The sequence below is a fragment of the Mytilus galloprovincialis genome, chromosome 7 (assembly GCF_965363235.1).
Source record: "Mytilus galloprovincialis chromosome 7, xbMytGall1.hap1.1, whole genome shotgun sequence".
Taxonomy (NCBI): Eukaryota; Metazoa; Mollusca; class Bivalvia; order Mytilida; family Mytilidae; genus Mytilus; species Mytilus galloprovincialis.
Genome location: NC_134844.1, coordinates 50,925,757 through 50,997,845, shown reverse-complemented (window position 1 = coordinate 50,997,845; position 72,089 = coordinate 50,925,757). Strand labels below are relative to the sequence as shown.

The window sequence follows — 72,089 nt, the reverse complement described above, 5'->3', positions numbered from 1 at the left end:
TTCAGCTCTATTGGAAGTTGTTATATCTTTAATTTGGTATTGAAATAGTCTAGGACTTTCATATTCTTTTATAAGGTCAGTTTATTACTAATATATTCTTTACATTAACATTCAAGTTTTAATGTTCAAGAGTGAGTGATATATAAGTGTATAATTGTATGAATAGGTGACCGTATTATGAAAGGTGTGTGCGATTGATTAAATAGTAAAGTTATGTGTAAACTATTCATAGCTCATAAAGTAATAAAGATAAACTTGATAATATAGTTTTATTTGTAAGATTTAATAAACTATATAAATTCTAATATCGTTTTGTGTAGCTTGTTAAACTATTATTTTAAGGGCAAAGGAAATCTACAGTTTTCTTGTATGCATATAGATATATTGATTTTATAGTAATTGATAATTACTACTGATTGAATTGTATAAGATTTATATTGTTATGATTTCAGGGTCATTTTTGTTAGAATATTAACATCAATTCTGATGAAATAAAAAACCAAAGACCTATCAACGTGTTTGTGTTTATTTAAATACAAGGGAAGCACGACTACATAAGCTATAGGTAGCACAAAACCGTACCTCTAACCTTAATTGGTATTTCAACAGCAAAACATGAAAATAATCAGATCGATATGAAGCAATAACAAACCGTGATAAAACCAAAAATACACGATACTGATCAAAGATATCTTGCGGTTGCTAAATGATGTTCAGCAAGAAAGCACCATCGTTTTTCTATACTTACGAAACACATCCCCATTTTTACGGAAATGTAATTTACCGTGCCAAGAAATTTAGAAACGATCCTGGCAAACTTGTCGATCCTTTAAATTAACTAATCCTAAAAGGTTACGAATTCAACACTGAATTTAGATCACTGAATATTGTTTTTATTGGTATAAATACTGATTTTGTTATCAGAAGATTTAAACCAAACTTAATAATCTTATTATATAATTATACACATTCATGGATCTACAATCTGTCGATACATGTATCTTGGCATTGCACAAGGTCATGTTTTCTCTGACTGTTTATGACGTCTTTAAACTAAATTCGTTAGATGTTGGATGTGAACTGACATAATTTTGTCTTAGATGCATGATCATTTATTAGTTGTTAGTGGCTTTGACCAGCTGTCAGTAGCTGCGAGTACTCCCTCAGATCTGTACTTAGTGTTTTTTTGTTGTTGTATGTATGTACAAGTAACCGGCCATGTCTATTTTCATTTTTATCTATCTGATGAATTAAGCCTTTTTTCAACTGATTTTTATAGTTCGTTCTTATGTTGTACTGTTTCACCACTGTCCTAGATTAGGGGAGGGTTTGGATTCCGCTAATATGTCTAACCCCGCCACATTGTCTATGTATGTGCCTGTCCATAATCAGCAGCCTGTAAATCAGTGGTTGTCGTTTGTTTTTTTTTTTTTTTTTTTAAATAATCTTTATTGCACTTTTCTTTGCTGTTGTGACAAATCACTCGACCTACGGCAGTTGGCCGAATATCCCTGTGTATTAGTCACTGGATAACCAGGGAATTTATTCAGTGAATTCATATTTATAGATAATTTGTTAGTTTTACAGTTCATGGTTATTACATGTATATATTTTGCAAAATATATTGTTCCATGAGTACGGAAAGTGTACAGTATTTTCCGGTTCTGTTTCTAAAGATTAAAACTTTATGATCATTGACCTTTAACCTTATTGATGAAAACCGTTAAAGCTGGTCGATCAATTGTCAGGAATAATTTAAACGTTTTGATTCTCACGAACAACTTAAACTTAAGTTAAAAATTATATGTGGTAAGTCTCGACATTGTAATTGAAAATTCATTTGATTAAGTGTGCATAAATGAGTTTTGAGACAAAATTCTGTACATTTTCACGAAGCATGCTGTTTTGGTTTATTACCACGTGTTCAAATATAGTGTCAACTTTTGTTTAAAAATTCTATACATGAAAATATATTATATCTAGCTATTCATGATCATATGTATCTTTTTACATCAATTAAAAATTTGCTGTTTTTAACATAAATATATTTGTTAATTTCGTATGTGTTTAAAAATTCATTTCTGAAAACTGCATAAGCGTCTATGCCTTTTTGTTTATAATTTGATATATGAGTACTTTTATGAATTGAATATATTAAGACAGTTAGGAAGAGATTTATATCATTATACATAGGATCATGTATTTTATAGCCCAGTACTAAAGTTTTGAAATATAAAATATGTGACCCAATTTTGATTTTGCTTACAAGTACATGTATTTTCTTCCAAAATTCGTGAAAGAATTGACATTTGAGAAAAAAGTGTTCGTATTCTTCAGTCAAGTTACACAAGTCACACATACTTGTTTCTTGTATGTGCCATTGTAATAATAATTGTTTACATGGGAGGATGTAATGGAGTAATTTCCATCTTAACATTTTATATTTGTTATTAATTAAATAGGTAAAAATAAATTGTAGTACATTATTTATTGAAGTGATTGATTCTAGATTGAAGATGTTTTTCCATTTGGAGAATCATATTGGTCTCTCATCATTTTTGTTATTTGAGTGGTTATATATATCTTTGAATGACATATTTTCAATTAATTCTGTTTTTTGTTAACAGTCAAGGACAAGTTTAATTTTGTTTTTACAACAGTTTTTAAAGATTTGTCAGATTTTGATGTACTAACCCATTCTTTCGGAATACAATTTTTCAATTTTAAAAGTTCAGAGATCCAATTAGTTTTTGAGGTTAATTTCTCCAATATAACTTTTTGTGATATATGCCCGTTTTGATCAATTATATCATTAATGAAAATAATACCATCTTTTATCCAATTTAGGTAAACTAAACATTTTCCTTTAAATTTTATATTTTTATTGCCCCACAACATTTGCTGCCTAATATTTCTAAAATTTATGATTGGTGTATTACTTGTTGGCCTACTATTTGCTTTGTACCAGCTCTTTAATATGTTCAAGTAAAATGAAGGTATTGCATTACTTAAATTAGGTAATGATTTTATGTTGTCTGGCATCATGTGAAATATTAGGTTGTTTTTACCAAATTTATTGAAATAATATGTTGGAATGACTTTCCAATTAGCAAATTCCTTTGCCGTTAATCGTTTAACCCATGAAATTTGTAATGCATTGAAGAAGTAATCAATGTCTGTCATTTTCAGACCCCCATTTGTGTAATCTTTAGTAAGTGTTGAACGTTTTACCTTTTCTTGTTTATTATTCCATATAAAGTTGTATATAAGTTTTTTAAAATATTTTATGTACATTTGGGGTATTGAAACAACCGAAGCCAAAAAAGTAAGATTAGGTAAAATAAGCGACTTAACAACTGTTATTCGACCTATCATTGTTAAATTTCTTTTTTCCCAATCAAGTATTAATTTTTTTGACTGTTTCATTGTTTTTTTCGATATTTAATTTGTCACATTCACTTTTATTTAATCCAAAGTAGACACCTAAACTTTTGATTGGTTCTTTGCTCCAGTGTATATTTTCAATTTTTTCTTTACAATGTTTAAGTCTACGTAACCATATACCTTCTGTTTTAGATTTATTCAGTTTTAAACCAGAAAGTGTTCCAAATATTTCTATTAGGTTCAATGCTTGGTGTATTTCATTTTTTGAAATGAGAAAGAGGGTTGTGTCATCAGCTAATTGGGAAATTTTTAAACTATGCGTTTTTTCATCAAGTTTAATTTGAAATCCTTTAATTTTAGAATCTTGTCTTACTCTACGGGCCAAGATTTCAACTGCTTTTACAAAAATTAGAGAACTTAACGGACATCCTTGTTTTATACCACGATGAAGACTATATGTATCTGAGATCCAGCCGTTATTAGACAGGCATCCTTTAGTATCATTATATAACGTTTTAACCCATTTTAAGAAGGAATGTGGTATTCCAAATTTTAGTAGAGATTCATACATGAAGGGCCATTCTAAAGAATCAAAGGCTTTGGAAAAGTCTATGAACAATAAAACCCCATCTATATTAAATTTTTCTGAGTAGTCTGTTATATCTTGAATCTGGCGAATGTTAAAACCTATGTATCGATTTTTTATATATCCATTCTGATCACTATGAATAATTTTGGACAACACACCTTTTAATCTTTCCGTAAGGCATAGGCCATAAGCTTAGTGTCTACATTTAATAAAGTGATTGTTCTGTAGTTATCTAATGATAATGGATCATTTTTTTATATAGTAAGGAGATAACACCTATTTTTTGGAGAGTTGTCATTTCTTCTTTTTCATGACATGTATTAAATACTTTCACTGCAGATTCTTTAAGGAATGACCAAAAAGTACGATAAAATTCTACACTAAGACCATCTAGTCCAGGGGATTTATTCAGTTTTATATTAAATATAGCATTTGTACATTCTTCCAATGTTAGGTTGCCTTCCAATAGTTAACTATCATTATTGGATAGTGAGTGATCTATTTTTGTTTGACTTATATAATTTTTTATTTCTGATGGGTCCGGTTTGTACTTTTATACAAATTTTGGTAGTAGTTTTTCCCAAGAATAAGAATATCTGATTCGTCTGTAACGATATTACCTTGTTCGTTTCTAAGGGCGGAAATAGTTTTCTTGGTTTGTTTTGATTTTTCAAGACCCAAAACAAATTTTGTATTTTTTTCCGCTTCTTCTGCCCATCTGACTCGGGATCTGATTTGTGCAGCTCTAGTTTCTTTTATATATGAATTTTTGTAAATTGTTTTCTACATTATTTATTTCTATTTTAAAATGTTGAGAATTACTTGATTTTTCATATAAGAATTTTAACTTATTTTCTAAATGTTTAATTTCATTTTTAATTTCAGCAGCCTTTTGTTTGCAGTATGCAATGGTTACCTCCCTTACTTCAGTTTTGAAAATGTCCCAAGTAACTCGAGGATCATTATTTTTGGTGAGTATTTTTTCTTTATGAGTGTCAATTAGTTTAATTATTATTTTTTTGTATTTTGTATCATTCAGTATACTGTTATTTATCTAAAAGAATCTTTTGCCTTTATTTTCAGCTTTAAGTCTTATTTGTAAAGAGATTGCTTGATGATCTGTATGTGATATTAGTGCAGGTCTTATGTCTGCTGATATTATGTGAGGTCTTATATCTGGGCTTATTAGAAAAAAATCAATTCTGCTTGCAACACTTCTATTGTTTTTTCTTCTCCATGTAAATTGACTGCTGTTTTGATTTAGTTGTCTCCAAATATCAATGAGTTTATATTTTTTTATTAGTTGCTTTAAACAGTTAACAGGTTTATTTTGATTATTAGGGCTAATACTTTTTCTATCAAATGAAGTTAAACTTTCATTCATATCGCCCCCATTATTAATATTCCTAAGCGGTTATTATTAATGATATTGTTTACTTTTTTGAAAAATGAGTTTCTATTTCGGCGAATGTTCGGAGCGTATACATTCAGTAGTGTAAAGATATAACCATCAAGTTCTATATTAATGACTATTATTCTTCCGTCATTATCTCTAGTTTCATTAATAGTTTTATGTTTTATGTTTTCTTTTATAAGAATTGTTACGCCTCTTGATTGTGAATTTTCAAAACTATGGTAAAGGTTCTCTTTTATCTCGTTGTCGTTTGTTTATGTGTTACATATTTGTTTTTGTTCATTTTTTACATAAATTAGGCCGTTAGTTTTCTCGGTTGAATTGTTTTACATTGTCATTCCGAGGCATTTTATAACTGACTATGTGGTATGGGCTCTGATAATTATGGAAAGCCGAACAGTGACATATAATTGTTCATTTAAGTGTCATTTTGGTTTCTTTTAGAGAGTTGTTTCATTGCCAATCATACCACATCTTCTTTTTTTTATATTTACATACCCCAAGTAACGGAAATAATATATTAACTCGTCATAAATTATCTGAAAAAAAACTACGACATTGTACGAAATCAAAATTTAATATCAACGGAATGAAAACCGACCTTATTCATTATCACTTTGTCTCTTTTTTCCCCAATCACTTAGATGTAAAAATCATCTTTCTGCAAAAAATATTTTGCTTTACATTTCATTTTGTTTTTCAATACTGAATATTATAAGTTCTATTCTTAAGGATATTAAACAGGATTAATGATGGTATGTTAATCGGAATAGTTATTCAGACTTCATAATGTGTAATTCATCAGCTTCTGGTGTTAAGGGCATACGATACAGTAGAGAGCTCTCGTTGATTTTTTGCTAAAATTTTGATTTGGTCAATTTCAATGTGTACTTTCCAAATACGAAAAGAAAAAAGTACCTTTATGACTTACTTTTTGAGATAATTTGATTCGAAATTTGCATATTTGGAAGAAAATTCCCGAAAATTCATAAATAATGACTTTTAAAGAAAGTAACAATACTTTTGAACAAAAAGTCATAACTTAACTGTTTTTTTTTTTTTTGTAAAACGTTCCCTTGATCAATGGCATCTACATGCTGAAACAAGTTTAAGGTTAAATCAAATTATCATTTTCCGGATTTAGATTGATATATGCGAAATAAAGAAATAAAGAAATTAACCATATTTTTGCGTCTTTTCGGAAGTGCAGAAAAAAATTGATTGCAATTTTCGCGGATTGTTCTTGAAACAGTACTTGATTGATTGCAAAAGAAAAAATTATGGGTCCATGTGCTTGTTTTTTCAATAAAAGCCATATACCTTAATTTTTTAATACGACGTCTGTCAGTATGGCGCTAAATTACGTTATATAAAGTTTTAATCGCACCAACGTCTTGTAATCATTCTCGCCGTACACGACTATGCTGTCAAGTATATGAAGGTGTTTTCCAAAGCATTGATACTTACCATAAAAATTTATAAGATGGTTATTCGTTAAATCGCTAAACATTTGTGCCAAACATGAGGCTCAACATTTACGAAACGGAATTTGGACAGGAACCCTTTCATAATAAAAAAGGATATAAAAAAGAATCCCAGCAGATTAGATGTACGGCAAAACAGAAAAATCTTATAGAAGTATAAAGGTGCAGCTCCGTCCGACATTAGTTTTAAATTGCTTCATGTACCGAAAGAGGATAGCCAACATTATTGCAAAGGCCCTAACATGGCAAAATGTGAACCAATTATAAATTAAGTGAGGTGATACCATTAATTAACAACCGTATAACCTTTATCAATAACAAAACCTGTCAGCTTTAAAAGACCCCGACGTACTTGGATTTTTTTTTCCATTTTACATTCAAAAGATAATTATCTTTCAGATTAAGATTATAAGGAATACTTCTTGTTCTATAGTTTGAGCTGTTTTGTGCAATTTCATGTCATAATTGCCTCAGTCGACTGAAAATGAAGTTGTAGTATAACATTTCATAGGAAGTACAGCAGCTAGTATTAGAGAATAATATTCAAGGATGTCTTTATCAATAGATAAGTTGCATTACCTTTCATACGGCGTAACTGTATGAATATTGGCGTACTTGTTTGTCTAGAAGTAGAGCTATATTGAAAACATTTTATTTGTTCTTCTGTCCGATCGTCTAACTATAATTGTGTAACCTTTCTCAGGAACAACGCCACTGCATGCATTCATATTTGCTCATCAGCTTGACAGCGACGAGTTTTAACGTGTGTACACTTTCTGATCTGTCTGTCTGCAATTAGTGTACATTTGTCGATACTTCAAATTATATCTCACCAATACATTGAAGTATAAAAGGGAGATGCTTATACAAATAAGAAGACGTGGTATGATTACCAATGAGGTAAATCTCAACCAGAGACCAAATGACAAATACGTAAACGACTATAGGACATCGGACGGCCTTCAACAATGATAAAGACCAATACCGCATAGTCAGCTGTGAAAAGACCCTACATGATAAATGCAAAACAACTCAAATGGGAAACTTACAGCCTGAGTTAAGTACAAAACGATGAACGAAATACAAATATGATATACAATAACAAACGACACCATTGAATTGCAAGCCCTTTTAACAGCATGTGAACGGACGATTTCTTGTTTTGGTCTATAACATCCAGATTGATATACACAAAAAATAAACCAATTAAACAAACTAACGTGTGACAATTCTGCATCTATTGGCAATAGTTTGCTTAAATTCAAAACAGAAACGACACCAATGTATTTTTTTTAAATCTTTTTTACGAACTTTTATTTACACCTTTTCTACATACACATATACACAAATATTATCATATATCTTTTAAAAAACAATTAAACTCTGCAATTTTTTATGTACCAAGGCAAGTCTAGAACAGGATGAGAAACTTCTTTATTTATAATTTTATTTACGAATAGGGGTGTTGTTCGACCTTATCCACCCATGAGGGTCTCGCATATGCAGTCGGTTTTGTTATGTTATTGATTGTCTGTTAATTTCGGATGTACAATAACAATTCACCATTCAATTTGCAGTCTGTCCTATGCTATACAAGAAGAAAAAAAAAGACACAAACTATTTTGATTCTGATTATCTTTCAATTCAAGATAGTAGTATTGACTTCATTATCAATGAATGAAAATAAATGTTCTCGTCATGAAAAATATTGCACAGCTGTACCCCAAGCCGTAGTAATGACTTTTGTGTATGGATTTCAAATCTGCCAACACTGACCCGATTCGGCAACTCTACGCGCCATATATTTTGTTAAAATTTTCTTATTAATCACGGGTTCATACGTGTTCTCAATTCTTTTAGTTTCATAAAAATAACATGTTGATAGTATAAATGTTCAATTAAATATTTGCCGCTGGACGTCAAGCAGCTATTAATAGATATAGGAAGATGTGATATGAGTGGCAATGAGACAACTCTCAATCCACGTAACAATTTATAAAAGTAAACCATTATAGGTCAAGGTACGGCCTTCAACACGGATCCTTGGCTCACACCAAACAGCAAGCTATAAAGGGCCCTAAAATGACTAGCGTAAAACCATTCAAACGGGAACACCAACGGTCCATTCTATATAAAATCTATACTCATAATTAGCTATTGCAGTTTTTGTCATGTTTGTGCTGATGTCAAAAATAGCAGGTCCTTTTGTTCCGTAATGTGTCTTAATTGTTAAAATGTTATTCAGCAATTTTACTTTCTCTTTGTACCGTGAGCAGATTCCGTTTGGCCGTACAGTTTTGGCAGTTATTCAGTGCTTTTGCCAGACTAAAAAGCTCCACAATTCTTCTTCCGTCTTTCCATGTTATACTGTCAGAACTCCATTCTGTGTCTTTTACCTTTTCTTCACTTCGTCATGCAAAGCTGTATTTTATTTATTTTTGTTCATCTCCAGTATTTCATTTGATCTCACTGCTCTTCGGCGGATTTCGCCGTCTTTTAGAAACGACATAGCCGCCTTTTTGGCAGGTACTTGTTTTGAAATTCGCGCAACCTGAGTATGACGTCAGTGAATACTCTGCGAAAATATGACTTCATTTAAAGCGACGTCGCGAAATGTTAACGTTCTTATTAGAAACACCGCGAAATTACAACGTTCTGGTTACCAACGTCTCGAAAACAACACGAAAAGTTTTGAAAACATTATTATCTGCCCCTGCTACTCTATCGTATTCCCTTAATATTACCAGTAAAATATCTAACATCAAATACGTTGAAGACATTATTTTTTTTTAATTTAAGGGCAATTGTAACCAGTTTTGTTTTCTTCAATTACGCATACTGAATATGATTATCAAGTTTTGCAATCGAGCGACTGTTTTATGAAAATTTATCGAGTATTTTGAACTAGGATCACAGGCATATTAGTCAGTGTTTTATATCATCTGACTACAAATGTAGCAATTTCGTATACATCTATAAACAAACAATAAACAACACCTTAACCTTCTAATGATGACCATCTCCACCATCCTAATCAGCTAGTTAAAGTGTTTAAGTCATACACTTAATATATATAACACTTAATACCTAATGCAACACTGTATATTCAATTTAATTGGTTATAATCTCTGAATTTTGTATAGTAATTTATCATTGATATGACATTTTTTAATAAGCCGATGACATGTTTAGTGCTTTACATTTCTAGAGACAGTAATCGATGGCAACAGACAACTACTTAAAAATTAAGTGATAATTTCTACCTAGAATCTAATCAATTTAAATATCAATTTAATATTCCAAATTGTTATGTAATACATTGATTTATTAAAACATTTGTTCAAAATTCCAAGACGTTATATTGTTATAATCTAGACGTTAGTTTTCGTTTCTGAATTCTGTCACATTTTAATATCCAGGCTGCCTATATGGTATGGATATTTTAACTCTGACGCATAGTTGTCCAATAGGTAATCATACCATTTATTACCTTAAAAAGTTTTAATGCTGAAGTGTGTTTTTCAACTAGCTGTAGTGCGATTGTGGCATTTTAATGTTATCGTGTTAATAGCTACGCAGCTAAAGTGCAAAAGTTGTAACTTTTAAGTGCGATAATAGTAACACTGAAGTGCGATGGTGGTCATGCAAAATTGCAATGGAGGTAACGAAAGTTTGCGATGGGATGCATACACTATATCGAGACTAAAAGACATATGATTTAACAACTATTTATTGGTCACCTTACGGCCTTCAACAATGAGCAAAGTCAATACCACATCATACAAGTCAATTAATTTTGGTTTTTTTTTCAGTTGATTCAGGTTTAAGGAATTTTTAATTCTACTGGAAACGGAAAGTTATTGGTTAAGAGGGGAGAGTTAAAAAAAAAATTGAAGTGGACTTTTTTCCCGAAATCTACGTATTGTCCTTTTAAATATAAGAGAGCATGGCATTTTCTTAACCCATACGGATTTTCAGACAGACTTTTGCATTCGGGTATCGAAGATCAAATGTGTTCGTTTTTGATTGAGTTACGCCTTCCAACTGATATTTTATAGTGTGTTTTCTATGGCGTGATGGTATACTATTGTTTCAGAAACGGGAGAAGGTTTGGTACCTTTAAAACGTTTAATCCCACTGCAAATGCTTGCACCTGTTCTTCGTCAGGACTCTGATGTACAGTAGTTGTCGTTTATTTTTTTAGTTCATATGTGTTTCTCGTTTCTCGTTTTATATTGATCAGACCGTTGGTTTTCCCGTTTGAATAGTTTTACATTTCTCATTTTGGGGACCCTTTATATCTTGCTGTTTGGTTTGAGCCAAGGCTCCGTGTTGAATGCCGTACCTTAACCTATGATTGTTTACTTTATAAATTGTTGTTTGGATGTAGAATTGTCTCATTGGCACCGATACCACATCTTCCCATATTTTTCTTTTTTTCAGCCGACGGTCATATAGTCGTCTTAAAAATATAACAAGCACGCAAAATCGATTATATCTATTTTATCTACACTTGTTTTGTTTTTTGTTTCTTTTTAAATGTTTAACATATACGTAAATCATCGTTTCATTTTAATAAAAAAAATTGTAAGATAGTTAGAAATTGTTGAATTTCAAACGGCGTGGCCGCCACGTGATGCCGAATATGAAATAAAAGAAAAATTATTTAATCACAATACGACTTAAGTTAAAGAAATGATATTTTTGTTGTGACTTTATATTTGGTGAATAATTCACCCAGTGATTCTGAAGGGAGTTTCGTCACGGGCGTCAGTACAATCATCTATGACGGTTACAAGGCCTGAGGCTATCTATACAAATTCTGGACATGACGGCGCTGCCATACCAACAACTTCAACAGTATCATGCCAACATTTTCTAGCAATCAGGACAACTCCGTCCACATTCCGGACATGTTACCATGGCAACCAAGACGAGCAATAGACCTCCAGCCAACTGTTGATAACACACAGTTTGTGTCACAAACAGGTAATGTGACCAATAATGATTATGTACAAATTCCCAATAGAATTGAAAGTGTTCATGAGAATCTAAGCATAAATGTAACACAGTCAATTAAAGAAAAAATATTGAAAGGGGAATTCATAGATTTAGCTTGTCTATTTAATAATTCAGTCAACACGGGTTCTGACAAACAAAAGTTGACATGGGCTCAAAGGGAATTCATTTTACAACCCATTTCTCTACAATCAAAAATTACAAATATTGAAAAGTGCACCGATGCTTTCATCATTTTTATTTATATTTATTGTGCTGTGCACGTAAACCGATTTAAGGAATTGTTAAAATACATGCACACAATACGCATTGGGGCTCAAAGAAACCAAGGTATGGGTTGGAAAAATTATGATGAGCAATATAGACTAAGAAAAGCTCATGAACCATCCAGTTTATGGAGTAATATAGACAATGAGCTTTGGTTGTTATATATGCAACCAGTGAATACTATCTCAAATGTGTCCTTAAATGTATCTAATAGTAATATTCAAGACAGTAGTGGTCAAGGTTTTATGATGTCATAGGGTCTATAAAAAATAAAAAGCCTTTTTATTCAATTAGAATAAATAATGATCTCAGAGAAGATGCAAAAAATTGGCTGATTTTTCTGGAACATTTTAACGGAGATTGTTATCTATCAGAAAACACGTGGATAACAATTGAAACGTTGCATTTGTACACTGACAGCTGTGGTAACTCTGATTTAGGTTGTGGCGCATATTTTGATGGTAAATGGGCACAATATAAATGGCCGGAAGCATGGTCAAATATGCCAATCATGAGGGACATTACTTTTTTAGAGAATTTTCCAATTGTTTTAGCTATGTTTATATGGGCATCAACTTTCCAAAATCAAAAGGTTTTATTTCGAATTGACAATATGGAATTAGTTAGCATTATCAATAAAAGAACTGCCAAGCGTGTGATGTCATTTATTCGCCCCCTTGTTCTTTTTACAATGCAGCACAATATTCAGTTTAAAGCACAACATATTGATGGTTGTAAAAATGAAATTGCAGACTCGATTTCTCGTTTTCAGTTGAAGAGATTCCGGGAACTAGCACCCGGGGCCGAGTCGGTTCCAGAAAACAACCGAGAAGAGTTCAGAGATTTGATATTGAGTCTGAAACAAACAGATTAATTAATTGTTCGCTTGCTCCTAATACAATTCAAGCTTATCAACGAGCTTTAAATGCTTTGGCTAAATTTAGGGATAGTTTTGATTTAGATCATAGTTTTCCAATACCATTGAACCACATTACTCAGTTCATTGCATACATTTCTTGCTTGGACATGGCTCCATCTACGGTGAAATGTTATATCTCAGCTATCAGTTTTTAATAAGATTAATAATTACGAAGATATGTCTCAATTATTTGTTGTAAGGAAAATGATTGATGGAATGGCAAGGTCAAAGTTAAAAAGACCTGACAGTAGATTACCTATTACTTTAGATCTGTTAAAAAATATTATAAAGATTTTGCCCGCATTTTGTAGCTCCAGATATGAAGCTGTCTTATTTTCTAGTGCTTTTTTAATGGAATTTTTTGCATTTCTGCGAGTTGGTGAAATGACAACTGCATGTGGCAGGGAAGGGTCTAATCATGCCATTAAAATTGAAAATGTGGAGGTTACTAATCATAATATAAAAATATACTTGGCGTCTTCAAAAACAGACCAGCTAGGTCGAGGGACTTCAATTTTTGTGGCCCGACAATCAGATGTTGGAATTTGTCCGGTAAAATTACTGCAAGAATATTTAAAGATTCGACCTCGAATTAGTGGTCAATTATATTGCCACTTTGATGGCTCTCCGATGACTCGATATCAGTTTTCAGGAATTCTAAACAAGCCCTGGGGTATATTGGTTTTGATCAATCAAAGTATGGGACGCACTCATTTAGAATCGGTAGTGCTACTTCAGCAACTATGCTTTATTTTTCTGATGAGCAAATTAAAGTAATGGGTCGTTGGAGTTCTGATACTTTCAAAAGTTATATACGAATACAACAATTTTGAATAAATTTCGTTGAATTTGATGGTCAATTTAGAATATTTCATGTCAATACATACATGTATTAAATTGTAGGCCAATAAGTGTCAGTATGGATAGTAGGCTCATCTTTGATAAGAAATGCATTTGTACACGCAAGAAGTAGAACAGGTGGTGTAAATTTAGGTCTCCATAGAATAGGAGTTAAAATTTGGTGGCAAGGGTATGGTGGCATGGGTTTAAAAGATTTGGAATCAACAATAAAAAGACTGATGAAATATGAAAAAGCGCCGAAATATCTTGTCCTTCATATTGCTGGAAATGATTTGGGGAAGACAAAACTAGGGTTTTTAAGGAATGAAATCAAGGCCACCTTGGAGAAGGTAGAAAGTTATCTACCCAATAGTTCGATTGTCTGGTCTCAAATTTTACCGAGAACAAATTGGGTCATTCAATAAGTCAGGATAGCATGATGGCATGCAGAATTAGGATAAATAGTGCCATTGCATCATTCGTGTTAAAGAATGGGGGACATTATATAAAGTATCCAGATATTCTTCCTAATAGTACTTTTTTAAAGGAAGATGGTGTTCATTTGACTGATCTAGGAAATGACATATTTCTGAATAATTTGCAAGGTGCGCTTGAAATGTTTATTTGTTCTGGTTCTTATACATATCCAGATACATTTGGTTCTAGTATGTGTATATCTTAAGTAATTCTAAAACAGTATTGGCCACAGTCCTATCGCAGCTTCATCCCCACTTTAGTGGCGGTTGATCCGGTACGGTTGAGTTTGACATATACCGTACCTAATCAATTTGGCAACTTCGCTGCGTGTGATAAACTACAGTTACAGTTGTCTATATTTTAGTGATATTAAAAGTACATTTTGTGGATCGCTGTATCCCAGGATCCAACAGCTAAGTTAGTTGATCGCTGTATCCCAGGATCATACATCTATCTATCTATATATATCTATCTAGTTATCTGTAGGTTGCCAGAGGTAACCAAAAAATGATCTATACATCTATGAATCTAGTTATCTATGAATCTATCTAGTTGAACAATATATATCGTTGAATCTATATGTTTACATATTTAAATTTGTGTTTAATAATAAAAAGCTGTGGTCAATACTGCCAATAAATCTTAGTTTTACAAGCCATCTCGAATAATTAATTTTAAGGACCAGATAAGTAAACAAAATGGTCATTCCTTATGATAACATTGTTTCAAATTTCCACTTATTGTTAATTTAAAAGGTTGCATGACTACGGAATAAAATGAGTTGATTTTTACCATTTGCACGTTAATGATAAAGTAAGCACTGTTTAAAACTGTTTCACCAAAACGAGCAGCTAATACCGAAATAGTATTTGCAAATTCTGCTATTACAGTAAATATTTGAAACAAAACAATCATATTTTATTTGTTTAACTAATTTGTAGCTAATGTACCTTCAAATTAAATATTGTTTTATGACATCAAATACAAATTAAATGTAAATACAACTGTTTCAATAACAACAAACAAAAGCAAACTAAAACAATATCGATTTACAAATAGCTTTGAAATCCTATTTGCGATTATTTTTCTAATTACGCCTCCTGTCCTAATGTTTTAATTTAAATTCTAATTTGTTGATACCAGCCTGATGCATATAAAAAATGCATAGTTCCATTATTTCCGATCTTTCACATCTATTTACTACATATTATTTTTAGCAGTGATACTTAACACTTTCATATGAATATCTTATATCTATTTTATCATCACTGAAGTAAACCAAGGTAAAGAAACATACATTTTCGTATTTGGCCTCTTCAACATTTTTTTATTCGAGCGTCACTGGTGAGACTTTTGTAGACGAAACGGACGTCTGGCGCAAATACTGATTGTAATGCTGGTATCTGTGGAGAGTTTATTTGCACCATACTATAATCTATTGGTGAATATGTTTGTTTAAAACACCACCAAAACTTAATTCTGGCCGAATTTAAAACATTAACAACAGATATGATTTTATACGTATAAGTCTTGACCAGTTTGTGGCATTCAGCGAAAGTATTTGTAACACAAGCCTCTTTATTTGGTTCAATACTATTCATCTTGCTTACAAGGAATAAAACCAACATCATATCTAACATAATGAAATCCTGCATTAAGCCGATTATTTAAGATATTGTTGTCACAGAAATTAAAAGGATACCAGACCAAACTCAAATAGGATACATAGTATTTCATTAAAATCTAGAGCAATTTCCAACTGTAATGAGATTTATTTTCTTCTGCAATCAAAACATAGATTGCGAAGACTGAAACTAATTGAAGAAACACATCATGTTTAAATCAGCTTATTTCATTATAGATATCGATGTTTTGTGGGTTTATGAACTATTTTAAAAAGACACTTATCAATATCAAATCAGTGAAAGCTTAGCATATTATGCTATAATAGTTAATAACTGCACCGCAAAGACAATTACTTCATTGTATGTATAGATTATAACATGGCTTTTTCCAGATTGGCCCTGGTATCATCCCGAGACTCCCATATCGTCCTCGAGGCTTTAGCCGAGGGCCGATATGGGTCGAGGGATGATACCAGGGCCATTATGGAAAAGACATGTTATAATCTATTTATCACATATCTAAGTTCTGCAGAATAGAGACACAAAGTTCAATTATTACAATTTAATAAAACATAACAGGTAAAATTTTAAATTTTGTATCACAAAAGTGTCGTTAAGGACGCAATGACGTGACGTCATTTGGAATCAGGGCACAATATCAATACCGTCTTTTTTGCCCCGGGCAATTGTGAGGTTATTGCATATGCAAAACCCAACGTATTCGTAACAAATATGTGATAAAATTACTTATTTAACGATAGGGTAAATAATCTTCATTTTTGTTTTCGAGTACACATCATTGAGAAAATGGACATATACATTTTTGATATTTATGTTCAAATATTTAAGTGCATTTTCATGTTGGTATTTTTGTGGTTATGTTAAATTACTAATGTCACATTTTAATTCTTTTAAAAATCTCAAAGGAAAATGTATCGTTGAATATAATATTCAATAGAAAAAAATATATTTGTCGAATATTATCCAAATATCAAAATGAATTGAACCATACGCAATTGATGGTTAATTTGTATATCACAACAACAAAATAGCAAACACTTCTTGTGTTTGCTAATGAGTTATCATGGCAACATTAAATCAAAATTATGGAATATATACACCACCATATATTAAAATCAATAACAATTTAACTAGCATTGTATCATAGCTTGGCAATTCAAAACTGGTGTACTTAAAGAAGGGACGAGAGATACCAGAGGGACAGTCAAACTCATAAATCCAAAATAAACTGACAAAGTCATGGCTAAAAATGAAAAAGACAAACAGACAAACAATAGTACACATGACACAACATAGAAAACTTAAGAATAAACAACACGAACCCTACCAACAACTAGGAGTGATCTCAGGTGCCAGAAGGGTAAGCAGATCCTACTTCACATGTGGCACCCGTCGTGCTTATTTGATAACAAATCCGTTAAATAGTCTAACTGGGTAGCTCACATTCATGAAAGGGAAAGGGATTGTAGTTACGACGTAAATAACATATCTGATATCATTTTCGAAACGGTTATTCAAAAACGGTCAACCAACTCGTGATGGCGTTCGTAAAATTTACGAAGGGATGATTTCAACTTCACCATTTGCAACTCTTGGTGTAATAACTTCCTTGTGAGCAGCAACCCTCTACAAGAAAACAAGAATCGGAATATCGTATCAATTGGGAGATGTATACACCGTATGCAGGTGCTGCTGGAATGTTTGACCAGTCCGCATTATTTCAGAAGTTATGCTAATCAATCCAATGTTTGCATACATTCATGTAAATTACGCTCCTGTTGTGCAATTTGTCATTGAGTTACAAAGACAGACGAGTATATGAAAGCTGGAGCATCTTGAAAATACACAAGAACAGCTAACAACAATTACAAATTTATTATAAAGGCTTGGAAGGTAGGTTTAAATTGTTGTCAATGTCTGGGATTTATGTTAAATGTAAAAGTAAACTACTTAATTGCACGGCGTTTTATTACAAAAATCTCATTATGCTGATATAAGTATTACATACTTACCCAGTTAAGGATGACTTCATTTGACAAGACTAAGTACACACATTTATTACTTCAATGAACATGATAAACGAATCTAATTAATTTAATTGTATTCTAATATTGAATATAACGTTTAATTGAAATATTTGTTGTTCATTGCCAAATTATATTAAAATGTATACGCAAAACGTTGAGTGCTTTTTTTTTTTTTTTTTTTTTTTTTAATCACTGCAACAAAAACAGACACTGATCTTGCTAGGTAAATATTGAATTTAATTTCAAAAAAATAAAAACGTTAAGTACAACAAGCATCAAGCAACTGTCACAACATACTGTGCATTGAGTATTTTCCAAATTAGTGTCAACATGAGTTAAGTCTCTTCTTCTTTTTTGGAAATATCACAGCTGACCACGAGGACATGCACATGGATGTGAATACTTTTGATTTACGCGTTGATTGTATTTGATAAAAAAGAAATTACAAATGTCTTCGTCGTGGGAATAAAGGGCTAGTTGACGGTCGCAAACATATTTGGATATTGAATCACAGTTTGTTCATGTTTATTTTTCTTTGTCTATTTGATTCTCTGATATTGTCTTCATTTAAATATCGCATTGTATGCATGGCCACTCATTAAACGTTTTTGAGAGCGTACGAGAGAAAATTTCAATTGCAAATTTTGTGTAATAATATACCAAATAATACCTTTCTTAAGACAAGCTGAAAATATAATTTAACTTGATAGCTCCATTTTTACATAACGTTTAAGGAATGTTTTTCTTTAGCTATAAAAATCAATGTTTTCAATCTGACCATTGATATGTGCACTGCAAAATGTGTTACTCAAGATATTGGTACTACATAAGTGTTGCACTGATTATGATAATTATCAATAATTTGCATTGTTTGACATATAACTTAAAATTAATAACGGTCACACCAGCTTTGACAGAATTACAAAAAAGCCTTTTTCTTTCTCTTATAGAAAGAGGTGTCATAATGTTAGCACTGGACAAATTTTTCAGCGATTAAACTTTTTCTAATGCTAATGTTGGGAATTGTTTACAAATTGTGATATTTATGCAGACTTTAAATGTTGGAAAACGTAAAATTACAAAAAATACTGAACTCCGAGGAAAATTCAATGCGGAAAGTGCCTTATCAAATAGCAAAACATTGAAATCAATTTATGTAAGTGACATACATTGTGTTTATATTTCTACTTATTCTCCGGATTTTAAAAAAAAAGCAAATAGTTCTGCGGTTGTTGTTCTTTTAGTACAAGTATCTGCTTCACTATTTAATGCGTTCCTTGTTTTTGTATATATATAACAAAACAAAATTCAAATCGTTGACCTCTTCTAGTCATAAAACTAACCATACCAGGAGTGTACATTACTGTTCACACATATACGACATTATTATCTAAATAGGTGATATTGTGCGACTATATATACATCTCATTAACCTTGTGTTAATCTAAATGAAATACATGCGATAAATCTATTGCTATAGTTCTCAATTTGTTTTTTAAAACGTAGAGGCTTTTAACTTGATTAGATTATTCCTAAATTCCTCCAGAATGGCAACGGGTTTTATATCTGCTCTTTATGTCACACTAGTCAACTTAGGAAGAGATTGTTTGGTGGTTAAACATAACTGCATTAATTGACTGGTAATCTTAGAAAAACTTAAAATTTTCGAATTTCACTTATACTTTGAAGATTACGTAGATTAAGATTATAACTTTTTCACCAAGCTAGTAATAGAACTATACAGTTAATGTTTTGGTAAGTAGGCATATATCAAAAGAAAACAAATCAGGTAATTGTTGAACAGTTTTGAAGAAGAGTACCATTTACTTTGGTGTACCGTGTGTAAAGATTTATACGCTGCAGTTGTAACGAATAAAGGCAACAGTAGTATACCGCTGTTCAAAACTCATAAATCTATGGACAAAAAACTAAATCGGGGTAACAAACTAAAACTGAGGGAAACGCATTAAATATTAGAGGGGAACAACGACACAACATTAAAATGTAACACACACAGCAACGGACTAAGCATTAGACAAAATCCGATGAGAATAACCAATATAACATCAAAACCAAATACATGAATTTGAGATAGAAAAGTACCGTGACACGTCTTATAGTACACTCAAATATAGGAGAAAACAAACGACACAACGGAAACACAACGTAAAATGTTACACACACAGAAACGAACTATGATATAACAATGGCCATTTTCCTGACTTGGTACAGGACATTTTTAAAGAAAAAAATGGTGGGTTGAACAAAATGCTATTGTTGGTGGTCGAATATGACAAAATTAGGGTATGTTTACCTAACAAAATATAGATTATTAGTTGCACAATTGTTAACTTGTTTTTAATACGGCTTGACAGAGTATATATTCCAACTGATAAGTTGATTGTATGTAGTCGTCCAATATTGTTCTCTATTATGTTTTTTTTTTTTGTCATAATGTTAATATGTTTATGTTTCTATGACATATATATTCTGCTTTGCATTATAAATCAGTAAATGCATCCATTCATTCATTCATTCATTCATTCATTCATTCATTCATTCATTCATTCATTCATTCATTCATTCATTCATTCATTCATTCATGCATGCATTCATGTATTTATTTATTTAGCAAATCTATCAAATAATACTCAATCATACTTATCACGAATTCCATGTGCTTCATATACCTTAAGGATGTACTTAGGTGAGGTTAGATGAAAATTAATAAATCAAGAATTTGAAATTGATACTTTAGGCTGATAGAGCATTCTTTAAGGATAAAAATCAGCTAAAAATATTGATAGGTCATGGACCTCCTTTTCGAGATATTTGAGATTTAAAATATGGCGGGGAAAGGCTGACTCGGACTTTTACGTTATATTTGCATTGGTATTATTTCGTTCTCAAAACAAAAGAAAGAAAATCAAGAATCTTCTAAAATTTTGGCAAATGACCTTTCATGAGCTATTATGACTTATATGAAAAAATAAATGGGTGCTATGGAGCAAAAATATTTCACCTTGTATTGTATGGGAAACACCATAGAGTCCGAACATTTGACAGGAATTCCAAAACCTCACCTAAGTACATCCTCAATAAAAGATGTATTGCAGTCAATGTCATTTTATCTACCACAAGAAGAGGTCATTATACATCCAATGAAAATAGATACTTGTGTGGTACAATAATAAACACTGTGAATTAATCAACAATAAATAACCCAGTACCAGCATCAAGAATGAAGCATAACAAAGTATCCTTGTTTTACAAGAAAAGACAGTATCTACAATGTAGATAAGTCTGTACACAAATTACTGCACAATCTGAACACAGCCCTTTAAAGATATATACAGATCAGAAGTTTATGCTTCTGTTGGTAGAGATTCAATAGTAATAATATAAAAATAAACAATTTAAATAAAGGCAACAGTAGCATACCGCTGTTCTAAATTCATTTTTTGCGAGAAAAAAACAAATCCGGGTTACAAACACATCACATAAGAGGAGAACTACGACACAACAAAAATGCATTAAAATGTTACACACACAGATAAACAAGATAAATAAAAAACATTCTTACAAACATTTCAAGCGTTATTTTTTTTTCAAACAATATTTATCTGTGTTTTCAAAAATCGTACTCATATATGCAGAATGCTCGTTTAACGTGTCTTTATTTCATTAAAACCTTTTGTTTAAATTTTGCCTTTCAATTCCTCTTTTATGTGCTTCGAAATAAATTCTATGGCAGTTTCTGTCGGCAGAATATGTCATTTGAAGTGATGCTATTAGTTTCTGCATGATAAAAACTTGATTATTACAGATCTAAACTGAAAGTATAATTAAGGGAGGATTTTATATTTTGAGACTGTCTCATTTTCTCAAGAGTAGATTTTTTAAAGAAAATTGCAAAAAACTAAAATTTTACCTCAAAATTTTATAACTTTATCAATATTCAAAAACTTACCAATTTTTTCTTTATTCTTCTATATTTCTTCTTTCTGAACATTGATGAAAAAGAACAAAAGCTCAGGCAAAAATATCTCTGCACTTGTTTAACTATATATCAAGGACAAGAGATAATCCCAAATGAGCAATCATTTTTATTCTGCTGTACAATCTTCATCAGTCCTGAAGCAAAAAATAAAATTTTAGCTTAAATCAGTAAGTAATGTAAAGGAGAGCTAAAATTTTAGCTGGTTCTTTTTCAGACCAAAAGCTAAAATTTTAGCATCCACAACTTAGATAAAATTTTAGCTTTGCAGAAAATTGATAAAATTTTAGCAAACATGTATACAAAGATAAAATTTTAGCATTTGAAAAAACATTATATTGCAAAGAAAAATAGACTTTAGCGTAGTTACATGTATTTTAACACCGCAGATGGCATTACCCCTGTTAACCTTAAGTTTAATTGATTGTTGGTTGTTTAATGTTCAGTGGCAACTAATTCATGCACTTTCAAGACAAGAACAAATAAATAGACAACAGGTAGGTCCTGTAATAGGACTTGATGAGGAGGAAATTTGGACTATCACCATGATCACTGGCTGGTAAATTGGATAGCCCATATGATCAGAAATTTGACCTTTCAAAAATCCACCTATGGACTGATCAGACATAAACAGTAATAAATGCTGAACAATTTCTCGTGGTTATCATGGTTATTGGTAAAATACAAACAAGTGGTTATATGGGACTCTGGGCATAGGATCAAATACTGACTCAGAGAAATTAACAGAAATAAATGCTGAACAATTCCTCAGTCATGTCATGATTATTGGTATGAACAAATAAGTGCCTTAGTATATGAGAAACTGGAGATAGCATTATATACTGATCCAGAGACAGTAATCATGGTAAAAATGCTGAACAATTACTCATGGTTGTTGGTATGAACAAACACTACTGGACTAAATGCTGAACAATTCCTCATGATTATTGGTATGAACAAACAAGTGGCCATATGAGTAATTGGACATCAGGTCATATACTTACTCACTGACATAAACAGTAACAAATAAAAAAGGGGGGTCCACTCCACAAGCGTCTGTGAGTTCACACGGACATATAATGTGAATTGAATGAGCATTCAAATGTGAATTGACGACGTCAAACGCTTTCACACAGACATCAAAGCGAATTCAATGCACATTGAAAATATTGAAATGTTAATCATTTTCTAATGCGCATTCGATAATGAGAATTAATTTGCATTACATGTGAACAAGGCATAAGTTCCAAGTGTACAATAAACTCCATTTGAACAGGTGAATTATGGTGTTCATAACTCAGACACAAGGAGGTTATGAACAAATGTAATAAACATTTTACATGTATAAACTACGTATTTATTCCATGGATTACAAATGCACATATAACATGTAAATGATGTATTATGATTTTATTTTATCATGTCACCCATAAATTACTTTTGGCATTTAGGGTAAATTTTCAATGTTTGTATCATCATGATCATCAGTGTCCCGATATTTCTGTGTCTGTTGTTATGAACAATGAACAATATAGTTTCTCATTTGTAATTCTTAGCAATTAATAAATTCATAAATTAGTTAATGAAATTCAGGAAAGTTTCAATTGTATCATTTTAACATCAAAAGTTGTTTAAATTGCCTGAAATCTTTTAAAACAAGAGTGGACACGCATAATATAATTTATGTTGAAAGTATAAAAAAGAAGTTTATACCACAAGCATTACATTAAATAAGCTGTACATGAGATGAAGGTGAACTAAACCCTTTCAGACAGAAATGTAGTTTATAGACTCATTCCATACAACAAAAGTTTTCCTATTGTTAAAAGTATCTCGAATTAACCTCATTAAAAAATAACCTTGACAAATGAACCATGAAAATTAGGTTAAGATCAACTAACACCTACTTAACAGACATACACACCTTTACAATTATTGCCTTTACCAAATATAGTTCTACTATCCCTATAGTATCTGAAAAAAGACCAAATCATTGATGATTTAACAGTGACCAATGAACCATGAAAATGAGGTCAAGGTCAGATGATTATTGCCAGACAGAATTGTACACCTTACAAACATTCCACAAACCAAATATAATAGACTTGATGCTTATAGTATCTGAGAAATAGACCAAATCACAAACTTTAACTTTGACCAATGAACCCTGAAAATGAGGTCAAGGTCAGATGATTATTGCCAGACAGACATGTACACCTTAAAAACATTCCATTCACCAAATATAACTAACTGGATGCTAATAGTATCTGAGAAATTGACCAAAACAAAAAAAAATTAACTAAGACCATTGAACCATGAAAATGAGGTCAAGGTCAGATAACACCTGCCAGATGACATTTACACCTTACAATCATTCCATACACCAAATATAATTGACTGAAAACTAATAGTATCTGGGAAATAAACCAAAACACAAAAATTTAACTTTGACCACTGAACCATGAAAATGAGGTCAAGGTTAGATGATGCATGTGAGTTGGACATGTACACCTTACAATCATTCCATACACCAAATATAATTGACTGAATGCTTATAGTTAGTATCTGCAAAATAGACCAAAACACAAAAATTTAACTTTGACCACTGAGTCATGAAAATGAGGTCAAGCTCAGATGTCACCTGCCAGTTGGACATGTACACCTTACAATCATTCCACACACCAAATATAGAAGACCTGTTGCTTATGGTTTCTGAGATATGGACTTAATCCTGTAAACTTAACCTTGTTCACTGATCCATGAAATGAGGTCGAGGTCAAGTGAAAACTGACTGACAGACATGAGGACCTTGCAAACATTCCACAAACCAAATATAAGACTTGATGCTTATAGTATCCGAGAAATAGACCAAATCACAAACTTTAACTTTGACCAATGAACCCTGAAAATGAGGTCAAGGTCAGATGATTATTGCCAGACAGACATGTACACCTTACAAACATTCCATTCACCAAATATAATTAGACTGGATGCTAATAGTATCTGAGAAATTGACCAAAACAAAAAAAATTAACTAAGACCACTGAACCATGAAAATGAGGTCGTCACAATGGATACCAAATTTAGATATATTTTTATGAACGTTTATTTTTAAGTTGCATGTATTCATGATTTTCAGATTTTATTCACATAATGATAGCTGTCATGTCTTAAAGCTGTTGTATGGTATTGTTTGATGCAACTACTTCAACAAGGAAGTGATTGATATATTTGATCTTTCACACAGGGAACATAATGATAAGTTTTATGAACAAAAAATTGTTCATAACCGTGTCCAAAAATTGTGTGTTTTTCTTATTAGTCATGTTAGTCATCCCTTGCAAATACCTGGCATGACAAAATGGATGAGTGTTCAGGTTGTTGTTTTGAATAGTATAAAAGCCATTTCTTATAAAAACTTAACATGGTACTCGTTTAAATAAGCGAAAAAGGACACTGGTAAGAAAATATTATGACATTGATTAAAAGTTAAATAGACAAAACTGGATTATCCACAGCTCTATTATTTTGGAAACCAAAACTTTGAACATTGAGCTAAATAAACAGCCCATAATATTTGCGGTTGAAAGACTTTTATTTTCCAGTTAATCTACAGTACCTACATGTAGATAACCCGAAAACAACCAAGGTCTACAGTGATAAAAAAGGGATTGAAAAAAAAAATGTCCGGCTGGCTCAAATATTTTTTGGAAGCCCTGTAAATTTAAAGTGACATTAAAACTCCCTGAACAATGTACAACAAACATTAAAAAGAAGCCAAAATAACTGGCTAAATATATGTGCTAATAACACAAAATGTGTTAACAGTTCTGTACAGTAATGTTTGATAAAAATGGTTAATTTTGTAGAAATTTTAAAAGTACATTTTTAATGAATATTAAGGGCACATATTTGAGAATTTTTGGCATTTATTTTGGTTTTGAATGGTTCCCTGAAAATGGATTATTGCACCCTTCTGCCCTGAGATATTCAGGCTGCAGCACTGCCACTGGTTCACAAAATAGCGCTCGCCCTTCATGTAAAATAAAGTATATATGAGACAATATCTGAAAAAGTCTAATTTCCATGTCCCGCACTTCACCAGCAATTATTTTTTTATTCAACCATCTTTTTTGAAAATTTTAAGTTTCAGTATAAACTAAATTATATAATGCACCAACTCTTGCCAATTAAACACTTATTCTTATATATTTCTTCCAATAAAATATTTTATTACATTGGTTGTAATAAATTACATTGATTTCCCAGTTAAATAAAAACCGATAATTTCAGATGTGAAATAAACGTGGTTATTTCACTCTCTGACGTCATACAACCATAGGTGTTGTCAAGACGTCGATAATGTCGGATCAAAACAAATTGTGAATGCGTAGGAAAAACATATAGTTCCTTACATTATCTACACTAATTTCATAAGAAAGGCCATTAGCCAATGTAATAAAAAGTATAACTAATCGCTGTATTTGAATATAAAAAATAAAACAACTTGTGACCGAACGCCGCTATGGATTAAACTCGTGATGCGCACTCGTTTAATCCATGTGTCGTTCGGTCACGCGTTGTCTTATTTTTGATATTCAAATACGGCGATTAGTTATACTATAAGTAATTTAAATATTCAACCCCCCCTAAAATCATGTTGTCCCCTGTGTTTTTTTGAAAACTAAATCATTTAAATAATATCCAAATTAATTAAACAGGCGTCCGATCCTCACATATATGATATATTATATAATAAACTTGCCCCTCATTTGTCTTTTTATATTATAACTAAAGCATGTAATAAAATTTTGCAAATTTTAAGAGAAAAAAAATTTGTCCCCAGGGGTGATTTCCCTCCTGTTACCACTGAGTTTTTTTTACTTGTGGAAACGTTTACAAGACCAATAGTTATTTTCCCATTATGTATTGTGAAGAGCATCATTTTCTGAATGCATTAGTACAAAGAAATAGTTTGAAAATTCAAGCCCATCCAACGTAAGAATTTATAGAAAAATACTTATTGGTGTCCTATCCTGTTATAGCCTTTTCTTACACTTTCTGAGAATATTTTTAAGTGTGCACCACAACATTAGGTGTGTTTTTATATCATCTTTTTAAAAGTTATATGTCACAGGAAATACACTTACATTTAATAATGTGATAAAAAGGACAAAAACTATCGGGTAATTTCTTTCTGTTACGTTCTGTCATGTTACCTGATAAAAAGTAACAGCATAACCATCATCAGTAACAGGAAGGATGTTTAAGACATTTTCACAGAAGAATCGAAAAGTTAATCTACTATATGCCAACCATTTCATTTAATACAAGTTACCACCACCATATCAAATAAATTTCAAAATAATATATAGTATATTGAATAAAAAAATAGGTTTTTTGCTTTTGATAACAGCAGAGAACATTGTGCAATTCTAGTATAGTAGATAGTAACAGAAAGGAATTTATATTAGCATTTTTCATTACCTAGGCAGATTTTTCAACTTGCAAATACAGTTTCAAAGAATAAATGACATTGTTTGCTGTTATCTTCCAATTGTGACCAATCTAAAATGATGTATTTTTCTTAAACTTTAAAATAAAGCAGAAAAATCCTTTCTGTTACCAACTCTGTCCTGTTACCATTGTCCTGTTACTCAAGATTCTTTCATGTTACCGACATATCTGACTATATTAAAGTATATTTCTAAACCTTTTGTATTGCAAATGCTAAAATCAATAATTGGCATTTGATAAACTATTGCAGGATATACTAGTAAACCACAAATAGTGTCTGAAACTTATTCTGTATTCCCAATAGAAACTTTTTTAAATTGATTCACTTTGGTAACAGGAAAGAACTGGATTTTTTTGTACTAATTTTAAAATTGCCATTTTTTCCTTTTTAAACAATTGTTTGAATTACAGACAACAGTTCCTAGATCCCCAATGCGTGTTCTTCGATTTGTGCTATTAAAATACCCGGTCTAAAGAATTTTGTTTGGTTTTTTCTTATTGCCAAAAACTACTTTTTCAGATATTGTCTCATATATATACAGTCGGCCAAAAGTTAAGCACCACCTACTTTTATTGCATCGATTTTTTTTCAAATTTAAAAAATCAATTGTTCCTCGAAAAATAGAAAACAATCATATAGCAATTTTGCTAATGTATACCATAAACAAACAACAAATATAATTTTGGTCACTTATGAAGGTTTTATGCATATAGGTTTTTCGTTTATAGAAATAGTGTAAATTACACAATTAAGAAAAGGAATTTAAGTTTCACTGTGATTTTATTTTTTTACAACAATTAATCACCCAATACCATTAAAATTTTCTACACATAATCTTTGGTATGTTTGGCAAATTTAATGTCAATATTTGAGTCAATAGCATGTGAAACAACCTCATTTCCGGTACAGTTTCATAACACGACCTATCTTTCTCTGTACAAGCCTTCAAAACTTTAGTTGAGGAAATCTGTTGCATTAAACAACAAATGCCACTTTTAAATCGACAAACTTTTGTAAAGGTGAATCTCTGCGATTGAGATTTCCGACAATGGCATCTCAGACATGTTTGATAGGGTTCATGCATGGAGTCAAGGAAGGCCAAAAATTAGTGTAAATGGCTGGTTGCTCTTTGGACTCGGTTAAAATTCTTGCCCTGCGTGGTATAGCGTTGTCATTCAGGTACAAGTGTCTTGACAATGTTGACGCAAGTGGGGGATTAATAAAATGACGGACTACAATATGTTAAGGCACCAAATCTCTGTATGTCTGTCCCTTCATGTTACCCTGCAGAATATGCATACCCAGCTTATAACGGTAAAAGAAGCAACCCCGTACTGGAACACAACCAGCAATGCATGCAGTCCTTGTGCAAATATTGTTTTTGGTCATAGGCCGTTTTTTCCCCCTGCGAAATTCGTATTATGGCGTCTTCTGGCAGTAAAGGAAACTGACTCCCATCTGACCAATGAGTGTTTTGTCAGGTTCTTATGTTCAAGCATAGATGTTCATTATCCCATTTAAACCTGACGGTAGAGTTCCTGCTTGAAGGTACAGGTCTCTATACACCATGACGTGCTCTTCGTTTGCCTCTATAAAGTCGACTGACCAATGTACGAACACTTACACAACCACCTGGAGAAACAGTGTATTTATAAACGCACATATGACCTTTGATAAAAGGTTGGTTGACTGCTTTATCGGAGTGCAATCTTTTTGGTCGTAATGAATTTTTTTAGTGTATGTTAAAGGTAATTCATAACACCAAACATTAATATTTTTTTTGCAATAGTTAAAAAAATATTGCCAGTTATATTTCGGTGGTGCTTAACTTTTGGCGGACTGTATATATTAAGTACAGGTCCATGTAAGAATCAGGCAAACAGTGATAAGTCCATGTTGGCAAATTGATCAAATTTCATAGTCTAGATATGGATTTACCCTATTAGAACTTGAATATGATTTTTTTTTTTTTTAAATAATTTTTGTGTTAAAAATATTCATTTTCAAATTTCCCCTTGATGGCCGCTAAAAATGAGCAAGAAAAACTACAAAAATGCACGTTTTTAAAGTACTTTATCTTGCTTAAATAATAGAATTTTTGTTGCAAGTTTATACTTTAAATAGAGTTCATATGTATAGTAATATGAAAACAGATTAAAAATTGATTTCAAATATTTTCTTCCCTAGCAACCGTAACCATGGAAATGTGATCAAAATGAATTTTAGAAAAATGCAAATTTCATCTAATTTCATTATATTTTTTTAAGAAACAGCAACAGTATACACACTTTTATTATATATTCCCTTTTAGTAGAAGCCCTATAGAATAAATCGAAACAAAAAAAAGTTTGGAAATATTTCGCTGTTGTAGGTGGCAGCACCATCAAAATCGTCAATTTTTCAGAGTTATTTATGATTTTTACGCCCCATGCTGATCAAATATAGGTGAAATATTCACTTATGTCATGCCAATTCCTATACATATGATATATCAGGGTTTAAAGGGTTAATATTTTGCATTTTGAGTGGAACAATATATAGTTTGTTTGTGTATGATTGGGGAGGAGGGTCGCTTGAACTATTTCCATGGGGAAAAATGTTATGATTTACATTAGTAATGAGCCAAAGTCCACAATAATTGTGTTGTTATCTTGCAAGCATCAACAGGGTCTGAATTGATATAAATGAAGGATTTGATTTCTTAGAACCAAATAGTTTTCTCAATATATTGATCCAAATATCACACAGCACTTTAGTGTAGAAATTTTAGCAAACGATTACTATGTTTTGTGTCTCCCACATTGATTTTTTTTATTTAAGATGTGATAAACATGTACTCCTGCAAAATATTTGTTTAGTGTTACAAGCAGTTAAATCAAATATAAACAGGTGCCCCCATTTTCTTCGTCAATGTGTAAATATGCAAAAGTCAATGGTCTTGCATACTGAATTTTATCCCTTTAGTGAACTAACATGTATAAAGTGAAACCACCCTTATTTGCATATTGATAATATTGAACTTAAATTCAATGTTTACTACAAGCAAGAAAGTCAATTGGAGATAATGGAAGTAAAGAATAAAAAAAAAGATAGATAATAAGTTGTTCAAATGTTTAATTTTCTCAAAACTAAATAATTATATGGTCATGATGGTACAAGCAAAATCATTTTAACATATATTCTAATATAACTTAGTTTTCATTGATCAAATATGTATCTTAACCTTCTATTCAAAAGAGTGATTGCTTAGCATGCTTAGTAAAATGTACTTTAATAATATGTGACAAATACTTTTATAAAAAAAATAATAAGGAAATCTTGATATTCTCCTGTCTTTCTTTAAAGCCTATATCTCCTATTACTTATAGAAAATTCATTTTCAGTCCCATCTGTTGATGTTGGTTTGGTTTTTTTTGGTTGTAAATACCACTTCATTTCACAACCTGGCCCACTAGTGTCAGGTTGTTTCCTGTTGCAACTGTTAACAATGCTTTCCTACATATATATATATAGCTATCAATAGATGGTTTTCAAGTCAATTTAAGGTAGCAAATCTAATGACACAGCCAACTTTTGAGCAAAAGAACAGCATATAATCAGAACTTTCTGAGTGACGAGAGGTTAACTGGATGAGTCTTCACCATTTTCTGTTTTTTATTTCTGGTCCTTCATGGAGATTAACTGCACCAACTGTTTTAGGCATTTTGATTTTTCCAGTTACATTAACAGGTAAATCAAATCCTGATATTATCACACATTATTCTGTTTTATTTTCCTGTCGTTTACCAAAATCCATTTGGTCTATGGATTTATTAGGAATAAATTTTACCTTGCCGATGTTGTAGGCTTTCCTCAGTAGTATACCATCTTTTTCAACTCACAACTCATTAAAATCATTTATTCCTTCTAACTTGTGTGTTATCAGTTTGTGTTATGAGGTGTTGTTAGCACATTTAGAGACTTGACATCCAGCAACACCTGTGAACAGAAATAATAATGAGGGGAATTATAAACCGTTTCAAAGGTCATGTTTTCAACTTCAACAAAATGTGTGTACATTACAGCATAGATCAACATGATATTTTGAAGAAAAGAAAAACATTTTAAACTAGAGGCTCCAAGGAGCCTGTGTTGCTCACATGATATTTTTATTTACAATTGATGCATGGAATAATGCAACCTTTATACTTTTGCTCTAGTTTCAGAGATACATGTATGGAAAAGTCAAAAACTGCATTTTTTACCTATGTTCTATTTTTAGCCATGTCTGCCATGTTTTAGGCAGACAGGGTCACTGGACACATTTTACATTTAAAAAAAAAATAAATACCATAATTTTTATTTGGGTCCAAGTACATTTAAATTTGTCTCAGTTGTTTCAGGAAAGATTTTTGAAAAAAATTGCAAAAATTTACGAAAAATTGTAAAATTTGACTTTAAAGTGCAATAACTCCTTATGAAGTCAATTGTCAATTTTGATCCTGTTCACTGATTTGTAGAGCTCACTTTGCTGAACGTTATTGCTGTTTACAGTTTATCTCTATCTATAACATTATTCAAACTAGAGGCTCTAAAGAGCCAGTGTCGCTCACCTTGGTCTATGTGAAGGAAGCAGATGGATTCATGACAAAATTGTGTTTTGGTGATGGTGATGTGTTTGTACATCTAACTTTACCGAAAATTCTTGCTGCTTACAATTATCTCTATCTATAATGAACTTGTACCAGTAGTTTCAGTGGAAAATGTTAGTAAAAATTTACAAATTTTATGAAAATTGTTAAAAATTTACTATAAAGGACAATAACTCCTTAGGGGGTCAATTGACCATTACAGTCATGTTGACTTATTTGTAAATCTTACTTTGCCGAACATGATTGCTGCTTACAGTTATTAATATCTCTATCTATAATAATATTCAAGATAATAACCAAAAAACAGCAAAATTTCCTTAAAATTACCAATTCAAAACGGGTTGTCTGATTCATCTGAAAATTTCAGGGCAGATAAATCATGACCTAATAAACAATTTTACCCCCATGTCAGATTTGCTCTAAATGCTTTGGTTTTTGAGTTACAAGCCAAAAACTGCATTTTACCCCTATCATCTATTTTTAGCCATGGCGGCCATCTTGGTTGGTTGGCCAAAATCCTGGACATACCCCACATCCCCAAATTATCATTAAAGAAATATAGTAAGTGTAAGTAAAAAAAAATTGTGCAAGAAAAAATATTGAATCATAATTTCCTGTTGATATGCACATCTGCATAGTATGTCCTTATTATCTACAAAGTTTCATGAAGTTCTGTTGTGTAGTTTCAGAGGAGTTGCAATGACACTTTTGCAGAAGTACATTAACAATTTCGCTACTGAATTTATTTTTTTCGCGGGATTTCCTGGCCGAAATATATTTGCACGAGCCGTTTGCCTGACCGGGATTAATTTGACATGTGCTTCAGCAAAAACGACCTCGTAGTTTGGGTCATTGAAAACTCGGCAACCGTAGCGAGTTATGCGGTCAAATTTTGATAAAATGTAGATAAATATCATAGGTTGATCGTCCGTAACCTTTTCATAGAGTGAAAATTAGTTTACCTTAAAAACGCGTGTTGAAAACGTAGATTGATTGAGTCGGAAGATAATTTTTGTCATTGCCTACCGTCATGACCGTATATCACTTTCACTTCCATTCGGCAACATTTCTTAAGCACACGTGTGATTCGAAATTCTATTTCTATGAGCTACTGAATTATTTTCTTTCAAAACCCGTTTCCGTTTTCGTTTTCTTGGCAAAAACACTTGTAAATCGAGACTGTCGTTCACGTAGATTTTTGGCCGCCATTTGTTTACGGTTTCGAAAGAAGAAAGATAACTCGGGTTCGATAACGGACAATAACTCTTCCAGACGAGTTGTATAATACCCCCAGCCTTGATGTGCAATTACTGAACTAGTTAAAAATATTGTTTAACTGCAATAATAATCGATGGGACTTCTTTACTTTATGACTTAATCCCAGTAATGCCTTAATTCTTCCACATGTGAATGAGATAAAGCTTTCCAATAAATAAAAGTTAGTAAATAAACCCATTAGGCCACACCAATTTGATTCCTTGTTCGACGGACCCGCCCGCACCTATTTTTTTCAAAACAGACTTTTTTTATTTTTTTTATATTCCCGCTTCCCGCATCCGGAAATGTAATCATGTCCATTTCCCGCACCGTTTTTTTTGTGTAAATATTATAAAAAGATATCAACATTTGTTTTTAAAATCACAGTCTAACCTGTATATGACGATTTTAAACATAAAAGCACCCCACCACTTTGTAAATATCTGTGAGAATATTTGTTTCAGCATGAAACCTATTTATCCAAAGCGGGAGTGCTCCGATATAAATTTATAACAGCGTAAAGAACAAAAAATTGGTTACTTTCCCCCTTACTTATATTCCCTATAAAAAAATTCGATGTTAGAATAAAGTACAAAGAACTTCTGAAGGATTTGCCTTCAACTGCAATTATATTGTATGCTGGCGAAACAAAACTATCCATAGCCGCTGCATGTTTATGCACCTGTCCTGATTGATTGAGGGACCTGTCGTTCAGCAGTTATCGTTTGTTGATGTTGTTCATTGGTATTTTCCCGTTTGGATATACATGATATATAAATTAGATCGTTGGTTTTCCTGTTCGAATTGTGTACGCTAATAATTTTGGGGTCCTTTATAGCCTGCTGTTTGGTCTGTATCAAAGCCCTGTGTAAAAGGCCGTACTTTGACCTGTGTTTGTTATTATCAGGTTGAGAACAACCCTCCCTCAGACAAGGGGTCATTTTACTGATGTAGAAAAGAAAATAGAAATACCAAGGATTTGTATAGTTCTTCTATACAAAACCTTTGAAAACTTAGAATTTTGTACTCAAAAAGAGGAGAGTTACATCATATTTTAAACAACTTTTTCACTTATTTTGAATAATATTAAACTGTTAAAGTAAATGTGTTAACATGGTTAAAGTCCAGGAATATTACAAAATTCTTGGACATGTTTTGACCATTTAATATCAGATAGATATATAGTTCTTTGAGAAATATGAGCCCTTTTGTACAAACAAATATATTAAAACTTATATTGATCCCTCATAAAACATGTATTTACTAAAAGGGATATTAATAACATTAAGGGGTTGTCCCCAAACTGATTATGACTTGGATGGAGAATTGTCTCATTGTCAGTCACACATACATAGACCAGATTTAATTATTTCTTGGTGAACAGGGAAAAAATACTTCAGAAATTAAAGAAATGTTGAAGTACAAGTGATAAATCAAGCTTTAATATTGTCAAAACCTACTATTTTATGTTCACAAAAAAAAATTATAATCGCTCGCCTTAACTTTTCAAGCTTCGACTCAAAAATTTGCAAATTAAATATTTTTTTATTAAAATTTTCAAATCACTCGCTCGCCCCAAATTTTGGAGTCCAAAAATCCGTAGAACAAGAAATTAAATTGGTGTGGCCTTAAGTGATTTTTTTCAAAGTTCTAAATCCATGAAATTTCCAAAAAAATTGATTTGGGTCATGGTGGTTTTATAATATATAAAAAATATTTAAGCATAAATAAATGCACAAGAAATAAGCAAATATTCAGCTGTATAGATCTCAAGATAAAGAGCCTACTGAATTATTCATTTTTTTGAAAATTGTTGAAACTAAGTAGTCAAAATTAAGGATGTATAAGATAACATGAAATTGACAAATACATCAACTGATGTTTGTTAAAGCAGCACAAATAAATACCAAAAGCTGATAACTAATATTTTATAAATTTATTTTCATCATAGTTAAATTTATTAATCACATGCAGTAGAGGTAAAGTATAGAAAATATGCAGACAACTACTGGGTACTGTTTTATTTAAACTCATGGTATGTACACACAGATGCAAGTCGTTGAAAACAATTGCCAAAAGAGATTAAATTAATAAATCATGTACATGTTTTACTGCAAAATTCAGTTTTAAAATTCATTGATGGAAAGCTACATCAGGGAGCGGATATAGTTTGTAATAACATTTGGAAGCTATGAAATTTGTTTTAGTTTATATTGCTGTGTACTCATTGAAAAGGAGGATTCATATCATAAATTTTGATTTTGAAATTCAGTGAGGACAATGGAAACTGTTTTTTTTTTATTTCTGTTTATATTGTTGGGTTATTTAATGGAATGATTTGTCAACCAGGTGCTCCGCAGGGCGCAGCTTTATACAACCGCAGAGGTCGAACCCTGAACAGTTGGGGCAAGTATGGACAAAACATTCAAGCGTGATACAGCTCTGAATTTGGATTGTGATCAAATTTTTGACATTACATGGTTTTTTTTTACACAAAACAAATGTCAAGATTTTACAAATCAATTAAAGATTTCTTCTTCAAACTTTTTAAATCTAAAATTAAATAGTTGACACAGCATAGGTTTCTGACACAGAATGAATGTGGTCTAATGAACTTAAAAGTTTTTTTTTGCCTTTGAGCAATTCACTATGCTGTTGAATATTAATCCTCTCAAAAAAATGTTTGAAGAAATTTTCTTTTTATTTATGAAATCTGAAATGAGAAAAATTTAAACCCCCCCCCTTTTTTTCACATCCCCGTTTCCCTTTCTCCAAAACTGATATCAATTCAAATTTCTAATGGAGTTTGCAACAATAACTACTCTTTTAAATACATCATAAAATATTAAAATGTAAAATAAAGTGCTTGTTATCACTGAATGGTAAAGATTGGTTGGTAGTAAAAGTGAATATACATTATTTATTGTATAAAACAATAAAAAAAACTTCATCAGCAACATTTTATACTGGCAAATTTCCAATGAAGTTATTTACATAAAGTTATTGGCAAATAAAAATAGAAAATGACATCATAGTCATGTCTGGCAAATGTCCAACATACATTATCTAAAAACATTTTAGATAAGATAAGGAAAAAAAGCTTCATCAGCAACATTTTATATTGGCAAATTTCCAATGAAGTTATTTACATAAAGTTATTGGCAAATAAAAATAGAAAATGACATCATAGTCATGTCTGGCAAATTTCCAACATATATTATCAACTACTATTCTATACAAAGAAAGATAACTCCAATTGAAAATTAATTGCTATTGCACAATATTGTGCAATTAGATATTTCTTGCTATTGTGCAATACTGTGCAATTGAAAATTTCTTGCTATTGCACAATACTTGATATGGAATCCTGATTTGGACCAACTTGAAAACTGGGCCCATAATCAAAAATCAAAGTACATATTTAGATAAAGCATATCAAATAAGCCCAAGAATTTAATTTTTGTTAAAATCAAACTTAGTTTAATTTTGGACCCTTTGGACCTTAATGTAGACCAATTTGAAAACTGGACCAAAAATTAAGAATCTACATACACAGTTAGATTTGGCATATCAAAGATCCCATTTATTCAACTTTTGATGAAATCAAACAAAGTTTAATTTTGGACCCCCATTTGGACCAACTTGAAAACTAGGCCAATAATTAAAAATCTAATTACATTTTTAAATTCAGCATATCAAAGAACCCCAAGGATTCAATTTTCGTTAAAATCAAACTAAGTTTAATTTTGGACCCTTTGGACCTTAATGTAGACCAATTTGAAAACGGGACCAAAAATTAAGAATCTACATACATAGTTAGATTCAGCATATCAAAGAACCCCAATTATTCAATTTTTGATGAAATCACACAAAGTTCAGTTTTGGACCCTTTGGGCCCCTTATTCCTAAACTGTTAGGACCAAAACTCCCAAAATCAAACCCAACCTTCCTTTTATGGTCATAAACCTTGTATTTAAATTTAATAGATTTCTATTTACTTATACTAAAGTTATTGTGCGAAAACCAAGAATAATGCTTATTTGGGCCCTTTTTTGGCCCTTAATTCCTAAACTGTTGGAACCAAAACTCCCAAAATCAATCCCAACCTTCCTTTTGTGGTCATAAACCTTGTGTCAAAATTTCATAGATTTCTATTCACTTAAACTAAAGTTATAGTGCGAAAACCAAGAAAATGCATATTTGGGCCCTTTTTGGCCCCTAATTCCTAAAATGTTGGGACCAAAACTCCCAAAATCAATCCCAACCTTCCTTTTGTGGTCATAAACCTTGTGTTAAAATTTCATTGATTTCTATTCACTTTTACTAAAGTTAGAGTGCGAAAACTAAAAGTATTCGGACGACGACGACGCCAACGTGATAGCAATATACGACGAAAAATTTTTCAAATTTTGCGGTCGTATAAAAAGTGAATAAAAATTACTTGAGTGAGGTTGTTATTAGAATATAACCATTGTATTAAACCAGTCTATTAATTAATCTATTGCATCCAGCAGCAAGTGTTACTTGCAATATAAGCCTATATATTAATGTGGTATGAAGATACCCTGCTTATCATGTGTGCTAGTCCCATTAACAGTGTAAATTTTTAAAGAAGCTGACTTACAAGGTGACAGCTACAAGACCCTAATGTGGTTCATTATCCCATTTCCAATTTGATTACTTTTTTCTCTTACTTTTTACTACTACATGTATATGACTTGGCATCTGAGAGAAGAAGCAATTTATATACCATTTAAAGTCACTTTTTGAACACGAAAAAGATGTTTCCTAGTGTTAAAAATGGTTGCTTATATTGGCATTACAAATTGTAATAAACTTTAGGCACTGCTACACTGGTCATTCATCTTTTGTGTGTGCAACATGAGGGGGGAGTTCTTCCTCATAATTTCCAAAACAAAAAATTGAACCCCTATTGTTTTCAGAAACATACAGGAACAGTATTATTTTACAATAATAAATGATGCAATCTCAAGATTAATCAGAAGCAGCTGACAACACATTATGTTACTTCACTTTGGGGAAAAATCACTACCCTTCAGCAAATTTTTTTTTCCCCTTCCCAATTCTAAAAAAATAATTTTCCCTTCCCTTCCAAAACAATTTTTTTTTTCCACTTCCCTTCTTTTACAATATTTTTTTAAATGAGAAAGAAAACGATTTGTTAAAATAAAATAATCATCTTGGCATTTTTATGTAAAATAATAAAGCTTTGAGATGTAACAACACATGTTTTATGAACCACACTATTTATAGACTCAGCTGTCAATTTTGTCAATATCCGGTTCTATTTTAAATGAAATTGGACTTTCGTTTTGTCGACCTTAGTACATACTGCAGTACAGCCTTTCAATGAAAAGAAAGAAAACCCGTAGCACTACAGACTCATGAGAGTGTCTGAAACGATGACAAAAGACTCCGACTCAGATTTTAACAGGTCACATTTAGATCGCGGTGAGTTTGTGTTGTAATTATGTTTTCTGTTTGAACAATGTACATTTTGTTAATTTACCTGTTCTAGAGTCAAGGACAGTTTTCATATCAGCTGCTGTTACAATGTTTTTTTCCAACTTGCAACCCAACTTTTTATCTTTTTGCGCTTATTTGCCATCTTTGAATCACAATATGACTTTCCTGCATGGGCCTCAGAGTAGCAATATCCCTGTATATTGATCCCTATGAAATATAAGATATTCATTACTCTGCAATTTAAATATACACAAAATAACTAAAAAGTATTGTATAAAAGTTTTATCACATTAGATTAAGGCAAACTACAGAAATAGGAAGAAAACTAAAAAAAATAGCAATTTTACCATTTGTAAAGGGGCATAACTTTAGAACGACTAAAGTGACGCCCCCAATATTCAAACTTGATTGTGTTTAGTGGTAATAAGCATTGTATAACAGTTTACTAACATTTGGTTAAGGCAATCTAAAGTTAACTATAGTTGTTAATTTCTGTGTCAATTTGGTCTCTTGTGGCGAGTTATCTCATTGGCAATCATACCACATCTTCTTTTCTGTATAAATAGTTAGAGTACAGACATACAGTGGTTGTTGTTTGTTTACAGTCTGTGCCAAAAACTATTTGAATAACTAGCCCTATGGGGTAGTAAAAAAAAAAAATACTAGCCTGAATTTATATGTACTGGACCGGATAAAATCTGTGTCCCCGCTAGGGAGGTTTGGGGGCATGCCCCCCCAAGAAAATTTTGGAATATTAGATGTAAAATCCTGCATTCTGAGGTTACATTTTTGTGTAAAAATCTTGTCAAAAATGTAGAGTTTTTTCTCCATGTTATATGAAAAATTCTACTTTCCTTCAATAAAAACCTTCTCAAAACTGTTGACAAAACTGACTCCATTCTTTGAATTGAAGACAAACATGTAAATGTAAATTAAATGTATACATGTAGATATAAACCCCTTGCCATCACATATTGTTTATTCAAATTTGACTTTGGAAAGTTAAAGAGATCACTCTTTCTGATGCAGACCAAAAATAGAAGAAAGCTTATATCAATTGATTATATATTTATTCTTCATAATTTTTCATGATTTTTTTCAATTTGCTGAACAACTCCTGTTCAGCAAGTTCATTTTCATCTTCACTTTCTTCACCACTGTCCTCATCCTCATCTGTACTGCAATCTTCTTCTTGGTTGATAACAATCATCTGAAAAAAATATATATCAAAACCTTGTAATATTAATCATTTCAATTTGATGTGGATGTACATCATGGTTGAATACAAGTAAACTGCGAGCTACTGCTCACTGATGATACCCCCGCCGCAAGTGGATAATATTAATAGTGTAAAAATATGCAAGTGTTCGGTAAACAGGAAGTTGTCGAGTGATGAATCTGAAAACGCATCACACAGTATAGCTGACTTATATAAATCCTGAAACCAAATTTCAGAAATCCTTGTATTGTATTTCCTGAGAAAAATGTGACGAAAATTTTCAACTTGGCTATCATGTGTAAAATCGTACAAGTGTTCGGTAAACAGGAAGTTGTCAAGTGATCAATCTGAAAACGCATCACACGGTATAGCTGACTTAGATAAACCCTGAAACCAAATTACAGAAATCCTTGTATTGTAGTTCCTGAGAAAAATGTGACGAAAATTTTCAACTTGGCTATCATGTGTAAAATCATACAAGTGTTTGGTAAACAGGAAGTTGTCAAGTGATCAATCTGAAAACGCATCACACAGTATAGCTGACTTAGATAAACCCTGAAACCAAATTACAGAAATCCTTGTATTGTAGTTCCTGAGAAAAATGTGACGAAAATTTTCAACTTGGCTATCATGTGTAAAATCATACAAGTGTTCGGTAAACAGGAAGTTGTCAAGTGATCAATCTGAAAACGCATCACACGGTATAGCTGACTAAGATAAACCCTGAAGCCAAATTTCAGAATTCCTTGTATTGTAGTTCCTGAGAAAAATGTGACGAAAATTTTCAACTTGGCTATCATGTGTAAAATCATACAAGTGTTCGGTAAACAGGAAGTTGTCAAGTGATCAATCTGAAAATGCATCACACGGTATAGCTGACTTAGATAAACCCTGAAACCAAATTTCAGAAATCCTTGTATTGTAGTTCCTGAGAAAAATGTGACGAAATTTTCGTGGGACGGACTGACTGACGGACGGACTGATGGATGGACTGACGGACGGACAGACAGCGGTAAAACAGTATACCCCCCCTTTTTTAAAGCGGGGGTATAATAATTACAACAACTTTGGACTATAATAATTTGCATGATATATAGTAATTAGTTCTCTACAAAGAAAAATAATTTATGCTGTGTTGTGTATTAGAATTAAGATATTGCAGAAATTTATATCTTTGCTGGTTCTCATTCTTAAAAGTATTTATGGTTTTTTTTAAATTACAAATATTTGAATGCTTTTATGAACTATGTGATGTATTTTAAATACAATAAATACCTGGATGTCTTGACCAGCAGCTGGTGTATCAATCTCATCATGACCAACCACAACAGTTTCTTGGTCGACTGTGTTTGTTTGGAGTGTCTCGGTTAACCGTGATGGTCTGGAATAGCCAACTCTTTTTCTTCTGTCTGAAGGGGTAATCTGAAACAGTACAAATTATTTAAAAAAAATAAACAGTGTTTGTCAGAAATTTTAATTAAGTTTACAATTATTCAGACTAATATGTAATCAAAGAGGAAACTTAAACTTATTAAAACTTTGTCTTGAAAGAGCTTGACAGCATGGGAGAAAATACATAAGACATTAAGTATGTGTTTTAAAAGGTATACAATGATACAGTGAACTGAGGACAGTAAGTATTGAAAATAAGTACTGTAAATTCAGAAATTATTGCGAGGTTTTTATTAATGCGAATAATGCGAGCGTCGGACGATCGCAATAATTAAACCTCGCATTCTTACTTTCATTTTTCCAATGTCAATTTGTGATTGATTTATCTCCCTTTGTTCAGTGGTGTGATGTGTTTAACCTTTCACCTGGGGCATTTAAGGGTAATATGTTTTTACAACTTATTTCCGCTAATCTGTGTAATCAGTGAAGCCAGGTGACATTTTTATAACACTTCGACTTTTAATTGGTAATGTGTCTGTAATATGTTTATGATTGAACAATATTGCCGGGAACTTTTATGAATGGGATACTAGTACTAGTAATTACTTTTGAATGCTGTTCGATTATTATATAAAGTGACAAATTACGATGTTATTTTATTTTGTTAATATTGTTTGTAATTGTTCAGGGGAGCGTTTCTTTGTGACAAACTTCCACATTGACATTTTTTAAAGCAATTGCTTTTATGCCGTCGCGTATGGCCATCTTTGTGACCCAGATCAGAGACTCCGCCCAGATCAAGCCATAGTATTTTGTTAAACAGGCTCCTGGTCAGTCATTCTTTAACACCTATGTATGTTTTCTAATGCAATACATAGCTTGAAACTTTAAAAAAAAGTTAGTGGATTTAAGAAGTTTCAGAATATGTTCTTGTAGATGTATTTTTGTATTTAAAGGGTCAACCGTTTGACTATCAAATAACATAGAAGTCCGAGTGAAAAAAGGTACATTTTTATAAATGCGATTCCGTTTTCCGCCGTTCGTACGATGTTTCAACAAAATATGGATTCATTTCAGTTGTTGATTTAGTATTGAAAATTTAACTGAATTATCTCCTAATAAATACGGTTTTTTATGTTTAATTTGTGTTTCTTTAAGAGGTCAGGTGCTCTTGTTCATTCATAAAATTATCGTTCATTCATACATTTATCGTAAAATCAAAATCACTACACAGGTTAATGCGTAGTGTCAAATTATTACCTGTAATCTAAAAATAGACAAACTTTATTTGCGCAAATAATTTAGCGGAACGAAACCCTTGTTGAAAACACATAACAATAAGTTCGTTTTCCTTTTCTGTCAAAACTCCGTAATATTTATCGATCACCTTACTAATGAAATGGACCCGTCCACACGTAGTAGATGCCAAGTCGGTCCAGATGAAGAGATATTTACAATTTGGAATTTTCTAGTTTATTAATACAAAGATTGAAAAAAAGTACGTCTTTTTAAATATCATGATCAAAACTGGGTTTGAATAACAAATGTCAGATGAAACCATTATCCTCGTCTTTTCAGTGAACAAGTCTACTACGTTTGTTGACACTCGACGGTCCACCGTGTTAGCAATTTTATTTCACATGTTTTCGAAATATTGAAGATCATTTTTCGCAATGTTTCCTGAAAATTGATAAATATCAAAGCAACGTAGAGCTGTTTGTTCTTGTTCGTATAATAAAATTGAGAATGGAAATGGGGAATTTGTTAAAGAGACAACAACCCGACCATAGAAAAACATACAACAGCAGAAATTTTTAAGGTCACCAACAGGTCTTCAATGCAGCGAAAAATTCCCGCACCCGGAGGCGTCCTTCAGCTGGCCCCTATACAATATATATACTAGTTCAGTGATAACGATTTAATGTCATGTTTGTCTGTGATGACCCCCCTTTTCGGGATTGCATGAGAATTGTAGTTATCTCGTACCCACATGCACTTGTTTCTATCCATAGGAAGGTCGATTATCCATATAAATAGTTTAGAAACAAGTGCCTGTGCTCGTACCGCATCAGAAGGACACATATCAACTGAGCAATAATGTTTGGAACTTAGTTTTAAAAATGATGACAAAGTAACATTATGAAAATATTTTTATTAAGCTGAAATATACATTTATTCTTTACATGTTTATGTCTTGTAAGATATTTCATTTCTTTCCCGTTTTTTAACATTTGCGTCTGGAAAGTTGAAATGTTTTAACTTAATCATTTGTGTTAATGGTTAAATATAAATTAATAATGAAAATTGTTAAAATTAAATCAATAAAGGAAATTATTGCCAAGGAAGTTACAAACACTACCAGGGGATAATCCATGATGATTTCTTTTTGAGTTATATGTTTCAGCACATGTATATTTGACCCGAACTTTAGCCTGGTAAACGTGTTGTCTCCTTGTGAAATATAAAACATATTAAAAATGACTTTCTGCTAAAGTCTTTTATTTATATAAAGTTAAAACCTTCTTACTTTTAACTAGACAACACTCATGTCAGGTTTAATTCTTGTATATATGTGGATGAAAAATAAAAGTCCCCAAACATTACCATGGCAGCAATTGCTTTTACAGCCTTTAAGGCTTTGATTTACTTAATGGCGTAAAAAAAATATCATTCCTATTTATAACCAAATGAGTCTTTGCTAATCAAAGCTAATTTATAAGATGTGTAATTAAATTTATTTTTAACAATATACCACAAGCCAAGCCTTTATGATGAATTTTATTTTTCTCACTTCGCTTGTATGCATAAAAGGACTAAGAAGCCAAACATAATTTACTACGGGTGATTGCGATTATCAACTTTTAATATTGTAATTTATTTTCTTTTGAAGTTAAAAATATCCTATAATTACCCAAGCGGGGCCTCGTTCTACACTAATCTTCTGCACGTGGTCGATGTTCAATTAAGTTTCTAGATCCCCAAAGTCGGCATGCACAACACGTAAGTTCTAGTAATGCATCTTAGTTTCTAGATCCCCTTTACAAGTTACATCAGTTAAGAATTGTGTATTCAATCACAGAAAACATACGGAAGGTAACTAAATGCATAGATTTGAACAAAGCTTTACTTTGCGAAAAGACATGTGAACATCTGTGATTTACAATAATGTTCAGCATAAAAAAAATTTTTTTTTAATCGGCAAGTCGCAATAATTAAACCTCGCATTTTTGCCTGTGGTCGGCACATCGCAATAATAAATGCACGCAATAATTTCTGAATTTACAGTAAACAGGAATAAATTCAACTTTGAGCTAATATTATCCAATTTTTTCTGTCATGCAGACAAAAAAATAATTTTGAATGAACAATTACCATCCAGCTTTGGGTTAAACTGCTCAACATTAGCAGTCTCAATTTCGACTTGGATCAAGTCCTTCAATGTGTCCGTCTTCAAATGACCCCGCCTCTTGCCTTTGCTGAGTTTGGTTCTGCTGAATGTAGTTTCGTTATTGACACTTGTTGGTGGTAGACTGAGCAGAGCATCTATAACAAGCTTTATATTGTCAAGGCCATCCCTGAATGTTTCAAACACAGATCCCCATGTCAAGGCACCATCTATAAGTCTGTTACTGTACCTAAAAAATTAATACACAAAATTGTAAATATTCAATATCAGACATATATGGATATTTTATTTTTAAAAATATTAAGATGTTCAAGGCAAAAAATTGGAGTAAATGAATACAGAGTTAGGAGTTGTTTACCCTATAGGTAACATTAAGCTAAAATTAGTTTTTATAGAATAGAGAATGGAAACATTGTGCCAAAAAGACAACAACCCAAACAATGAGCAGAAACATTAATTACCTTTGATATATTAAAGATTTCAAAATGGCCCACTCTGTGTTAACTTCCTCTATATCCATGCCTGACCTTATTAAGGTGGACTTGAGATTTTTCTTTACAAGATGAATCTCATGGTCCCCATACTCTAAAATGACAAAAAAACTTATTCATTAAACATGTTAAAAAATGAGAAACATATTTTTGCTTGCACCATAAAACACAATTTGCTTATAGACTGAGATATTGATGATTACAGGTATTTATTTAATTACTTAGGGCTATTCCAGAAAAAAATGTATGGGAGGGTTGGAAAGCAGTTTTTGTCAGCACCCACCACCCAGACAATTGTAATTGAGAATTATAGTGCATTATAGCGTGAAAAGTTGCTCTGATACCCATCACCCATGTATTATTTTACAAAGTGCCTTCCAACCCCCCCATACATTTTTTTCTGGAATAGCCCTTATTATAACCTGTACAATCAGAGACAGTTATGCTATGACATATATGCAATTACAAGATAACTTACTTGGTTTGCATATTTTTAGAACTTCTGTAGTTGCTTTGATCTGTGCATGTCCATTATACAATGTTAGGTTCTGTTTCTGCAGAATCAAGGATAGTCTGTTCAAAGGTGATATGATTTCCTAAATGAAATGCAATTAATTAAAATTCAATACATATATAAGTTCGTCATATACATGGAAATTTAAATATGCAGTTCATATTCACATTCATTATTTGTAAAGCAGTAATTACATTGTACGTATAAGAGTAGTAACAATTGTCAAAAATCAAAACAGACATGTCAAGATAAAGAAAACCAAAAATCAATAAAGCAATCTTAAAAATATTTTGACTTCTAAATGTATGTTTTTAATAATGATTTATTATTCTACATGTATACCTTTAAATTTAACATGAATGTGACAACCGCTACATCAGTTAGAATTTTGGCAAGTCCTTCAGCTTTTGGATTTTCATGTGAAGCACTTTCTAGGTGAGCTTTAAATCCCCTGTAACCTTTGATAATAACATTTATTGCTCTAAGCATGTGTGGCATCCAACGAGTTCCTCCTACACGGGTTGGAAGTATTTTCGTCATGTTAAGTGCACTGAAAGCTCGTTTTAAGGCTTTCTTCTGTTTGGGACCTCTGCGGTACAAGTAGTAAAGACCTGTAAAATAGTTATTTGAAAATTTGACTTAAGACATCTTCTGTAAGACAAATTTATGTAAATAAATTTACATGATTAATAAATAAGGGTACAATGTATGCCATGGTGTATATGTATAAATTTTTGACATTAAATTGCTATACATCAATGCATGACATACATTGCATATGCATACATGTAAAATATAATAAGCTAAATGCATTTGAATTGAATGAACTAGGACTTTTTAATCATGATAATTATTAATTGTTTTATTGCCAAACATAATAACTTACCAAGAAGAAGAGTTATGGTTTTATCATACAATTTAGATGACTTAATAGCATCCTTAAAGCTTAACTCAACTCTGTGAGCCAAGCAATGAGTAACAACTATTTCTGGGTTTTTTTCTTTTCATCAAAGCAGCCACACCATTTCTTATACCTGAAAAAAATATGTCTTTAAAACAAACTATTTTTGTAACATTACATTGTCAGACATTGTACATCAAATTAATTATAGACATATACTGTAAAAATGTTTTAATTCCTTTAACATGTTTAGAATTTTTTCAAATTCTATATGTTTACCACGGTCCATGTTTACTCTAAATCAATATGAAGGTCTAGATTGAGGTTCTTTCATTACACATGTTTCAGTATAATATTCTTTTAATTTTTTAGGTCATTTGTCTTTTCTTTATACCCATTATTTTGTATTCTTTATATTATATGAACATGATGAATGAAGGATTTCATGTTTATAAACTAGTACGTACATACACTGTCACACATATAGTTACAGAGAACATATACATATTTGCTACGCACCAAGCACAGGTGAAAATAAATAACTGTATCTACACCTCATTATTTTATCTATATGGATAAGAAAATGTGGCATGAGTCAGAGTGTCAATGAGACAACTCTCAATCCAAGTCACAAATTGTAAAAGTAAACCATTATAAGTCATAGTACAGTCTACAACATGGATACCATTTTTTCTACTGTAAATATAAAAAAGAAGATGCGGTATGATAGCCAATGGGACAACTATCTACAAAAGACCAAAATGACACTGACAGTCATTAACAACTATAGGACACCGTACAGCCTTCAACAATGAGCAAAGCCCATACCAACCCCATCCACATTGTATATTACATAATAAATAAATTAAAAAATAAATTTACCTTGCATGTTTGATGCACCGTCTGAGCAAAAGCCAATAAGTTTACTCCACAGTTGGTTGGTATTGTCCTCTGAATTTTCAAAGCAAACAGCTTTCATGTAATTAAATATGTCCTGAGATCCTGCAGATTCAGCAGTACCCAAATCTAAAAACTTTTCAATTATCTTTCCATTTTGGGCACTTCTTACCCACAATGACTCATATTCATCCCCCATGAAGTCAGATGACCCATCACAGGTGAGGCTCAGAAATGGTGTTTTTTTCAAAAGGTCTCTGGTCTCATTTCTGGAAACACTGGCTATATTTTTGACAAATTCACAGGCCTTTTTGTCATTCAGGTAGCTATTGCCAACATCAAGACCTTTAGCTTGATCCAGTTTACATATAACATTATAAGTTTTAAAGCTTAGATGATGTTTAGCAACAGCATGGGCATTACAAAAGAGAATGCTAAGTCTGTCATATTCAGTTTGTTTTATAGAGTTAATGGCCTTTGCAGACAGTGAATTCTGAGGAAGTGGCCTCTCGGCAACAGATGTTGCACTGATGTGAGGCGAACTGACTTCATGATTTCGGATGGTGTCAATCCTAAAATTCGTACACCCAGATACGAATTTCCCTCCCTTTCCCTGCTCCTTACAGTATGTACAATACATAACGGAATTCTCATTATCATACTTGAGCCAGGGACAACCGTCCGTCCAATGGGTTTTGAACTCTCTGACGCGCTTGTCCTCGTATTTTTTCTTTGCTTCTGTAACTTGGTCGGAAGTGCGAGACGGTCTTTTTGGTGCCTTTCCAGGTCTCGCACTATCCGACCACCTCAACAATGAAGCCATGTAACGATGTAAAATTATGTGTGTACTTTTATCTTTCGATATGAAAACAAAACTGGCACCACTTCTTCATAAAATTAACGGTAACCAGTCACCGAGGTCGTCCTAATAACCAATCGTCTAAATACACAAGATGTCAAGCGGACAGTTACGAATTAATGTCTTCCGATGCAAAAATGAACATTTTTTTTTTATTTTCTGTTATGATTATATTTTATTTAGTTTATGCAACACAAATTAATCAATAACTACCGAAATTTGAAATTTTGAAAACACGTGGTACTGACCGTTTTTGCGCTTTTTTTATTTATTTTGAACAATCGGTTATTAGGGAGACCGTAAAAACTGGTTTACGCTACTTTTGCAAGGAAGTGAGTATCAGTTTATTGATCTCGATGGCGTTGTATTGACACATTCGGCAGTTAACTTACGGTAACGATTAAAAAAGTGCACACAGATATGCACTAGACCGGTCGGACTATCGGCAGTGTACTTTTACTAGTCCGAGCTTAATTAAACTAGACACGGGCTTCGGGCTACCGCTTAACGTCGCAGACTGTGTTTATGTGTTACATATTTGTTTTTCTCTCATTATTGGTTCATTTATCAGGCTGTAAGTTTTCTCTTTTGAATTGATTTACCTCGCCATTTCCAGGCTTTTTATAGCTGACTGTGCGGTTTGGACTTTGCTCATTCTTGAAGGCTGTACTGTGACCTATAGTTGTTACTTTATGTGTCATTTGGTCCCTTGTGGAGAGTTGTCTTATTGGCAATCATACCACATCTTCTTTTTTTTATAAACAAGGGTTAAACTTAAAGCACCTCCACTATGGCATGAGGCATAAAATAAGTTTATGAGTATACATACATCTGTACATGTACGTAACATTTGTACATTTGTACATCTAAAATTATATCAAGGTTATAACAAAATGCACCCAAATTTTCTTTAGAAAAAGAGCAATAACCCTTCAAGTGTTGTCTGATTAAATTTCTTGTTAGAAAGCTTTTGACATGGTGAACAATTTTACTACTTTAGTTTTCCCAAAACTATAATTATATTATTTTATAGATATAACTTAAATGATATCTCTAGGTTGTTTTTTCCAAAGCAATGTCTCAAGAAACATATGTGCTTTAATAAAAATAAAGATTATAGCTAATTTCCTAATGCATGAAGGGCAAGACTTTTTTTACTTTGTTTGTATATTGTACAATAGTAATTTAGATAACATCCAATTGCTTTTAACCATTATATTTACAGGTTTACGTTTGCCTATATTTATTGTATGAAGATGTCAGTCTTACGTTGTACAAAGCTTGGGTAAACGTTTCAAAATAAAAATTCTACTCTACAAGAAATTAGCTGTAAGATGAACATTAAACTACTGTCACTTAGCATGCTTAGGGAAAACATAAAAAAAATCAATGAAGGATAATAAACTTAATTCAAATAGTTTGGGGTGGGGGTAAAAATTGCTGCAATTTTTCTTTAATTGAAATGATTTTATACTTTCCTGTGATCAATCTTTTTCCCAAATTAAGTTAAGAGGAGAGTAAGGGGGTCAGTGTTTATCCTACATTGAACTTTTGATTTCGACCCTAATCATGCTAATTCTCAATTGTTGTCTTCTGCTTTTACCATATAAAATTGAGAAAGGAAATGGTGAATATATCAAAGCGACGACCACCCGACCATAGAGCAGACAACAGCTGAAGGTAACCAATGGGTATTCAATGTAGCGAGAATTCCCTCACCCGTAGGTGTCCTTCAGCTGGCCCCTAAAAATATGCATACTAGTACAGTGATAATGGACGTTCGAATTATACACAAGAAACTGAAATTTTAAATCATATATTTACTTAGCACAATTTTTTCTGTAATATACATTGTATGTTACCTGTTCTTTTACTTCTCTTACTTCTTGTAAGCATATATAAGTTAACCAGATATGTCCACAGTGGTACATGTAGCATGCTGCATTATCTGATAGAAGAACAACGTCTTACTTAAAGAAGTTGATATTTATAGTCATTATAAAATTCTCAAGAAGTGAAGCCACACACGACAAATCCTGTTTCACAGATTCTAAAACATGGGTGAAAATTGTATGCTGAAAAAGAAATGCACAAGACAATTTTTATAGATGTAAATTGATACTGAATTGATTCCAAATAAAAGACTACATGTACATTTATTTATATTCATTTCATAAGAATCTATTCCATTAGAATCTTAAATCAAGGAATTTTTTGTTTTTTATAGTTAGTGTGATACATGTAAGAACACAATGAAAAATTATATAAAGTTCCAATTGATCATGTTTTATATATATAAAAAAATTGCTAAACAGTCTCAAACTCAGAACAACCTTATACATGATTTACAAATACAATGAAATAAGCATATATTTTGGTTTTCCCGTTTGAATGATTTTACACTAGTAATTTTGGGGCCCTTCATAGCTTGTTGTTCGGTGTGAGCCAAGGCTCTTTGTTGAAGACTCCAGTTGGTATTACTTATTGTGCAAACAGAGTGTGGGGACAGAGACAGCATATTGATTTACCTGAAAAAAACACATCTCAGTGATATCATAATCAACTCTCCTTCATTGGCATTGTCCACGGCTGGTTCGTGGATAGTCTGGCAACCTCCATGCAGTCTGAGGTCTGTCAATGCCGCGGCGTTATGTCTTCATTACATTCAGCGAGCTTTCGTACACTTTTATCCTGATTACATACAGGATTAAATCCCACATGAATGGGTTAAGACAGACTTATACTGCCCTTCATGTCTGGCGGGACCATCTCGTCTGCCATTTGTTATTGTTGTTGTGCAGACTACGCGCCTTTTTTTAAAAAGAGGTAACCAAGCAAGGGAGATAAACAATACAGTGAATGACGCGTTTCGATGACTTTACTTTAGTGAATAACATTTTTCAAATAAAAATTTCCAAACTTTTTATTCATTGAAAGAGAAGATATGTATCAACTGATTTCAAATATAAAAAAAATTGTGTGCTAGGCATCTGCTGTTTACAGAAAATCAAATATATCGATGTTGACCTACTTCATGTACTTTCAATGCCATTACACTGCTGTATATATGCGGACGGCGAATGCATTCAACCTATTTTTTTCAAGACAAATATGGCATACATCGATGTAATACTATGGTTTTGTCACTTTTATAAATGATTACAAAGTTCCCAAAATTTCACCATATTCCGTGTTTATGGACTTATCAGTTTTTATTTGATTTGCCTCTTACATGGACCTGTACTTTAAAGGTCTTATTACCTCTCTAAAGAACAGCTTGCAGTCTTCAATCCTATTAATGGTAAAAAAAGGATAAATTTTGTAATTTAGCCACTTTGGTAAATGTATACACAGATAAAGTCAGACGGAAGTAACTATTTTTGCGGTCTCACTAATTAGCGACAACAAGAATTTTAGCGACAACAAGCGTCAACAAGCGACAAGAAGCGACAACAAGAATTATTTTAGCGACAACAAGCGACAAGAAACTATTTAGCGACAAGAAAACATTTTTTGTAATTAAAATTAATTATTGCAATAAATATTAAAAGAATATGCAAAAGAAAATAATTTTAGCGACAAGAAAGTTAAAATTGATAGAAAAAAATGAAACATTATTTACATAATATTTTATCATCTATTATAAATAACAGCCAGTATTACGTTTAATTATTGTATTATGAGATTACTTTTCCTTGTGTTTTAGAACATATTATTTATCTTATAATTTGTTTTTTAAAACTCTTTTCGTGCAATATGTATTAAGCTCGCAAAATGAATTACTTGTGCATCATTGTCCTGAAAATATTGTCACAAATTGTGAAATACAAAGAACTGAAACCAAACAGGAGGAAAAGAAAATTGAAATGTGAATGTTTTCATTTTTTTATTTGTTTATTGCCTCATTAAACGATATTTATCATGTTTATGCATATTGATTGAAGATGAAAGGAAATTAATGACAATCTTTCTCACAAATGTTTCATTTCTTCGTCTATCTATAATAAAACATTTTAATTAGACATATCTGCTCGTATATTTAAAAAACCCATTAAATACAAATTTCATTATATCTAATAAAAAAAAATGTTTTCTTGTCGCTAAATAGTCTTCTTGTCGCTTGTTGTCGCTAAAATAATATTTGTTGTCGCTTCTTGTCGCTTGTTGACGCTTGTTGTCGTTTCTTGACGCTTGTTGTCGCTAATTAGTGAGACCCTATTTTTGCGCCAGTTTTTTTCTATTGAGTCATATTTTCCTCCTTTCTGGGAGCACCCGAAGAGTTGTCACAAACCAGTTTAAGGGAGCTACCATTTGATTTTTATGGGGGGGGGGGGGCTAGGAGGAAAAATTGTGCCCTGCCTTTTTTTTATTTGTAATCTCTGTCCTGCCTTTTTATTTTTCAGTCTATTCGGTCTAGTCCAGCCCTGGCCTCAGTGACTCATTTTTTTTTTTTTGAGTCACTGAGGCCAGGGCTGGACTATATTCGGTCCTGCCTTTTTTTTTTTTTCTTAGCTTATCCTGACTTTTTTACAACAATTGTCATCCTGCCTTTTTTTTTTTTGCCAAGTTACTTATCCTGCCTTTTTTTTTTTACTCAAAATCCTGTCCTGCCTTTTTTTTTTTTAAATTTCATCCTAGAACCCCCCCACCCCCCCCCCCCCCCCCCCCCCCCATAAAAATCAAATGGTAGCTCCCTAAGCTTTTGTGCATAAAACTTTTCGAAGAGACACGTTTAAATCATCGTAAACACTTTAAACAGGTCGGGACCACTACCTTACAATGTATATGGAAATGCATAAATTAGCATACTTATGTTCTCGCACATGTAATTGTTTATTTACATGTGTCGCAATTTATTTTTACCTAGTTTTTTTTACCAATCCAGTAAATGAGTCACAATGCATGATGGACAACTACGTGTTTACAATCAACCAAAACACGTGTTATTTACTGAAATACAACACATTTTTTCGTGCAATGCGGGATTCACAATTTCGCTTAGTTTTTTTTATTTTGTGTATCCTCATTTATAGTTCGTGATATAAAGTATTCGTGTAATATTATTTGGATGGGTACTATTACTTAAACAAGTAATTTGACCTTTATTACGAATATTTGTAATATAGACGAGTAGAAAGTATTATTGTTTCGACTATTACATCTATGTTTCGGCAGACATAGGCAAGTTAAAAAAAAAAGGAAATTTATCAAATAAATAATCTTTATTGCAAAACATGAATTCCTGGCGGGTTAAAATGCAAACATATTAGTACAGATAAACAAAGCAAATAAAATTAACAAAATGTAACACTTCTTTCCGTTATGATCTAACAATAAAAGGTTACATGCAGCATATTTCACTATCTGAATTGATATTGTCAGTATCTGACAGGTCGCAAGGAAATATTAACGGAAAAGGGTTTAAAATAAATACCTATATACCGACTGTACCTCTTGAGGTGGTTTGAAAAAGATTCTTATTTGAATCGATTATTTTTTGGTGTAAACGTTTAGATTGATTGCGATCGATCTTTTTTCCGGTGAATGTTATAGTTAGATATGGAAATAAAGGTCAGATCGGTGCTTTTTATGTTATAGTGTAAACGCACTGGATTAACTAAGACGATCTTGCTTGTGCAATGTAAACGCGAACTGGTCATTTTGAGATCAATTCAAATAAAGATCGCTCCAATTTCGTTGCCGGTGTAAATGGGGTGTAAGAGAAATTGGTTATCAGAGATTTTAAAAAAAAGACTTCTGTTGTTCACGATTTAAAAAAGATAAATGCATAACATAATGGTTTGGTTTCGGAAAATATGATAAGCCGTGTTTGATTTATAGTGTTTCAACAAAATACTTTAATAATTTCTCGTTACATTGAAGGTTGGTGACCTTCTGCTGTTGTTTTTTCTATGGTCGGGTTGTTGTCTCTTTGATACATTCCCCATTTCCATTCTCAATTTTATCAAGTTAAAAGAATACACGACATAGGTCGTCAGTCAGCTTTTATCAATGTAGGATTTTAAACAATTACACATGCAAATTACCTCAAGTATATGAAGGTTATAATTAAACATAATTTAACATCAAATATCTATCATCATTACCATATTCTCCGGATTAAATATCTTATTAAGACAAAAACTGACGAGGTAAGGACTGTCACAGGAATATGTTGAGGGTATAAACTAGATTTTTTTTTTAATTTTAATTTAATCATAAATAAACAGATAACTCTTCTAATATTATGATAAAATTGAGAATGGAAATTAGGGAATATTTCGAAGAGACAACAAGCAGAGAACAGCCGAAGGCCACCAATGGGTCTTCAACCGTCAGCGAGAAAATTCCCGGTGCACCCGGAGGTGGTCCTCGACTGGCCCTTAATACAATTGTGTACTAGTTCAGTGAAAATGGACGTCACACTAAACTCCAAAATATATAAATGTAGTAAAATTAAAAATATACAAGACTATCAAAGGCCAGAGGCTACAAAATCCCATGCGGTTCCAGTTCCGATCAGCATACTACTCTACACTAATGTAGACTATAGTTTGTGATATCGAAAATCCTTGGTGTAATAACTTTTCAGTAATACAGAGATTTCTTTCGTTGAAATTAAATACGCTACACGAGCGAATCGAACAAGTTGATATATATAAACACCATAAGATGGTGACAAAGGTACAATGGTAACAATGGACAATTAACAATGGGAAATGAAAAATCATCTCTTTTATCATAAATTTTGGTATGACTGAGCTTCCCGTTAAAGATATCATGATCCAGGAAAGGGTGTAGTGTTCATTGTTAAAAGTGAGAATGGAAATGGGGAATGTATCAAAGAGAACACAACCCGACCATAGAACAGACAACAGCATTATCTTTATTTAAAGTCAGTTCGGCAGGATAAATTTCTTAAAGGTCTTTGCTTATTTTCGTAATAAATTGTAACAATACAGAAGCAGGTCCCCAATAAGCGGTGCACACTTAGTGCCGGACATAGGAATTCCGTATAACTTGACGATATACGGAAAATTACGTGTGCGACAGAATTTGTTTGTCACCCTCAAAATAACATTTGTTCTCAAAATAATTAAACATTCATCTAAGAAAATTAGATCGAAAATATACCATTTACAATGCTCTTAAACGGGTTGATGCAATATACGAAGAAACTATATGTAGAAAGGGCAGAAACAATAGTTATATCACATTCCATATAATATGAACAACAATACTATTTGCTAATTTGCACCAGCCACGAGGAAGGACTTAACTCAAAGTGTTTTTCTTTTCTATAATGGATGTCATGCTGGTTCTAGTGCATGGTCAATAATCACTAAATATTTAGATTTTGATATACATGTGACTACATGTACTATTAACTCAATTTATATTTCATGTTTTTGTCAAACGTATTTCTATTTTTATTTTTGTTTATTGTCTATTGCAATTGTGTGATAAAAAATCAATGTACTGATTATGCCTGTAATGGGTCCACTATTGGAAATAAAATATATCTTATCTTATCTTATATTAAGAGACGTTTATTAATTAATACGTGTATCGCCTGTTGCAATCAAAATGTTGAGTTTAACTATAGTCCGACAAAAACCTATTGATAACAGAAATTCAATGTATACATAACAAAGCATTTTTATGCCCTACCTACGATAGTAGAGGGGCATTATGTTTTCTGGTCTTACGTCCGTTCGTCCGTTCGTTTGTCCGTCCGTCCGTTCGTCCGTCTGTTACACTTCAGGTTAAAGTTTTTGGTCAAGGTAGTTTTTGATGAAGTTGACTGAAGTCCAAATCAACTTGAAACTTAGTATACATGTTCCCTTTGATAGATCATTCTAATTTTAATGCCAAATTAGAGAATTTATTCCAATTTCACGGTCCAGTAAACATAGAAAATGATAGTGCGAGTGGGGCATCCGTGTACTGTGGACACATTCTTGTTAATAATAATTCGGAAGAAATAAATATTTTAGTTAAAATTAATAAGAATGATAGCTGAAAGAAGCTTTATTTCTTTTAAAGCAGCGGTATTTGTTAAAGGGGCTGATCGATAAGACGCGCGTGTTCAACATCATGCAAGCATGGTGAAATGATTAAGAGCGCATTTGTTTCTAACCTAAACGATGTAAACGATTACGCGCGTAGTCGTTTAATCCATATGTTTCTTACATTTTTTGGTCAACGTTGACATCGTTCACATAAACGATGTACGCGCACAATAGTCGCGTAGTCGTTGATCGTTTATCGTTGAGACGTGTAAACGATAAATTTGTTTCTGCATCTGTCGTTTAAATAATTACGAGCACGTGTTGTTTTCGTAAAGTCCTGGTTATTTATTTCCCGCACTTTTACCTGTTTGTTTACAGTGCGTGAGTGTAATCTATTTCTGTCTGACTTCGTGGGGTCGATAAAGTTTATTAAGGGCATACGATACAGTTTTGAACCTGTATTTACAAGTTGGTGAAAATTTGCATATAGGCTATTTTTTACCTGATTAAATCAAATATGTTATAAAAAATATACCTTCATGTGCTATTTTTTGAGTAAAATGAGGTCGAAATTTTGTATATTTGCTCAAAATTCAGATTTGTGTCCGTATTTTCTTTTTCGAAAGAACGACGTAACTTTTTTGCTTTAAAAGATAAACACAAATTGTTTTTTGTTAAATAATCGGTAATTTCTGTATTTTATAAGTATCATTAAAAATTATGCAATTTTTATTCCGAAATAACTCTATATTTATCAAATGTTCATGAATAGAGGAAAAAACATCATTTTTTGCTGCATGTTTATCAAAATTCAAAAAATTGCGCTATTTACAGTTTTATAAAATTTGGGTCACATTATCTCCTTGCAAAATGAAACAAATTGCTGTTTTAAAAAATAGGGGTCCATGCACTCGTTTTCAAATTAAATCAGTTTGAATGATAAAAATCAGTCGAAAAATGCATCTTTTCCCGATATGTCATAGTTTGACGTCGCGAAAATAACATTTTACGTTAGCAACATCATTACCTTCCCTGTAACTGTATCGTATGCCCTTAAACGATGTATTTGTTTCTAGCAGCTTAACGTTTACTAAACGATAGTCATCGATGACAAAATTTCAGGTTAGAAACAAATGCACTCTAAGTGGTTAAATGCTTGATAAGTGAAATGGCAGCTTTATTGTCCGTTTACGCCTACACAGGTCAATTCAGTTAAATGATGCACTGTCTATAGTACTTCTCGCACTTATATCATCAGAAAAACGCCAAAGATAATATTAGTAACATTTCAGTATTGATAAAAGTTTATATGCAACAGTTTCATCAAAGGAGCGAAGTGATGTAATTTAGAATGTGACTTGTCAAGTATTTTGAAAAACTTTACTTTCAATGGTATACAGTCTTGAATTTAAGCCGTTGAGAGTGAAAACAAAATCTACATGTTACAGCTTACAATTCATATATTTTCTCAGTTTTGAAATGGCAAAGTAGAGCTATAAATCTGTTATGGCATGTAGATAGTAACATGCATAATTGGATTTCAAATATTTTGGCCACGAGCATCACTGAAGAGACATGTATTGTCGAAATGCGCATCTGGTGCAAGAAAATTAGTACCGTTCATTTTATTAAAACAGTAAACGTAATAATAATAGAGGTTTTAAGTTTTTTCTGATAACCATCCAAAGAAAGAAAATAATATACATGCGGTAAGGGCTTTGTACATTGTTGAAGGCCGTATGGTGACCTATAGTTGTTAATGTCTGTCATTGGCAATCATATACCACATCTTCTTTTTTTATATGTGATGATGGGACAACTTCAATAGATTATTTATACACATTATACATTTAAAAGAATAAAAGACATAGAAAAGGAACTTCAATTTTACACATTAGTTTTACAGTAACTTGATAATCTAAGCATTATCATTTTCTATTAATCTGTATGTATCAACCTCAATCAAATGTCAATGATTGTATAATCATGTAATATTAAAATGGGCCCGAAATTCTAGAATGTCTAGTCTTAGATTTAACACACGATAATCCCACCTGTTACTTATAAATCAACATGCTCTTAATAAGAATTCAGTTATATTAATGAACAATAGATAACGCTACAGGTTTGGAATGATTTTTTTTGTTAGATCAAGTCGAATGTACTTCGAAAAAAAACCCGTAGAAATAGAATTATTACTAGATGTAGGACTGTATATATAGTATATTTCATGACAAAAATCTTAACCAAGCATTTTAGCATTCTGTCTTAACAATCAATCAATCGCCACAATCCAGGGGGTGGGGTGGGGTCCGGGAGTTGGAACCCCACCCTTTTTTCGGACGATCAATGCATTTGAATGGGAGCATATAGTTGGAACCCCCCTTTTACTCTGGGATGGGACCCCCCCCCCCCCTTTAAAATGGCTGGATCCGCCCCTGCGCAATGTTGGCGGTATATCTGAACTTGACGTTATCTGCAACACGAAGGAAAACACAATTTTTTCAAATTAAACTGTCACTCCAATTACAATTGATAAATATCATATGTCGCGTTTGATTGAATTGATTCAAAAGTGAATTATTATTTCATAAATAGATTAATATCAATGCACAGCCGATTAATCCAAACTGTATAAATCCTAAGTAGATAATTTGTACGTGTAATACAAATACAACTGTTTTAATTAACAAAATTGGTTGTTGAGTCCTTAATGCATATATTATAATATATACACTCTAATGCGGGGTTCACACATTGCCGATTATTGCTCCCGTTTGAGATCAGACAGCGATACGACACGAAAAGTGAAAAAGTCGGATTAGTATCCTCAATTATCTGGAATGTCCTATTATTGTCTGAACGCAGTCGTTTTAGTTCGTAACAGATTCCTACTGGTCGGGAAGGGTCCGAATAGTTCGGCAAAGCACCCCGACAGTTAGGTGCGTCCCGTAACATTCGGGGAAACTCAGCCGATTTTTTCTAGTCGGATTACAATCGTGCCTATGTCGTGACAGATTCTGCTGTATCGGATCGAATTCCTAACAATGTTCTGTGTATTCGGGACGGTGTCCTGTGGAACGGGAATGATCTGGAGAAGTCCCGACAATAACAGAATACAATACGACTGAGACCAGACAAAGCCGTTTGCAATGCGATAGAGCGGACCGTGATAGGATTACGTTCCGACAGTACCCGATCATCCCGATTATGCCGACAGTTTTCGAACGGATAACTTCCGTCAGCGTCGGTTCACTGTCTTGTCACTATCTGATCTCTGTCGGATTACATTCGGTAGAATCGGGACGCAGTCGTGACAGACTCGGTCGAATTTTACCTGGCGAAAGATACAAATCGAATTTCCATCCACGATTCACACGATCTTGATCAGACTTTTGACAAATTTTAATCGGGAATGGTCCTGTCAAGGACGGCAGTAAAAATCGTGAATGTATGACCCCAGCTTTACACACAGCCCGTTACAACTAAAATTTTGTTATCAGTAATGAACTACTGGATTTGTAATTATTTCTTGCCAAGCTAATAAAATCTGTCATTTAAAATGCACCTTCTGACATTTGAAAGTGAAAGAATGCAAACATGTGTACACACACACTTCATGACTTTCATGTATACATTGTATCATATAAACAGAGAAGTTTCATTATGATTCAAATCATTTTACTTGTGTAAAATCCAAATATTGGATAACATGACAATCATTACAAACATACAATATTGAAATTTAAACAACATTCATATTTTATAAGACTATATATTAATAAGATGTTTTGGAGGAGGTGATACTTTTGCAAATTTGAAAATACAAGAACATCAATTCATAATGCAATTGTTATACAATATGTCATAACAAATACTATAAGAAAAATATAAAATAGTCATAACTTTTTTCAGCTCTCAAAGAGTTCTTGCAAATGTTCTTTAACGTAAGGAGCCTGAGAAACTTTTCGGAGATAACGTTCCCATTCCGACCGGACGTAGACTAGGTTCCAGCTATGTATCACCGTGTTCTATACATATTGATATATAAAATATGTAATATTTATGTTATCGCTTGCTATCACCTCGAGTAATTGTACTCCGCTTTAAAAAAAAAAATGGGGGTATACTTTTTTACCTCGGTCTGTCCGTCCGTCCAATGAATATATTTCGTCGCATCTTTCTCAGGAACTACATTACAAAGATTTCTGAAATTCGGTTTTAAAGTTTATATGAGTCGGATATGTTTTCAGATTCATCACACAACAACTTCCTGTTTACCTTAATATACTTTTAGTGGACGGAGGTGTCCTTAAAGTGAGAAGTCTACAACTCACAGATTCACTTGTTTAATTCAATATAATGATTAACGAGCCTTTGTCGTCGAACATCAACATCAGACATTTTAAGACTATTTGTACCCTTGAGAATTCAATCAAATTTGACAAAAAGAAGATTAATCAGTGAATAGTGTGAGTATTAGCTATAGACTTTCAGTTACGTAGATATTGATAGCAGCTGCGTAGATGCTACGATATTGAACTCAACCCAGCTAGTCTATAGCTACACATTCAATAGTCAAATCTTCGTAGCATCACTTAGTTTCTATGATATTGAACCCAACCCGGCATTTTTCACAATTCGCCCAGGTTGCGTTCAATATCGTAGCTGCTACGAAGCGCTAAATTTACCTAGAAATTGGCTATTGCACGTATAGCTAGCCTAGCCGCTAAGTAGATTTCTATACTCCTTACAAAGTTATTGTCATTTGAAGTCTATCCAATATAAACTGCTGGGTTGAGTTCAATATCGTAGCGGCTACATAGTGCTACGTAGATTTTGACTATTGAGCTTGTAGCTACCTATAGCTAGTTGTTACATAGATGTTGATAGCAACTATGTAGCCGCTACGTAGCTGATACGATATTAAACTGAACCCTGGCCCAATTAACCAATCATTCTATTTAGCGAATACAAAATGGCGTCGGGAAGGTTATTACTAATAACGCCATTTTGCTAGCTACATAGCATTGTTGAGTTCAATATCGTAGCTGCTACTAGCGGCTACGTAACTGGGCTGCGTTCAATATCGTAGCTGCTACTAACGGCTACGTAACTAGGCTGCGTTCAATATCGTAGCTGCTACGTAGGTTTTGACTATTGAACGAGTTACTATAGACTGATCATAGACTAGCTGCTACAATTGATAGCAGCTACGTAGCCGCTACGTAGCTGCTACTATATTGTATTCAACCCTGCTATCAATATTTATGTAGTAGGGTTGCGTTCAATATCGTAGCGACTACGTAGTGCTACGTAGATTTTGACTATTGAACGTGTAGCTATATACTAGTTGTAACAAATATTTTGATAGCAGCTACGTAGCCGCTACGTAGCTGCTACGAATATGGAACATAACCCAGCTAGTATATAGCTACACGTTCAATAGACAAAATATACCTAGCACTACATAGCTGCTACGATATCTAACCCAACCCTGATCGTTCAACATAGATAGATATCAAAGACATAGTTAGTGGCTATGCTAGCTGCTATGATATTGATCACAAACCAGGGCTATTTCACAAGTGATGGGAAATATTTCTCTTACATCGATCAAGAAATGTGAAAGCCTGGGTTGAGATCAATATCATAGAAGCTACGTAGCAGCTAGTCTATAGCTGCACGTTCAATAGTCAAAATCTACGTAGCACTGCGTAGCACTATGTAGCAGCTACTATATTGAACGCGGCTCAGGTGAAACCATATTTCTATACCCCTTACAAAGTTGGGGTTAATTGTACTTAGAAGTCTATCTAATATAAACTACTGGGTTGAGTTCAATATCATATAGCAGCTACGTAGTGCTACGTAAATAGACTAGTTGCCACATAGATATTGATAGCAGCTACGTGGCCGCTACGTACCAGCTACGATATTGAAGTCAACCCTGGGTTGAGTTCAATATCGTATCGGCTACGTAGCTGCTATCAATATCTCTGTACCAACTAGTCTATAGCTACACGTTCAATAGTCAAAATCTACGTAGCACTACGTGTAGCTGCTACGATATTGAAATCAACCCTTGTAACTGAAAACTAACAAGTAAATACGAATGGCGATAGGTTTAAGTGTAGTACTAGTGGATTATCCCAAAATAGGGGGCGGGCGGGGTTTGGAACTTTCTTTTTTTTGGAGAATCAATGCATTTCCAATGGGGACATGTGGTTGAAACATAGCTGGATCCGCCCCTGACTACGCTATTGTCTCTTTTCTCTTGTTATCTTGATTATTGAAATGTATTAAAGTGAAACGATTTTATTAAAAGTATAACGATTGTCCGTTGATTTAAAATTATTTTTTTTCGAATTCGATCAAGTTAAGAAAGGCTTTACCATCGTACCTGCATGTTCATGCAAAAACGATGTCTACTACCGTTTTTGTATTTTTTTGATATTATAATTAATAGTGTAATATTATTTAGCTTAAACACGTATAACAGGCATATAACAGGCGATGAGGGACATACCACGGTAGATGAGATACCAATCCAGCAACACATTAAACTAAAAGTCTTCTAGAGGGTAATAAAAGTCTACATCTGAAGCACCTTACTTCAATGACTTTTATCAGGAACGGCCAGAACCAGAACTTTGAAAGCAAACTAAGACCTATTGGTGGTCTTCGGCTGATATTAAAGAGCAGATGTGGAATGATTGCCAATGAGACAAATTTCCACCAGAGACCAAAATGACACAGAAATTAACAACTTTATGTTACCGTACGGCCTTCAACAATGAACAAAGCCCATACCGCATAGTCAGCTATATATATAACAGACCCCGAAATGACAATGTAAAATAATTCAAACGAGAGAACTAACGGCTAATTTATGTACTATAATTGAACGAAAAACAAATATGTAACACATAAACAAACGACAATCACTGAATTGCAGGCTCCTTGCTTAGAACAGGCACATACATAGAGAATGTGGCGGGGTTAAACATGTTAGCGGGATCCCATCCATCCCCCTAACCTGGGACAGTGGTGTAACAGTACAACATAAGAACAAATATAAAAAATCAGTTGAAAATTATAAAAGGATTACTGATGTACAGTAGTTGTCGTGTATTTATGTAAATGAATTTATACTTGTTTCTCGTTTCTCGTTTTTTATATAGATTAGACCGTTGGTTTTCCCGGTAAAATGGTTGTACACTAGTAATTTTGGAGCCTTTTATAGCTTTTTGTTCGGTGTGAGCCAAAGCTAGGACGCATTGAAGGCCGTACATTGCCTAAAATGGTTTACTTTTATAAATTGTAATTTGGATGGAGAGTTGTCTCATTGGCACTCACACCACGTCTTCCTATATCTATTAACTCATCAGATGGATAAAAATACAAATACTATGCATACAAGTGAACTTGGCCGTGTACTTTTACATTCCAACAACAAAAAGACACTGAGTACAGATCTGAGAGTACTCACAGTTACTGACAGCTAGTTCAAAGCCACTTTTGATGTCTGCTCTTTGGTCTGGTTGTTATCTATTTGACATGTTCCCCATTACCATTCTCAATTTTATAATGTATAGATATATTGGTATATGCTAAGCGTTATGACCAAAAGGAACATACAAAGAATAGAAAAATATACGTAAGTTCAGCTATCCCTTATGGAGTTAGAACACTAGTTTCTATTAAAATAATTTCGAAGTTTTATCATCGGCGAAATTGTGAAAAGTATGTCAGTACCGAAACACATGTGTTTTGATACTCTCAGGGATTATAGAACAGAAGTCCTCCTTTTATTAACGATTCGATACTGTCATGAAAATAATTAATTTTGTAAAGCTTGTGTTACTAATATTTTATGCTTTAGACCAAAGCTTAAATATGTAGAGCAAAAAAGTATCAGCGGGGTTGAACTTTTTCAGCCAATGACTGAATATAAGAACTCTTTTTCTAAAGTCGCTCGGCACGCCTTATATTTCGACTTTGGTATATTGCATCGTTATATTATTTATAACTGTTGGTTACTCTGGATCTGTGTCCGAATCTCTGGGATAAGCGCACAATCTACATTTATTTATTCTAAAAGGTAATAAAATAATTGGGAGTGGAATAAATCAAACTGAATGTCCAGTTGAGAAAGGAGTAGGTTCAGTAAGACCCCTTTTCGGCCCCAAAATATAGCAGTTTTACAAAATTGTTTAAATGTAAACATTGAGTTATTTTTGGGAAGGTATAATGCCTCTGCTACGTAAATATGGGCTGTTTTTTTGACAATTCACATATAACAGGTACTTGCATCATTAAGTCATACTAAATTACTGAAATCTTCACAATTTCAGCATTTTAGTTAAATTTTAGACAGTTTCCGTCTTAAATGAAATTGGCCGCATTCGTGTTCATTCTAGATATTGAAATAGAAGTTGTGTTTGATGATAATACTTAACATGTATAAAGGTCGAGGATGAACACAGATGCGGCCACTTTAATTTTTGACAAAAACCATATGAAAAGTGACAGTTTTTGGCATATTTGATAGATTTTTCATATTTAAGCTTGAATAGGAGCGTTTTTAATGAGTGAATCAGTTGAAATCTTTCACAAAAAAATAATTGAATCAATTGAAATAGACATTTAAGTGTTTAAAAAGTGTCCAAAATCTTTCGTCAGATGAACTTGAAATTTGAGGCCAAATCTGGCCCTTACCGGACCTACTCATTTCCCTATAATAAAGATTTAATGTATAGGCGGAAGATTACAGAAGCCTATCAGCGCCTCACATTTCTTCCTACATGTATGTTTGCGTTTGAACGCAAACCTTTGCGCTAAACGGCAAACCTTTGTGCTAAACGGCAAACCTTTGTGAAATAACGCAAACATTTGAGATATAACGTAGACCTTTGCGATATAACGCAAACTTTTGCGGAATAACGCAGACATTTTCGAAATAACAAAGAATCTGTCGTATTCTGAAATTTCAACAAACTTTTTCTAACATCAAAATTAAAAAAAATCTTTGTTCTAAATAATTCATTTTAAAGTAAAAACATCATTGTTTCTATTTGACTTATAGTTTCACAATTGTTTGTCATTATTTTTGCTCTAATCTACTATACCCGCGTCCTTTTTGTTATTTTGTCTCTTTCAATAAGAATTGGCTGTACCATATCTATTTTCTTGTTAAATTTATAAAATTTAAAATTATATCATGAATGTAAATGTAAATCCAATATTATAGTGTCTGATAATAACATATACAAAAATAAATTAAGAATTGAAAACGCAAACCTAGGAAGAAATTTAAAAAAAAATGTGTGGTGCTAATTAGCCTCCTTAGAAGATACTGATTGTAGTACGGAATAATATTTATGAGCTAATCTTCTCCGAGCCTAAAAGCTGAATCACCTTTTCATAAGGCATGATTAAAATTAAATAAATGAAAGCCAAATACAATTTTGGCCCGGCAGTTCATCTGTTTAAGGGGTATGGTTATCCTTGCATGGGACAAACATTATTTTCCTATTAAAAATAAAGGAAAACCCTTTCTTTTTCCAAAACACACAGGATGAAACTTTTTTAAATCAATGTTCTTGTTTCTACTAGAAACAATTTATGTTTCTAATAGAAACAATTTATATTTATTTCAATTCACTTCAGAAATATGATTTTTTTATTTTTAAGAAACGTCATGGTTCCATTGTCGTTGTCTCAGAATAGTTAATATATAAAATATCATATTGACAAAATGTTTTTTTTATGTCATATCTAAAATGCAACAAACTACTTTGTCGGTGTAGCAGTGACTTTAAAATGATGTCGAGCACTGTCAGATTAATTATAAATTACGGCGGAAACTAGAGGATGGAATGTACATGATGTAGGAGTGATGATAAAACAACGACCTTCGCTGTATCAAATATCCGTGAGAAATGCATAATCAGCATTATGTATATAGCTTACAGTTATATTTCCCGCTCGTTTAACGATTTTCGACACCATCTAAATAATGTTAGTTGGGTTAAAGCAGTTATATTTCCCGCTTAGTCTAAAAATAAAACAAGGTGTTTGTATACGTGAATATAATTGGGAGAACAATTTCGTGTTGGTGTAAAAGATATGGGTTTTACACAAGACTTTGTATTGGGAAATGCCATCCAAAAACACGTTATATAACTAAATCTCTTGATCTGACAATTAAAGTATTTTAACAATTGCATTTCTTTATTAACTTGTTTGTTAAAGGTGACCTCATACACAGGACCTTTTTAGAATAATAAAAATACTTCTTTCAATTTAGTTCATAATTCAGATATAAATGAGGCCCCTCATGGGGGGGTCCTAGTTATCACATAATCACCATTTTTTTGCCAATATAATCACATAATCATTAAATATTTGCTTATCTTTAGTAATCAAATAATCATAAACTAAAAATACAGTCCTAGGTAATCAAATAATCATGAAATATTTGGCTTATTAATCAAATAATCATTAAAAAAACGGCCAAGTAATCACATAATCAAAAACCCCATGAGGGCCCTCATAAATAAAAGAATTTGTGGGTTGTACATCGGCGAAACAGCACTGTGGATTTTATATAATTACTAAATATACATTGCAGTTTAAAAAAAACATAAAGTTAAACACCGAGCGCTAGAAGTTACAGGGGCAGTCATCCAGCAATTTTTAAAAAGGGGGATGGGGGTCCCAAGTTCCCAACACAGGATAAAGGGGGTTTCAACCATACGTCCCCATTCAAATGCAATGATCGTACCAAAAAAAAGGGGGTCCAACTCCCGACCCCCCCCCCCCCTTTGGATCCACCACTGCGTTTCATTTAGAGCACCATACTCCTATTTCGAGCTCTAGACTTTTAAATCTACAGTACTATACTTTACATTTTCAGCCCTTGGGTTTATATTTTTAACGCTAAACTTTATCTCCACCGCGCATTTCACATCTGTAGCGCCAGTCTTTCCATATCCATTGCAGAATTTTAAATATATCTACAGCGATCAACTTTATATTTGCAGCGCTTGAGTTTTCAGTTATATCTTTAGCGCAAGACTTACCATCATCAGCGCTGGACATTAAATCGTCAGTTCTGATCTCAATATCGTCAGAGCTAGACTATATAATCCTTCAGCGCTGATCCCAACATATTCAGAGCAATACTATACAACCCCAGCGGTAAACTTTAAATTTTAGCGCTAATTAAATTTCAGCGCCAAACTAATTCCTCGGCGTTTGACTTTCCAGCTTTAGCCTGAGACTTTTAATCTTCATAGTCAAAAAACTTTTAACACAAAGAAATGTTTCACCTATTTGCAGAAATTAAGATGGGAATTAAATACAAATGTCTTCTTCTAGAGAATCACTGAATAGAATGAAACCAAATATGGCATGAATAATCCTTAGAAGGTGCTGACTAAGTGTTGTTACTTTGTAGCAGATCCATCATCCATGGCTGTCAGTGGGACTTTGTTTAACATAGTACTCTATGGGTTATACATACAATTGTTCAAATAATCTTATCAAAGCCAGGTGAGCGATTCCGGCTCTCATGAGCCTCTAGTTTAATTCCAATATTAATAGGAATAAGTAAAGGTACAAGTTATGGTTGTGTTTATTCAATATGGTATGGATTTTAATTCAAGTAGCACAATCAAAATTTAACATTTACATTTCCACATATTGATAGTAAATGATAGTGATGGTTCATTATTATCCCTGTAGGTAACTAGAATGAGAGGGTATATATATTATATAGTATTGTTCATGCCAACAGATTGTCTGTCTGTTCATTGTGGTTTCATTGGCAATCATACCACATCTTCATATATTTTTTTATGAATACTGATAGTGAATAGCTGATATTTTTCTTTACTTTAAATGTAACTTAATCATTGTTGAATTCAAATATGTCATGGACCATATAATATAAGAGGTGTGCCCATATTTTAATCACTTAATTCCTGTTTTTGATTTAAATGTTACATGTTTTAAATTGTTTGGGCTATGTTTTCTGTTTTTTTAATACCCAATTTATGCTAGATCTGTTCTTGTTTGTTTTAGGTAATTACAAAAAGAAGGAAGAACAAAACAGCTAGAAATACACAGAACTGACTTTCTGTAAATTCAACGAAAAAAATATGCTACTGCATAATAAGATTAAATATAGATATAATAATGCATGGCAAGGACTCATTTTGATTGAGATTCAAGAAATGGTTTTGATTTTTTTTACTAAAAATTGATTTAATGTCAGAAAGATAAGTTTTCTTATATTATGAAAGATGTTTAGTAATGATTTCGGATGTAACTTTCCTCATGCTGTTAGGGTCATTAGCCAGAATGTGGAAAGTAACACCAGAACTCATTTTGATTGAGATTTAAGAAATGTTGACTTTATTACTAAAAATTGATTTAATGTCAGAAAGATAAGTTTTCTTAGATTATGAAAGATGTTTAGTAAAGATTTCGGATGTAATTTTCCTCATACTGTTAGCGTCATTAGCCAGAATGTGGAAAGTAACACCAGAACTCATTTTGATTGAGATTCAAGAAATGGTTTTGATTTTATTACTAAAAATTAACTTAATGTCAGAAAAATAAGTTTTCTTAGATTATGAAAGATGTTTAGTAAAGATTTCGGATGTAATTTTCCTCATACTGTTGGCGTCATTAGCCAGAATGTGGAAAGTAACACCAGAACTCATTTTGATTGAGATTCAAGAAATGGTTTTGATTTTATTACTAAAAATTGATTTAATGTCAGAAAGATAAGTTTTCTTAGATAATGAAATATGTTTAGTAAAGATTTCGGATGTAACTTTCCTCATGCTGTTAGTGTCATTAGCCAGAATGTGGAAAGTAACACCAGAACTTATTTTGATTGAGATTCAAGAAATGGTTTTGATTTTATTACTAAGAATTAATTTAATGTCAGAAAGATAAGTTTTCTAAGTTAATGAAAAAAGGTTGAATAAAAATTTTAGGATGTTTTTTTCCTTATGCTGTTAGCGTCATTAGCCAGAATTTAGTAAGTTATCTGAAACTTGTTCATTTGAATCCTTTCCTGCATATATATTTTTATATTTTAGCTCATCTGACCTAAAAGGTCAAGTGAGCTTTTCTCATCAATTTGCGTGCATCCTCCGTTAACTTTTTACATTTTTAACTTCTTCTAGAGAACCACTGAATGGAATGACACCAAATATGGCATAAATGTTCCAAGTGTTGTTACTTTGTAGCCAATCCATCATCAAAGATGGCCACCAGAGGGGGGCTTAGTTTAACATAGGACCCTATGGGAAATACAAATGTCTTCTGTTAGAGAACAACCAAATTGAATGAAACCAAACATGACATGAATTATCTTATGAGGTGCTGACCAAGTGTTGTTACTTTGTATCTGATCGATCACCCAATATGGCCGCCATCAGGGACCTAGTTTAACATAGGATCCCATGGAAAATGCATACAGTCTTCTTTTACAGAACCACTAAATGAAATGAAACCTAACATATAATGAATGTTCCTTATAAGGTGCTGACTAAGTATTGTTACTTTGTAGTCGATTCCATAATCCAAGATGGCCGCCAGCATGGGAATTAGTTTAACAAAGGAACCTATAGGAAATACATGCAAATCTCCTTTTTAGAGAAGCACCAAATGGAATGAAACCAAACATGGCATGAATGTTCTTTATGAAGTGCTGACCAAGTGTTAATTTGTATCTGATCCATCACCCAATATGGCCGCCATCAGGAACCTAGTTTAACATAGGATCCCATGGAAAATACATACATTCTTCTTTTAGAGAACCACTAAATGGAATGAAACCAAACATGTCATGATTGTTCCTTATAAAGTGCTGACTAAGTGTTGTTACTTTGTAGCCTATTCCATACTCCAATATGGCCTCCAGCGGGTGACTTAGTTTAACATAGGAACCTATAGGAAATACTTACAAATTTCTTCTTTTAGAAAACCGCTTCAGGAATTGAAACCAAACATGAAATGAATGTTTTTATGAGTTGCTGACCAAGTGTTGCTATTTTGTTGTTGATCCATCACCCAAGATGGTGACCAGCAGGGGACTAAGCTTATCATATGACCCTATGGGAATAAATTACAAATGTCGTCTTTTAGAGAGCCACTAAATGGAAACCAAACATGGCATGAATGATCATTATAAGGTGCTGACTAAGTGTTGTTACTTTGTAGCCGATCCATCATACAAGATGGCTGCCAGCAGGGGGAGTTTGTTTAACATAGGACCCTAAGGGTAATTAATACATACAAATGTTCAATTAATCTTATCAAAGCCAGGTGAGTGATTCAAGCTCTCATGAGCCTCTAGTTTATATTTACTAGAGTCAAATTAAATATGTTTTCTTGCGTTCTGTAAGTATTTGTCTCGCCTGCGACTTCTGTTGCAGAAAGCGAGACTTAGAGATAGTGATCAGGCGGTGAAGGTGTTGATGGCGGTGTTAGCTCTTGACTTAAAAGCTTAAAATTTTAGAAGGTAGAAGACCCAGATACCTCATACTTTGTATATAGATGCATTTTGTTATGAACTTTCCGTCTGTCATATGACCATTTTCCTTGACTTCATTTTCAAAAAAGTTCATTTTTTTTGCAATGTTAATTTCTCACTTATTATAAGTAATAAGATAGCTATATTTGGTATGTGCGTATGTTGCAAGGCCCTCATGTCAGTCCGTCAGTTTTCACTTGACCTCAACCTCATTTCATGGATCAGTGAACAAGGTTAAGTTTACAGGGTTAGGTCCATATCTCTGAAATTATAAGCAATAGGTCTTCCATATTTGATGTATGGAATGATTGTAAGGTGTACTTGCCCAACAGGTGTCATTTGACATATTCATTTAGTCCTTTGTAGCCAGGCTGATAGCCTAATTAATAAACAGGTATACAGCGGGGTTTTCTGTTTGTCTTTTTCATTTTTAGCCATGGCGTTGTCAGTTTGTTTTAGATTTACGAGTTTGACTGTCCCTCTTTTAATGTGATTATGATATTTGTGTATATAACAGAGTCTTATGAAAACATGTCACTTTGATAATTAGATTTATTGCATGATATCAAATTTGAATGAAATTGATATTTGACCAAGATGGTATACGGTTAGTTCACAAATTTTTGGTCAAAATATTTTTAAGATTTCCTACCGGGGGGGGGGGGGGGTTGGTTCCCGAACCCCCTACCCCCCTAAATCCGCTAGTGATGTATGGTCAAGACAAAAGGTATATTTAACCAGAAATGTAGTAGAGTATCGTCAATAAGAACGAAATAACTATCAACAAACCACGTCCACGACACAGCCTATGATAAAAAAAATACTTCTCGTATTCATAGATCAGTTTAGCAGCTTTTAGTGGAAAGACCTTCAATTCTCTACTAG

At 32.6% G+C, this 72,089-nt stretch overlaps 1 protein-coding gene and 1 long non-coding RNA gene across 3 annotated transcripts; both read right to left on the bottom strand.

Moving 5' to 3' along the window:
* Window positions 1-30,678: 30,678 nt before the first annotated feature.
* On the bottom strand, window positions 30,679-52,014 carry LOC143083225 (uncharacterized). Of its 2 annotated transcripts, XR_012980594.1 has the most exons (3): window positions 51,897-52,014; window positions 39,000-39,163; window positions 30,679-31,559 (listed from the first exon to the last, which is right to left on the bottom strand). It is a non-coding gene; the product is annotated as an uncharacterized LOC143083225 (long non-coding RNA). The 2 variants fall into 2 exon arrangements; XR_012980593.1 differs by lacking the exon at window positions 51,897-52,014 and having other exon boundaries at window positions 39,000-39,659.
* Window positions 39,668-46,969, bottom strand: LOC143083224 (uncharacterized). Its single transcript, XM_076259476.1, has 6 exons — window positions 46,865-46,969; window positions 46,321-46,589; window positions 45,943-46,060; window positions 45,435-45,558; window positions 44,940-45,202; window positions 39,668-40,166 (listed from the first exon to the last, which is right to left on the bottom strand). The coding sequence occupies exons 2-6, from the start codon at window positions 46,516-46,518 to the stop codon at window positions 40,126-40,128; spliced, it is 744 nt and encodes a 247-aa protein (XP_076115591.1). The 5' UTR covers window positions 46,519-46,589; window positions 46,865-46,969; the 3' UTR covers window positions 39,668-40,125.
* Window positions 52,015-72,089: the final 20,075 nt, after the last annotated feature.

Bases quoted from the DNA above. Each gene is read 5' to 3' on its own strand.
- LOC143083224 (XM_076259476.1), bottom strand. From the start codon at position 46,518: ATGACGAAAATACTTCCAACCCGTGTAGGAGGAACTCGTTGGATGCCA. The intron at 46,061-46,320 runs GTATACATGTAG...CATTTCATTTAG, and splicing joins CATTCATGTTAAATTTAAAG to GAAATCATATCACCTTTGAA. The intron at 45,203-45,434 runs GTAATTAATGTT...TTAATTTTTTAG, and splicing joins AAATCTTTAATATATCAAAG to GTACAGTAACAGACTTATAG.